We start from the raw sequence: 71,153 nt of genomic DNA, 5'->3' as shown, positions 1-71,153 counted from the left end.
GACTCTCCAGAAAAGATGATCCATATTTGTAAAAAGGAATTGTATTGGAAACATAGTTAGATTTGATGGTATCTTTGAGAGAGCCCAAACCTGAAGTGCTGGAGGACATTCGAAAAACACATGATTTATCGATTTCTCGTCAGCTCCGCATCTTGCACAACATATATCACCACTTATCCCTCGCGCTTGTAAATTTTTCTTGACCGCTATACACCATGTCACCAACTGCCAGAGAAAATGTTTAAGCTTTGGTGGCCACCTGACTTTCCAGCAGAATGACTTCAATCCATCGACCGTAGGTCCAAACAATACTGGTGGTTTTTCTCTATCCGGGTAAACCCGTTCTACCTGATATCCCGATTTAACCGTGCATTTCCCATTTGTTGCGAAATGCCATCCATCTTTGTCTACCATCTGGAATCTGCTCAGTGGTATGCTCTCGATAATTTTCGCATCCTGTGAGTCCACTAAAGCCTGAAGTGCCTGCGAGTTCCAAATTCACAAATTGGGATCTATAAGAGAATCCATTGCGAGCTCTGGGTAGAGATTGTGTTGGTTTTTATTTGCTGGTCATGGGCGAGTGGTTGGGAGCCAAGGATCATTGCATACAGAGATAGAAGATCCTGATCCCACCTGTTTGATTAGTCTTTTGCTAACCAGAGATCTAGCTGATGTAATACTCCGCCAGCCATATGACGGAGTGTATGAGCGAATCGATTCCAGGGGTGAGGCGTTCCTGGAATACCGACCTTTAAAAACGCAAGCAAATAAAGTATTTGGCTTCTCAATCAATCGCCAAAACTGTTTACCAATCATCGCTGTATTGAAATCAGTGATGTCTTTAAAACCCAAACCTCCTTCCTCCTTGCTAACACATACTTTGTCCCAAGATTTCCAATGCATTCCTCTCGTACTTCCCCTTGGGCTCCACCAAAATTGGGTTACCGCACCTGTCAGTTTTTTTGAGGTTGCCTTAAGCAATCGGTAGCAGGACATCACATGATTTTGTAATGCCGTAACCACCGATTTAATAATCACTTCTTTTCCTTCTTTTGTAAAGAACTTAAAAAACCAGCCATTAACCCGTTTGTTTACTCTATCCTGCACGAAACTAAAAACCTGAATCTTTGAGCCCCCAAGGTTTTCTGGTAATCCTAGATAAGTTCTCATTCCTCCAAGATTCTGAATGCCCAGAATGTCTCTCATTTCCTGTCTGTTTGACTCTTCAATTTTAGGTCCAAATTGGATCGAAGACTTCTCAAAATTAATGAGTTGACCTGATACCATCTCATATTCCTTTAAGATTCTGAAAATAGTTTGACATTCTTCTCTTTGGGCTTTGCAAAAGAAAAGACTATCATCCGCAAACAGTAAATGTGAAATGGATGGACATGCTCGAGCTACCTTCATGCCTATCAATTGTTTCCCATTCTCCGCCTTTTTAATATTTGCAATCAAAGCCTCAGTACACAGTATAAATAAATAAGGAGATAAAAGGATCTCCTTGCCGTAACCCTCGATTTGGAATAATAAGGCCCCTTGGTTGTCCATTTAGTAAAACCCGATATTGAACCGATGATATACATTCCATCATTAGCTTAATCCAATGAAGATCAAAACCCATCTTCTCTAGTAAAGCTTTAATAAAATCCCATTCCACTCTATCATACACTTTGCTCATATCCGTTTTAATTGCCATATATTTTCCTTGACATGATTTGTTAGTCCGTAATCCATGAAACATCTCCTGAGCTATAAGAATGTTATCAGTTATCAACCTCCCTGCCACAAATGCCGATTGAGTTTCCGAAATAAGAGACGGCAGACAGAGTTTCAGACGCTGACACAGAACCTTCGAGATAATCTTATACCCGACATTACATAGACTAACTGGCCTCAGTTCCGTCATCCTTGTAGGCCTCTCCGTCTTTGTATCATACATATATTAGTGATATTTAACCTTGGATCCATTTCTCCAGACACTAAAAAATTGTTTACCATTTCTACAAAATCCTTCTTAATAATATGCCAGGAATGCTAGAAAAAGAGAGCTGTCATACCATCCGGTCCTAGCGCCTTCTGTGGATGCATCATAAACAAAGCTTCTTTAACCTCACTCTCAGTCGCTACCCTCAACAAGCGTTGGTTCATCTGAGGAATGATACCTGTTGTTTCCTCTGAGAGAAAACTTTCAAATCCTGTCGGTGAAGTGGTACTAAACAGCTCTTCAAAATAGTCTACAACCACTTTTTCCACTCCATTACCTTCTGTAATCAAGTTCCCCGCAGCATCATGTAATCCAACAATCCTATTACGAACTCGTCGTTGCTTAGTTAATGCATGATAGAACTTAGTATTTAGATCCCCCGAAGAATACCACATATTCCTACTTTTCTGATGCCAATAATCTTCTTCATCCTTATATGCTTCTTGTAGCTTCCTAGAAACCTCCACAATATCCTCCTGTGATCTAGTATTATCTGTCTGAACTTCCTCGAGGGCCTTCTGTAAATCACTTATTTTCTCCTTTCCGTAAGGTAGATTATTTTTCCGCCATTTTGCAATTTTGTGTCGACAATTGCTAATTTTTGCCACTATATCATCCTCGCTACCTATCCTATGATCTGACCAGCCCATTGTAATGGATTTCATAAGACCCTCTTGACCTACTCATCTCTTATGAAACCGAAATTGTCCTTTCCTCCTGTGAACTTTATCATCGAGGTACGCCACCACTGGCTGATGATCGGATGCCACCAATCCTAGATATTCTGTGTGAGAACATGGAAATAGAGTATGCCACTCCTCATTTTCTAGAGCACGATCTAAACGACACCTGACCACCACTGCCCTTTTTCCTTTTCATCTTCTCCCTTGCCATGACATTTTGTTTCCTCGAGCTGAAAACTCCAGTAATCCGCTATTTCTTATCATATCATTAAAGGGGATAAAAGAATCCGCACTTCTCAAAGCTCCTCCATCTTTTTCATGATTTCCCGTAATTTCGTTTAAATCGCCAATAATTAACCAGGGATCGGATCATGCAAGGCTATACCTAGTTAATCTTTCCCAGACTTGTTCCCTCATTTTTTGGATCGGGTCTCCATAAACAAATGTTAGAAACACCCTTTTCTCCAAAGCCACCGCCTCCACATCTATTATTCGATTACTTGAATAGAGAATCTTAACTTGATACTCATTATTATAGAAAAGTGCTAACCCACCACTCCTTCCATTTGGTTCCACTATAACCAGATTATCAAAACCATAATGTAATTGAAATCTATGTACAAAGTCGAACTCCTGCTTGGTCTCTGATAAAAAAAAAAAAAATCTGGTTTATGTTTGTGCCATATCTCTCGCAGGTAACTCATTGTCCATTTACTTCCCATTCCTCTACAGTTCCAACTTAAAGCTCTCATTAAAAAATTATTAAGGATTCACACCCATGGTAAGAGTAATCTGGGATAAGGAGACCCTGTATTGCCCATGTACCAAAAAAATTCCCAAAATAGCTATAACTATCCCATAAGTTCCGACGCCTTTGCACTTCCAGCTTGATATTTTTATATATAAAAGAACCTGCATTACTCTTTCAAATCGGGAAGTTGGAATTTTAAAAATCATCAAGGATGTTTTAATCCCAAAGACCCTCAGCCACCAAACCATCATTTCGTTTAACAGTGCCACAATACCAAAACTCTCAAAAACATATCGTATGGTCTCATCATATTTATTTGTAAACGTTTTATTTGCATACCAAAGACCCACCAAACCATTGTACAAGTCATTCCTTCTCGAATCATTGTAATTATGAATAAGAGCTACATGTAAAAAAAACCCCATAGAGTTACATACCAGTTATCCTTATGATATATAACGGTTTCATTTCCAACAAATTCCCGATTGGTCCTCCCTTTTTCATAACAAGTATATACGAGGATAATTAAAAGTTGTAACACTCTTACCATCACAGGACATCTGATTAATCACCACCAGTGATTCCAATTTCGTATCAAAACCAATATACCGATACCCCTTTGGCTCTTCTATCCTCCATGACAACCAGAATTGTACCAAACTTTCCCATTCCTTCCACCTGATTAACATACATTTTCTCAGCCATAATATACACTTATATATGTTCCTATACTTAGCCACCCCGGTGATCCACCAAACCTTATTCACTTGTAACTCCCTCGGCCAGACTCCAAAACCCGTTAATCCGTTCAACCAAGAAGCCCCAAGAGACCACCAAACAATTTCAAAACTCCAATCCAAAGACAACAAACCATCTTCACAATAACGAGCAAATGCGTGTAACCATAAACATAATAAGACAATTTTACTCCAAAGCTTAACAAAAACCAAAAAGAACATCACAAAGACTTCTTCCCTTATCCCATGAAAACCAATTAAACCAGACATACTCATGACATTTATTATAATAATTGAAAAACCAAACGCAACAACCCATAATTTTAGAAATCTTATTGCAGACTCTTTATCCATAAACTTTGAATTTCAGGTTAGCTGGTTTCGGGTGTGAAGGACCCTTGTTCTCCAGTTGCTTGCTGCTATCTCCCTGACGAGAACCCCCTTTCGCTGCAGCCCTTTTACGTGGAGAGAGAAGCGTGCTCGCCATCCTCGTCTTATTACTTCCAGCAGTACTAATAGTAGGCTTGAACAATCGCTTACGAGTGCTTTGCCTTGTCCCCAAATCCCTTGCCCCCGTGTCATCGGTGATATCAACATCACCATTCCCCAATTCCTCCTCCTCCTGTGCTTGAGTGTGCACTATCTGAGCCCCAGAAGCTTGCTCCGCTTCCTCCTCTGAAAGGGTCTTGAACTCGTCCTCTGCCTCCATATCCATACCACTCTTCAAAAGGGTAGCAGTGATAGCATCCATCTCCATGTCAATATCTTTCACAACATCATCTGTTAATTCATCCTGCTTCTCCACCATTCCTTGCACCTCAAGTGAACCCTTTTCCTCGTCAGTAGCCTCCATAATCCCCTCCGTTGCCTCCGCCTGGGTCTTAGCAAGCTCTAGTTGGAACCCTGCAGACGCCAAGCGCACGTCCTCAGTTTCGTTACTCTTAATCTCTCCTTCTTCTCGAGTTTCCTAAGGTAAAGACCTCTGACTTTGATCCTCTTGTGCCTGCCCTGAAGACAGTTTAGTATGTGCCTCATAAGCCCTCATCCCATCTTCTCGGCGCGCATTTTTGTAGCGAGAGCTCTCGCTATCTCTTCTGTAGTTTCCATAATGATTAGGAGGTCTCTTAGATCCTCGCTCCGCTACCTTAACCCATTTAGAGTCTGGTTCCTCGTGCATCTTGCCCTTACCCTTCCCGTAGTACTCCCTACTATCTCTTTCCTTATTCTGTGGACCCATATTACCATTTATGACCACCCCTTTGTAGCTTCGAGCTCTATCATCATGCTGCTTCCCATCAGACCAACCCCCAGCGCCTTCTCTGGTCTCTCTTCTTCGCTCTGGGCTCGACTTTGAATTCTTCACATCAAGTGGGCATAGCTCTTCCTTGTGACATAGACTACCACAAAGCTTGCAAAAACCAAAAAGTTTCTCGTATCGCAATGATACCGCCGCTTCCTCACTGTCATAGAACTCTCCTCCTTTAAAGTCCACAGTAGTTTCAAAGCACAGCTCCTTGAAAGCATCCACCACCACTTGGACCCTATTATGAACCACATCCACTGCAACCACCCGTCCCAAAGCGCCTCCAATGCTCTCAAAAGTAGGAACCGTCCTGAACTCAAGCGGTATCCCAATGACTTTAATCCAGAACATGATCTCTGAAGGGAAAGACCTAGACTGCCTTGGTTGCCACTTCGCCAAGGAGAGCATCCAGTAGTCGAAGTGATAAGGTTGGTGCTTCAGCACCACTTCAAGGTCCTCCTCAGTCTTGAAGTCAAACTGGAACTTGCCAAATCCCAAGTCAGTACACGTGACCTTCTCCTCCAATTTCCAAATCTTTGGAAGGTTTGTGAACAACACATTCATCTCTTGTTCCTCCGGATTCATACACCTCCCAATCAAAGTTTTGGTGTAGGTTTTGATTAGCACTGAATTGTCAAAATGCGCCACCGAGATCTTCAATCGCTTGCGAGTAGCCTCGCCGTTCCTCCTCAATAGCTGACTCTGTGTCATGATCACAACAAGAAGAACCAACTTTCGAGTTTTAATATCAAAGAATGATAATATGAGGATGATACAACAGAGAGACGCTCCTAACATCCTATTATACTGATCCGAATTTTCCATATCCTCCTTGAAAAAATATTCCACCATAAACCCGTATTGCCATAGATTGATTCTTCCCGATCTCAAATCCCAAAAAAACCGTAAACGCCATACCCCGAAGAACCCAAATCGATGATATTGAAGACCGATTTCCATGAGATATAAGGAAATAATTAAGGTATCGAAATCCGAGAAACAACCTGTGTAGATCCGCAATTCGATCTGAGAGTTGATCTGAATCCACCGCCATTGAAATCCAATCCAAAGTTTCCTTAAACTCCCGTAAATCCCTTTGTTGATACCCAAATCCCTGCCCAGTTGAACCAAATGAAAGTCCTGATTCCCCGAATCAGTGATGTGATCTTGACAAATCGTAGCAAGACAAACTCCAACTCCAATACCCGGATCCCATCTTCGTAAAGGCATCGATGCCCTAGATCGCCGTCTTCATCGCGAGAGCGTTTTTGGTTCTTTTTACTTAATAGGCTAGAATACATGAAATAATACATATATATTGAATAATTAAAAGTTCCGTAACTATTCCATATATAATTTAATTGATGCAAACACATACATAAATTTTATTAATCCAAACAAATACCTTTTCTATTTTATATGGTAGATAATTAAATATAAATGATATTAACATAAATATATAGTATATTTATAATATTTATATTTATTAAATAATGTTTTTACTCATATTATTTTTTGATCTTTTGTATCTTCTTATAAGAAAAACTTTAAATCACTGATAACAAAATTTTCATTCTAGAATGTTTAACAGTTTTACTAATTTATAATTTAAAAAAAAAATCAATATAGAGTTACAAAGTTTAATATTAAGTTATCAATATCTTTTCAAAGCTTTTATCAAAAGAAAAATTGTTCAAAACAAATTTTGATATTAAAATATTTATGTATATTTATCTGGTACATATTTATTTAAAGATAATATATATATATGTATCTTTTAAACTTAATATTTATTAAATGAGACTTCTTACTTATATGATGTTGTAATCATTTGTACCTTGTCATAACAAAAAAAAATTAAACTATGGATCACAAAAATTTTCAATATGAGAATTTTAACAGTTTTAGTAATTTCTAGTCGTAAAAAATTCAAAATATTACATATACCGAAAAATCTAATTTTTTTATATGGTTAATGTGGTTGTTTAATTTATTTTAATAAGTTCAAATTAAAAAATAATATAGGCTATACAAATTTTTTTATCAAATATTTATTATTCAAAATCGTCATATATATTTTAGGCACATTAAGCAATTCCGTAATTTTTAATTACAGAAAGAATAAATATCATTAATAATTAATTTATGGTTTGGTTAATAAAAATATTATTATATAATTAGATGAATCAATATATTTCTCTAAAGATTATAAAAATGATTGTGGTGATAATACATGATTAACTCAAATGTTGTAATGTTTATATTTTAATACATAGGAGAGAAAAGAAAACTTTTCTTAATTACGGGATCACCAACTTAGTGGGCTAGCATAATCGTATTTGAAGGCCCAAATGATAGGAAACGGCTGCTAGAGACGAGACATTCGGATAGCCAACCAACCACAAAGCTGGTGAGACGAAGAGAGAGTAGGGATCTCCTCGTTGACCCGATCGGCTTCCTTATTATTATTTTTTTCAGTATCTCCGAAGAGAATTTGCTTTGATCGTAAAGTAAATGGCGGATTCGTGGTTAAAAGGAGGTAAATTAAGTGCGCCAGGGTTTCGATTTCATCCGACGGATGAGGAGCTGGTGATGTATTATCTGAAGAGGAAGATTTGCAAGACAAGGCTTAGAGTCAGTGCCATCGGCGTCGTCGATGTTTACAAACTGGATCCTGAAGAATTGCCTGGTACGCTTTCGATTTTGGTTCCATTTTCTATCTTCGTTAGATTCAAACTTGTATCTTCAATTGATTTCAGGTCAATCGGTGTTGAAGTCTGGAGATCGACAGTGGTTCTTTTTCACTCCAAGGAACAGGAAGTATCCAAACGCAGCAAGGTCTGGTAGATGCACAGCAACTGGGTATTGGAAGGCCACAGGGAAAGATCGAGTCATCGTGTACGACTCGAGATCAGTAGGACTCAAAAAGACACTTGTTTTCTATAGAGGTCGTGCTCCTAATGGTGAGCGTACTGACTGGGTCATGCATGAGTACACCATGGATGAAGATGAGCTCGGCAGATGTAACAACGCCAAGGTATAGCCCTAATGATACTGTTGGTGTCTTTCGTTTGTTAATTGATTTCTTCTTTTTTTTTTACTTCTTCAGGAGTATTATGCTCTTTATAAGCTGTTCAAGAAAAGTGGGGCTGGTCCCAAAAACGGTGAGGATTATGGTGCTCCCTTCCAGGAAGAAGAATGGGTTGATGATGTTAATGAAGTTGGAGATAGTAATATTCCTGTTAATGAGGAATCTGTGACTCGTCGTGTGGATAATGCTACACTTTTCAATCCTGTCAATGTTCAGTTAGATGACGTCGAGGAGATTCTCAATGGAATCCCATATGCGCCTGGGGTTCCTCAAACATGTATTAGTGGCCTTGCTTCTATTATTCCCCAGGTCAGTTTCTTTAAATGTGGGAGATGATCTTTTACCATATGCGCCCTTGTTTCACGTGTTCGTTTTGTTTTGCTTTTCTCACTGCATAGATAGTTGTGTTTGCAGGTTAACAGCCAAGAAGAAGAGCTGCCAAGCACGTTGGTTAACAATTCTTCTGGAGACTTCTTGCCAAACGTCCAGCCATACAACATGCCCTCCACTTTTGAGTCTACTGAAGCCACGTCAGTTCCCAATGACTCTGGTATGGGGCCTTTTGTGTTTGAGCAGGAAGATTACATTGAAATGGATGATCTTCTGACCTCTGAACTCGGAGCTTCTTCAACTGAGAAACCCGAACAGCTCCTGGACCCTGGTGAATTTAGAGAGTTTAATGAGTTTGACCAGTTGTTCCATGACGTTTCCATGTTTTTGGATATGGATCCTATTCTTCAGGGAACTTCTGCTGATCCTTCTTCTCTGAGTAATTTTGCTAACACATCAGACCAAGAAGACCAATCCCTTTACCAACAGTTCCAGGACCAGACCCCTGAGAACAAGCTGAACAACATCATGGATCCTAACCCAAATCTCAGTCAATTCACTGACAATCTCTGGTTTCAAGATGATTATCAAGCTGTTCTCTTTGATCAACCGCACTCTATTATCTCTGGAGCATTTGCTTCACCTTCATCAGGTACTTAAAAAATCATACTCATCTCAAAGCATTCACCTCTGGTGTCTTCTAAATTATGATTTTCCAACAAGCACATATGTTTTTTCTGCATTTCTCTTTGACTTGAACCAAGACATTTATATGTATATATGATATTCTGCTGTTTGTTGCTTATCAAACCCTCTTGTTATGACCTTTAAACGCAATAGCCATAAGCCCTTCCGTTGATACTTGTGTACACTCTTTGCCTAGGTGTGGATGTGATGCCCGGTTCCACAAATCTTACTACGAGTGTAACTGCTCAAGACCAGGAAGGCGAAAATGGTGGTGGTGGAACAAGCCCGTTCTCATCGGCCCTGTGGGCATTTATGGACTCGATACCTTCAACGCCAGCCTCTGCGTGCGAGGGTCCTATTAACCGGACATTTGTGCGTATGTCTAGCTTCAGCCGTATGAGGTTCGGTGGAACGCCAGCGACCACTACCTTTGTTGCAAAGAAACGTAGCAGAAACAGAGGGTTTCTTGTCTTATCAATAGTGGGTGCCTTGTGTGCCATCTTTTGGGTGTTCATAGCCACGGTTCGAGCGTCGGGGAGACCCGTCTTCTCGTAAAAGGTGGGTTTCTTGAACAATATTTGTATTTTAGCCAAAAACATAAATACAGGCAAGTTAGAAGAAACCAACCATGATCCACATTAATATGGTCATGGGATTATTTTAATACACATATAGGGTCTTTGAATGTGTATAGAGATTGACAGAGTAAAGAATGTTAAATTCTTGATAAAAAAAGAGTTTCGTTTCTCGTCGATTTAATGCTTTTTGTTTGTACAAGTTTATGTTTTTTTCTATTATTAACAAAACCTCACAAGAAAGTGGTATATAGCCGTCTGGTTTGTTTTTTTTTTAAAAGCATGATCTTGAAGAGGTGAGAGAACTCTCTTATAATCTTCTCTGACGAAGCAGCTTCAATCTGAGCTCCGATGATCTCTGTTTCGATGATGATGATGATTGTTCCTGGAACCTTCAGTGAGCAAAGAGAGTAGGATACGTAGGAATCTGCAAGCTTGAGAAACGAGAGAGCAGATTCCGACAATGCAGCCAGCCGATGTTTCTTCTGTCCTACTCATGGCCGCTGCGTGTAAGATATAAAGCGTAAAGCTTTTATTTTATTTATATCTCCGTTCCTCTGTTATTTGATCGCTAAGGCGGTTGCGTCGCCGCCACTCGGATAAATTTTCTAGTTGCCGACTACAATTATAAATATTTTTTGGCTGTAGACACTTATTTTCCTATGACATAAAAAAAGTACTTTAGAAATCTATTAACGAATCTGTGAATCTTATAAACACACAATTAATATTATCAGTTAAATTCTTAGTAAAAATTGCAACAAAATTCTTAATTCTACAACAAAGTTAATATCACAGTTTCAACCAATTAGATCCGCAATATTACATGTAGTATTTGAATTTGATAAGATATATAATTCACTAAGTAGGGAAATGGTGTAGATTGTACTATAAGAAAAGAAAAAAAATATATATATATATATAAAACATATACACCAGCTTTCGTGTATTTAAGTATCTAATGTATTTAAGTATCTCAGGTAATCTACCATGTATTTTTCAAAATCATAAATTAGTTTTATAGCTATATAGTATACACTCATATTTACTGTTATACACTGTACACTGCATGCAGTGAAGTAATAATTTCATTCCTAAATTTATCACTCTAACATCTAAATATATCTATTTTTTCTTTCTTTGAGTTATTTTATTCCAATTGTTTTAGAATCAACATTTTTTCTTTTTTACAGATATCATTGTTAGGGTCAAAATCGGTTATGATAAAATCAGCGGCTCAAATCCTCTGAGAACTCATGCCTTAAACAAATATGATCTGAAACTGTCGGTGAAATTATACGGCATAAGCAAAACTAATTTGCATAAGGATACAAGAACAATATTTCGACCCAAACATGATCGGAAAAACGTTTTTGTAGAAAGTTTTTACGATAAATGAGTTCCATGAAACAATCTTCCATCAAACAAAATCCGGAAAGTTTCTGCGAAAAAACATCATAGCATAATTATGAGATAATCTTCCAAAAATCAACTTTCAGAAAATGTTACAGAAAAACTTCATAAAACAAACGAAATGATTCCAAAAGTATATGAAGCGCGGTGATTTATGGAATCAACGTCTAAGATTGCTACTCTTAAAAAACTTTCTCGAAATAATTTCAGAAAAGTCCTAAATAGAAATCTCCGGAATATCAAAACGACCTCGCCCTCGTCCAACTCGTCGTATGGCGACCCACTCTCCCCTTCGGGCCTCGACTAAACTGTCTTGTTTCGTCTCGATTGGAATTACCATTGAAACTTTACGATAAATTTAACAAAGACTTGTTTTCTCGTATGAATTCAAATTAATCGTGTAAAACGATAACAGTTAACTTAACACCATAATTATCTTGACTACACAATTGGTTCGCAAAACCAGCATCGTACCAAAGGTGATTTCTTAAAGAAATCGTAAAAACAGATGAGTCGATAACACGGTCCAAAAAGGGTCTAAAACGCGGCGAAAGCCCACTTACGATTTTGGACGAGAATGAGCTCAAAACTACTATGACGAGAATGGATTTTGTAAAATGCCATCCTTCTGGATTTGTCAACTGATTTTGACTCAATGGTAGACATTCGATAATCCTTGCATCTTCTGAATCTACTAGCGCTTGTAATTTTTTTTGCATTTTCTATTTTTCACCTTCAAAGTTTTACTTTTTGGTGCTCATTAAGTCTGAATCTAATTGATTAAGCTTATATTTATAATTTTTATAGAGAATGGTTTTTTTTCCTACATTCTGATCAGTAAAAAAATTGGTATTGAATCTAAAAGTAATTATAAGTTTTAATATGAAGAAGTTGTCTCGTATTAGCTTTTCCCATAATCCATTGATAATATCTCTATAACTCAAAGAAATTTTTTGACATTGTTAAAAAAAAGACAGAAGATTGTTCGGAAGACACTTATTGTCCTTCACAGCGACAGTGAAACTATGGACTATGCCTCAAAGTTCTTAACACTTCTTGAGAAGACGAAATCAAAATTTTGAATTTCTTTATAACCAACTAAATTAATTCGTTTTGCCCAAAATTTCATTTGACTAGCTAATGTGTTAACTAGCCATATATTGAAAGGTTTATCCATACACAAAAATTTTAATTTGATTAATTAAAGTGATGCCAATATTTGTACAATATATATCTTCATTGTATGTATATATGGTTGTGTTTATATATTTATATTAGTCAGATACGTTAAACTATAATAACTGTGTACTAAATGTTACTCGGGCTGAAATTTTTGGGTTAGGCCATGTGAGTTACCATCATAACCAGTGAATATAATTAGTTAATTTATAGATACAATATTATATGTCTGACTAATATTTCACTAAATTGTACTCCCTCCGTTCCTAAAAGATGTATGTTCTGGAAAAAAAATTTGTTTTAAAAAGATACATTTTTTACCTTTTCAATGTATGATTTTATGAAAAATTGTAAGTTTCAAAAAAATTAATAGTGTTTATTAAATTTCTATTGGCTAAAAGTTATAGAAAATTGTTATTCACAAAAAACAATGCATATTTAATGAGTTTTCTTAATATATGTGAAAAATCTAGAATATGCATCTTTTAAAAACAGAGGGAGTATTATGGAATGTCAATCTATCCAATATTATGCTGAATGTGACACGTGAATTTAAACATGTGTCAGTAACATGTATGCTTTAATTGTTGTTTAATTATTATTTACATTAACCGACTAAAATTCACTTTACGAGTGTAACACAATTATTATCCTCTATATAAATATTTTTACTAAAGTTTTTAATAAATAGATTCCAATGAATATTCATGTAATAGTTTAAAATGCGGTTAATAATTTAGGAATATTTTTTTCATTCTCATCAACTTATCTGATTTTTTTAAATATACCCTCAGTAAGACATTACAAACGACGATAAATTTTTGCAGAATTTCATAACATAGATGTCTTGATAGTCTCCCTTCCACGGCAAATGCTAACAAATAATTAAATGTAAATAGTTTTGTAAGACTATTATACTATAGTTGACACATTTAGCTTTTGGTTTTTCGGGTTAATATGTCTAATTATTATCATTTTTGATCATTTCAATATGTAATCAACATTCCCTACATATGCAACGAACGATGACAATGTTGTTTTCTTGTTTAAAAGTTTTGAATTGACATTATGTATATGACTTTGCCTAAATCGATATTATGGATTATGTGTTTTATCTCTTATTTTTTCTCAAGTGGATCACTTTCAATAATTAAAATGATAATTCACTTTGTTATCTGTTATCTCATATCAACCAGTATTGACATTATCAAAATATAATTTTCTGCTACTAAATTATGTATGCTTCTTTGTCTCTACATCATTTGCCGTTTTTATATGTAGAGTGATTCTTGTGCATTTCAAGTACTCTAAAATATCTATGTTTATATTTAGTATTTATATATCAAACAAATATCACAAAACAAATTCTTCATTCTCTTCATTGCCAGAAATATTTATTTGTTGGCAGACATGATCTTCGTCCATAATACATTTAAAATGGATCTAAAAGAATCGGTATGATAAACTATATAACCAGCTAACAACTATATATTACAGATTATTATTATTAAAAGGTAATAAACAAATACTAGATTTTAATTTTTGGGTTTAGATGATTTTTACACCTATGAGTATTTAAGTTTTCAGTTTTCTATATGTGAATAAAAAAAGATAAAATCTTATTTTAAGATGTATAATATATTCATCTTTTAAGCTTCGAAAAATAATTTTCAAAAAAAAATCAAAATGTATTTATAGTTATGTTATTTTACAAAAATACATATGTTCATATAAATATAATTATATAAAAACCAAAAGAAGATGTCGATTTATTTAACCCGTCATTTTAGTTCATTTATGAAAATTTATTTTAATAATTTATGATATGAATTACTTATTTTTTTGTTCATCTTATCTCATACTTGGCAATTATTTAGTATATTAGATAAATAACCCGTAAAACTGTGATCTTAAAAAATCTATAACTTAATTCACCATACAAATATTATAAATACTAACTAATTTTGTTTTTATTAGTTAAATATATATCGATCACAATCATCAAGAATCTTGTGGAGAGGAGAATTTAATTTTTTATGTGCTATTAGTTAAATATTAATGTTTTAGAAATTTTGACAATGTTTTAGTATTTGTACAAAATTGTAATCAGATCTAGTATAATTGAAGATAATACAAATATGATTTCTTTTTAGAATAGATAATATCGTAATAATTTACCAGGTTTACCAAACACTTTTTTATGAGTAGTACCAATTCATTAAACATGTATTACAAAAAAAATCCGTATGAGTAATTATTATTATAAGCAAGTCAATTAGTATTGTAACTATTAGATATATTTCAAGGTGTAAATAAATAATCAAATGTTAGATATATAGATACTTATATAAAATCTCCATACACATGTAAAAAATAAGATAGATTCGAAGATATAAAAAAACATTACATACAAACTTATAAAACGATTTGATTGTGTAAAGGTTGAAAATTATGGTCTAAACTCTATAGTACTTGTTAAGAAAATTTTCAAAGAAACGTGTATGCATGGTCTAGAACAATTTGTAGAGGTGGAGTATTTGAAATATATATTTGTCTAATTAATTTATTAAGTCAAGTAGAAAAAAAGGTTAAGTAAGACACTGTCAATGTAGATAACAATATACATTGATTCTAATAAAAATATAAATAAATACTTAAAATATTAAAAGAATTAAAAAAAAATAGTTTCAAACAAAATTTTTTATTTTCAAAAAGAAATTTAGAAGAAAAAAAATCAAAAAAAATATTTATAAAAAAGTTCGAATTTGAAAAATTATAATTCAAAAACATTAAAAAAATTGTTTTCTCTCTTTTTTTTTATTTTTTTATATTTAATTTATTTTTTATTTATTTAAATAATGATTTATTATATATATATAACAAGGGTATAAGAGTTTTTTTCAACTTGATGAATAATGTATTTTTAAAGATGAAAAATAGTACCATGAAACTAGTAAACATAAAATTTCTCCAATTATGAATTATACTATATATAGTTATCTTAATAACTCAGAAACAAAATTTAAACAAATATTTTATTAAAAAAAAACAGTTTTTTTTTTAACTTTCTTCTGGCTATTTAGGAAGATGGATTATTTACTAAACATCAAACAAAACGTTTAATTGTTTTGCAATATTGAACTTCAGTATGAGATAACAGTGATCTTTTTGTGTTCGTTTGCTAAACATAATATTGCTAAGGATCATAGTTAATTACTTACCTAGGGAAACAAGAAAAATAAATATACAAAGGAGAAACGAAAAGTTGACTTTATCTGGCCGGAGAAAAGATCTATCAAATGGCCGACGATAGCCAGATCAGAATCGGAGTGTTGAGCTGCGCAAACATCGTCAGAAAAGTCTCTCGAGCTATCAATCTAGCTCCAAACGCTACTGTATCAGCCATAGCCAGCATCAGCAACTCCATCGAAGAAATGAAATCGTTTGCGGCATCTAACAATTTCCCTCCGACCGCGAAGATTCATGGCTCTTACGAGTCCCTTCTAGAAGATCCTGATGTAGACGCCGTCTACTTTCCTATTCCGGCTAGCCTCCACGTTGAGTGGGCTGTACGCGCCGCTCAGAAGGGGAAACACATACTGCTTGACAAGCCAGTTGCTCTTAATGTTTACGAGTTCGACCAGATAGTTGAGGCCTGTGAAGCTAATGGGATTCAGTTTATGGATGGGACTCAGTGGATCCACAATCCTAGGACTGCTAAGATTAAGGAGTTTCTTACCGATCCAGTTAGTTTTGGCCAGCTCAAAACAGTAAGTGTTTTTTTTTTTTGGGTTCAAAAACAGTGTCTTATGTCACTGATCTCAAATTAAAGTTTTGCAGCCAGCAATTATTAGTGAAATTGATTAATTGTTTGATGATAATTTTCATGGATTCTATGCTAATTATGACATTTGTTAGTTGTAATTATTATCTTTCATCAGGAATGTGTCATGATCTTTCTGTCTCTATTTGTTTTCAGACGACAATATTTGCGTTTGCGTTCATGAGAGACAAAAAAAAATTGGTTTTCATTTTGATTTTAAAAATTATCCTATTATTTAAAAGTTCGTTGATCTTAGAGAGATTTAAATGAGCTTTCCTTTCCAAATATTATGTTTGAATTCGATACTGTTACCTGTGACTATATTTTTTTTGTCAATACTCTTACATGTAACTATAATTGTTACCTGTGACTATATTTTTTTTGCCAATACTCTTACATGTAAGTACAATCGCTCTACTTTCTTGTCTTAATTCGATACTGTTACCTGTGACTATATATTTTTTTTGTCAATACTCTTACATGTAACTATAATTGTTTCAAACGACAATATTTGCGTTTGCGTTCATAATTGACAAAATAATTTTATTTATGATTCTAAACTTTGGTACTCATTTGGACTAACAAATTAAAACTTTAAATGAGCTTTCCTTTCTAAAATTGTTTCAGGTGCAAAGTTGTTTCTCATTTGCAGCAAACGAAAACTTTCTAAAGAACGACATACGTGTAAAGCCTGGTCTTGATGGTCTCGGTGCACTAGGTGATGCTGGATGGTACACAATCCAAGGATCTCTTCTCGCCAACAGCTTCAGACTTCCGAAAACAGTGACTGGCTTACCCGGTCATGTCCTTAACGATGCAGGAATCGTTCTCTCGTGTGGTGCACTGCTCGATTGGGAAGAAGGGGTAACCTCAACAATCTACTGCTCTTTCTTGGCAAATGTAACAATGGAGATAACTGCGATCGGTACAAAAGGCACTCTCCGTGTCCACGACTTTGTTATCCCATTTCAAGAAACCGAGGCCTCGTTTACTACAAGCACTCTAGCCTGTCTCAGTGAGCACAAAACTATGAATGAGATTCCACAAGAGGCGTGGATGGTGATTGAGTTTGCTCGGTTAGTTGGAGAAATAAAAAACAGGGGAGCTAAACCGGATGGTTTCTGGCTTAGCATTAGCCGGAAGACGCAGGTTATTGTTGATGCCGTGAAAGAGTCGCTTGATAATAACCTTGAACGGGTTCTTGTATCAGGCCGGTGATTTAAACAAAGAGCTCAGTTCAGCTTTCTTTTGTCTATGATTTAGATAAAATATCACGATCCTACTTATCTTGATAAAAGAAAAGAACAAAAAAAATTATCAGTCGACTTGGATATTATTTAAAATTAACTTGTAAAGCATGTTGTCAAGTGAAAATGGTATTTTTTGTAAATAAAACTCAATCATAAATTTTTACTTGTATTTTATACTCTTTCTGTTTCATAATACATGAAGTTTTGACTCTTTGTACACATATTAAAAAATTTATTTTTCTTTAAAAATACTATTACAATATAATTTAAAATTAATTTATCTAACTATAAAAAAAAAAGTAAAAACACAATTGTTTACACAATTTTTGATAAAATTAAAATTATCTAAATATGTGAAAATATCATTTATTGTAAAACAACAAATATCACTTAAAACATCATCTATATTGAAACAGTAGGAATAATTTTCTGAAATTTTCAAGTTTGGTTGCATAGATAACAAATAGTATTTGAACTATATATATATACATAGAAAACTTTGGTCACTGTTAATTTTTCATAATTCTCATTTTATTCCTATATTCATAGCCGCTACAGAATCTAAAATGCATGGACTTTAAAATGCACTGCAAAATCTATTTTTCATATCGATGTGCCAGAAAATAATTAATACTCTATTTGTTCAGTAAATGGTGTTTTTTAATATTTTTTAACAAATAAAAAAATAATTGAAATGCATTTTATATTTTTATTATTTATATCTATTCGGTCAATAATATTTAAGATAAATAAAATTATTTATGGAATCAATACGTTTTTTTTTCAGCAAACAGCTATTCTATTACTCAAGTTTGAGTTTGTCTGGGTAGCTAAATTTGAATAGAAAAACCAATAAAACAAAAGGGTCTATGAAAAAAAAACGAGTATTCCAAGCTAGAAAATCAGCAAACTCATTTTGCAACCTGGGGAAATAGATAATTTTGAAGTGTGAAAAGCACATCTTGAGGATTTGAATGACCTCCAGCTTAGTTGAGAAGCTTGGTCAAGCTTGTGGATCCGCTACCATTGCAATCAGGTCCTTACAATTCGTCCCAAACATCTGACATATCGAATGCTGAATCATGCTTTCCATTGCCCATCTTAACGCTTCTAATTCGGAATATAATGTTGTCTCTCGCCTCCTTAAGTTCTGTGTCCCCATAAATTGGATATTCCCCATGATATCCTTCCACATCTGTCAAATTCCGCTGAAATGATCGGTGGAAGTCCATGATCCATCCACCATACATATATTTCTCAAGCTTAAGATTTGTGTTTCTTTAACAATTTGTGCATGTGTAGGTGCAGGTATTGCATCCTTTGCATTGTACCAGGCCTGACACTCACTCTCTGCATATCTAACCAATTCTAGTGGATCTCTACCTATACTTCTCAAAAGCTTATCATTCATGGCCTTCCAAATGTACCAAATTATCCGAGGATAAATGTATTTATCATCTTCTGGCTTGATAATATTGTTCTTCCTCCAAAATAGATAATCCATGTTGGTGTAGATACTCGAAGTAGGAAAAGTTTGAGAGCTTGATGGGGTTGATGATAATGCCCATTCTTGTAATGCTGGTGGGCATTCAAAAATCGGATGAGTAACAGTTTCTTCTGGCTCTCCACATCTTGGACAGTAGTTATCACATCGCATATTACGACGTACCAGATTTTTTGTGACCGCTACCTGCCCTGAAATTAATTGCCTTATAAGATGACAAATCTTTTGTGGTGCATTCACTTTCCAAGCAAAGATTTGAAGTTTTGTTATACTGGGCTCCAGAACTTATTTTTCCTCGACTTCTGTCAGTATATTTGCAACTGCCCAATATCCAGATTTGATTGTATATTGCCCATTTTTGGTGTAGCTCCAACAAAAGGTATCCCGTCGAAGAGTATGGCTTATGGCCAGACTCTGAATCATTTGTATATCCTCTTGGTCAACATATTGTTCCTGTAGTGGAGCGTCACACTCTTTTGATTCAAAATCAATAAGACTACTGACCGTCATCTTTGGATGTACTAATGGAGCTCTGGGACGGACCGGTCTTGCCGGAGTAGATGGGATCCATGGATCCTGCCACACATTAATTTCATAGCCTGAGTGCATGTTGCTTCTGATACATAAAAGTAATAGCCTTCTTGTCACTATAATACTCGTCCACACATAAAATGGGTTATCCACTGCACCAATACGCAACGACGAGCTCAGACGATAATATTTTCTCTGGATTGTAATTATGATCACTTCAAAGTTGCATTGTAATTTTAAAATGATATTTTTTATATAATATGAAAAAATATTAATATAATATTTGGGAGTAAAATTTTTTTTTATCATTCTTTCATGTGTATACCAAATAACATTCATATTTTTAAAATTAAACATTTATTACAACTCAAACAACCATTAAAAGTTTTCAAACATCAAATGAGTAGCCAACAAATACACAGCGAGAGATAACAACATCGAACCATTTAAGTTAGTTGTATACGACATACCTTTTCTTTTAGAAAGCAACAAAAATTAAGCTTTGCTTTGTTCTTGTGAACAATTTGCAAAACTGGAAAAAGATGAAGCTTGAATGTTTTTTTTTTTGCGGTTACAGAACTACAGAATCGGTAGTACACACATACAGCATAGAAACTAGTTTTTTTTTTCAGCATACGAAATAGTTACACAAACTAAACATATCAATAAAATCCACTGAAGATTTATATATTAAATGTCAACAGAAATTCTACATAGCAGAAATCAAATGATGATGTTTCTTCGGGTTTTTTTTTTTTTTTTTTTTTTTTGTTGACGTCAAAAGGCTATTCTATTACTCAAACTTGAGGTGGCCTGGGTAACCAGACTGGAATAGAAGAACCAACAAAGTGTAACTCTCTACGGAAAGATCTAGCAGTCTTAGCTAAAAAATCTGCAGTCTGATTATACGCCCTTGGAACGTAAGTGATGTTGAAGTCCGGGAAGCAGATTTGTAGCGTCTCTATTCTCTCCAATTCCGTCACAAAGCTTGGCCACGCCTGGGGATCCTTAACCATAGCAATCAGTTCCTTACAGTCTGTCCCAAAGCTCTGGCAGGTCGAGTGCTGCAGCATATTCTCCATCGCCCACCGCAGTGCTTCTACCTCCGAATGCAAGGCCGATTCCCGTCGAGGGAAGTTTTTTGTCCCCATAAGCTGAATATTCCCAGAGCTATCTATCCATGTCCATCCACATCCACTGAAGTTAGCTGAAAGATTCCAAGATCCATCTAATAGACAAATATTTCCCAAACATACGGCTTGGGGTTCCTCATTCATAGTGTCCTGTGTCACAGCTTGTACCACTTCATTAACCTCAAACCATGCATGGCATTCACTCTCAGCATGTCTAACCAGTTCCAGTATCTATTCCTCTGAAGAGTTTTTCATTTCTAGCCTTCCAAATGAACCATATTATCCAGGGATAAGGATCCCTATCTTGCTCTGGCTCCATGATACTATTTTTCCTCCAGAACAGATAATCCATGTTTGTGTAGACGCTCGATACCGGAAAAATATTTGGGCACGTCGGAGTTGAAGATAAAGACCATACTTGACGGGTTGGTGGGCATTCAAAGATTGCATGTGTGACAGTCTCCTCTGCTTCTCTACATCTTGGGCAATAATTGTCGTACCTCATATTACGTCTAACTAAATTCCTCGTTACTGCCACATGACCAGTTAACAACTGCCATATAAGATGACATATCTTCGTAGGGGCCTTCAATTTCCACGCAAAGGCCTGAAGCTTTGTAATACTTGGCTCCAAAACTTCCGTCTCTTCCGTTAACTTTAATAAATTCTGCGCCACCCAATATCCAGATTTAACCGTATATTGGCCACTCCTTGTAAAGTTCCAGCAGTAAGTATCTCGACGATGAGTTGAGCTTATGGCCAAACTCCTTATGAGTGGTATATCCTCAGGATGAACATAGTTCTCCAATAGTCCCACATCCCAATCCTTCAATCCCTGGTCAATAAGATCGCTTACTCTCATGTTGGGGGTCATCACAGGAGCTATGGGAGCACCTGGCCTGGCGGGATTCGATGGAATCTATGGATCCTCCCATACTTTAACCTCATAGCCTGAGTGTATCTTCTGTCTAATCCCCAGTAGCAATAATTTCCTTGCAGCAGAAATGCTAGTCCACACATAGGATGGGCTACTAGCAGGGCTTACTCTCAATGGATAGCTCAATCTATAGTACCTTCCCCGTAAGACTCGGGCCACCAGAGAATCAGGAAACTGTAATAATCTCCATAGTTGTTTAGCTAGAAGCGCCAGATTAAACTCATGAATCAATCAGAAGCCAATTCCACCCTCTTCTCTGGATAGGCAGACTTTCTCCCATTTCGCCCAGTGTATTCCTCTCTTTGGTGGATTCAAGCTCCACCAGAACTGAGCAATGGCACTTGCCAAGCTTTCACATATCTCCAATGGGAGCAGGAAAGTTGACATGACGTATGTCGGAAGAGCGAGCAGAATTGATTTAATCAGTACTTCCTTTCCACCTTTTGAGAGCCATCTACCTGTCCATCCATTCACTCTATGCATCAGCTTATCTTTCAGAAATGGAAAAAGCTTGCATTTAAAGCCGCTTATATCCTTGGGGATACCTAAGTATGTTCCCATTCCTCCTTCGTTCTGTATCCCAAGTGCATCTTTAATCTCTTGTCTCGTATTTGCATTAATCCGCTTACCAAAGAGTAAGGAGGACTTGTCAAAGTTGATGCATTGACAAGATGCTTTACCATATTTCCTGACTACTTTCATTACTTCTTCACATTCACGGGGCTCCGCCTTACAGAAGAAAAGGCTATCATCAGCAAAGAGAAGGTGGGATACCGACAGACACGTGCGTGTAACACGCATCCCTGTTATCTTCCCTTGTATCTCTGCATGATTAAGAAGGCTAGCGAGCGCTTCCGTGCATAGAATAAAAATGAAAGGAGACAAAGGATCTCCTTGTCTTAGTCCTCTACCTGGAATAATATTCCCTCTTGGCTCTCCATTCATGAGAACCTTATATTTCACCGATGTAATGCATCGCATGACCTAGCCGATCCAAGTTTCTGAGAATCCCATTTTACGCAGGACAGCTTCAATAAACGACCACTCCATTTTATCATATGGTTTGCTCATGTGAGTCTTGATGGCCATCCTTTTATTTCGTCCACTTGGTTTCGTTCTCAATGCATGGAACATTTCCTGAGCGATCATAACATTATCTGAAATCTGTCTCCCAGCAACAAAGGCTGACTGGGTTTCCGATATCAGACCTGGTAACACTTTTTTCAACCTCTGGCATAAGACTTTAGAGATTATCTTGTAGCTGACGTTGCACAGACTAATGGGTCTGAATTGAGTCATTGCAGTAGGCTTTGTTATCTTCGGGATGAGACATATATTTGTGTCATTCAGTCCGTTCGCCATCGTCCCCTCAAAAAGAAATTTATTAACCATAAGGGTTAAATCCTCCTTTACTATATCCCAAAATTTCTGGTAGAAAGTGCAGTCATCCCATCGGGTCCTTGAGCTTTCTCTGGGTGCATGGCAAAAAGCGCTAATTTGACCTCCCATTCAGAGACCGGAGCTGTGAGGTCGTCATTCATAGCACCAGTTATTGTTGTTGGCACCTGAGCTAGCGCCTCCTCGATTTCCTCCGGGTTCGATGATTCAAAAATCTGCCTGAAGTAACTAGTAGCAACGACTACAAGTCCTTCTTCATCCTCGATTATGCTCTCATTCTCATCTAGGAGCTGTGTAATCTTGTTCCTTGCTCTTCTTTGCTTCGTCAATGCATGAAAGAATTTTGTGTTTCTATCTCCCTCTCTCAGCCAAAGCACCCGACTCTTTTGCTTCCAGAACATCTCTTCCTCTTTAAGAGCATGTGAGAGTTCCTTCAGAGCTGCTGCAATTTCCTCAGTCGTGGCAATATCATCTGCATATAAGCCTTCCACCTTTTCTTTAAGCTCTTCCACTAATTTTGCCGAATTGACATTATTTAGCTTCCGCCATTCACTCAAGGCTCTCCTGCAGCTGGAAATATGTTCCATAATACTTGCGTCTGGAGGAAGATCAGGTGATTTCCATCCCTCAAGGATAACCTGCCGTAACTCCTCATTATCCAACCATCTTTTATCAAATTTAAACTTTTTGGATCTTCTCGTTGGCTTTATGAGTATGTCTGCAAGAATCGGACGATGGTCCGATCCCCATAGCCTCAGGTACTTAACATTCGAGTGTGGAAACTTCTCATGCCAGTCCGCATTTCCTACTGCTCTGTCTAAACGACATCGAACTGTTGATCCTCCAGCTCTCTTCCCCACCCAAGAAAGCATATCTCCCGTGAAGGGAAATTCTAACATGCCACAATCATTAAGCATCTGCTTAAAAGGAAGAAAAGAGCTATCAGGGCGTTGTCTTCCTCCTGTCTTTTCGTTATGACATGTTATTTCATTAAAGTCTCCTATCATAAACCAAGGTCCATTTCTTGTTGTTGAGAAACGCGTAAGACGTTCCCAAACTTGATCCCGTCTTTCTAGTACAGGGTCACCATAAACAAACGTCATATAGACTTTTATTCCATTAATGATTGCCTCAATGTCAATCATACAATTATTCGAAAACAAAACATTAACTTGAAACTCATCCATAAAAAACAAAGCTAAACCTCCGCTGAGTCCAAGTGACTCAACAGTAAACAAATGATCAAATCTTAAGTCGGTCTGCATGTTTTGCAACAGCAGCCTTCTGTTCTTCGTCTCAGAAAGAAACACAAGTCCTGGGCGATGCTTCTGACACATCTCCGTAAGGCGTCGAACTGTGAGGTCGTTTCCAATCCCTCTACAGTTCCAACTGAGCGTCCTCATTGATCAAGGTGGGATGGGTTTTTGGATCCCATCGAACCATCATCCTTTGAAGGGCCGGTTCTCTTCCTCGAGCTATGGTGGTGGTGTCTTGAGCCTCCAGTCCCACCAGACTCACGAATTACATGAGACGAACCATCACTCTTTGATCTCTTCTGTGGAGATCCTCGAAGAAGAATCTCAAATTTCTTTTTCTGAATGCCCAATGGAGCACTCGACTTGTAACCATGCTTAATATGTCTCGATGATCTACCAGCCAACCTCTGTGATTTCTGATCAGAACCACGAACTTCCCTACCCTGCCTGCTCTTGGCTTCCATTTCCGCGAGCTCCACTCCCATCAAATCATCATCTTGCATCTCACTATCCATCAAACCATCATCTGGCTGCTCCGTAATATCCATATCGTCGAGTGCTTCAATCACCTGATCATTCTCCGTAGTCGGTTTTGGATCCTGCTCCGTCAAAGTATCAAAAGCTAGAGACCGAGGAGTCCCTTTTAGACGTTTCGTTACGTTCCCATCTAAGCCATCTCCCCGGGAAGGCGTGACAATAGTACTGGCTATTCTCCTCGTACCAGTAGCCCTACCCAAGCCTCTCTGATCAGGACTCGGACGCGCTGGAGACTGCAGTGGAGGAACCTCGCAATCAGCCTGCACGCTCTTAGCACTTTCCCTCGGCGGTGAAGAGGCCCTTTGCCTTTGGTGATCATCTGGACCATCAGCACGATCCAGCGATACACGCACCAGCCGATCACGTACCACATTCCCATCATGGCGGGCCTGGGGCTGGGACTTCTTCTCACGCCAGGTTGCACCAATGTACCTGTCGTAAGGCTTTGCCTCCTCTCGCGCACCCCCATACTTCTTCCTCCAAGACGGTTCATCCCGCCGGCGAATAACCCTATCCGTATGGCCCTTATAAGCCTCACGGGGGTTATTCAAATCATAGCTTCGCCCTTCAATAGCCTGCCTCCCAGTAGCATAGCTAGACTGCTTAAGATATGGACCAGCCAACGCTCTCGAGTGTAGCGCATTGGGTTCCTTCTTAACCAATGGTTTTGAGTACTGCTGTGGCCTATGCTCCTGCAGCTGAACCCGCGCAAAGACGCCTTGGCGCTGTATCGAAGGACAATACTCCTTCTCATGTGTAAGCATACCACAAGTAGAACAATGCTTAAACAACATCTCGTACTTGATTTCAATCGTAACCTCATCTCCCTCCGGAGATTCAGCCTTCCTTGCAAACTTTAGTGGCCGACGAGAGTCAAAATCTAAAAGCATTATGCCTTCAATCAGCTCTATTGTGTCCTGATGAACATGTCCCAGCCGGGAACCTATTTCTCTCAGGTTGTTCTCAGTCCATAGGTGCAGGGGTACACCAATCAGTATAGTCCAGAATGGTATTATCCAAGGATAGTCATCATGAACAATGGGCTCCCATCGAACCAGCACAAACATACAGAAGTTGAAGTGGAACGGACCCTGTCGAAGAACAGAGTTTAGCTCCTCTTCGGTGGTAAAGTTGAGTAAAAACTTTCCATTTCTCAAGTCATTTGCAGTGATGCGATCCTCCATTCCCCATTGAACCGGCATTTTCTGGAGGAGTTTCTCCACGCTTTGTTTTTTCGGGTTCAGGATCTTTCCGATCAGAGACAGCTTGAATTCATTAATGTTTTGGGAGACATCATGATCCGTTAACTTGATCGGTTCATCATCATCCTCATAGAGGATTCCCTTGCCCTTGATATCAGCCATATGTGCTGAATTTGAACGGTACGAAGATCCCATATTTGGGTGGTCACACGGCAGTGAACGTGAAGATCTGATATTGCTCGGCAACAAGCGAGACGATCGTGAACCAGAGCCGATCTGATGTAAACAAGCGAGACGATCGTCAACGAACGTGATAACACGGCAGGGAACGTGAAGATCTGATATTGCTCGGCAATGAACCAGAGCCAATGACCGCGATCACACGGCAGTGAACCGGAGTCAGTGATCACACGTCAACGAACGTGAAGATCTGATATTGCACAGAGAGCAGACCAAGAGAGATCGGCAACGCACAGATCCGCTTGATGGAGAAGAGAGTGAGACTCCAATGAGAGTCTCAACCTTTGCTGCCGTGAGAAATACGCCAGTTAAGATCGAACGAGATGGAGTGTGTGATGAGAAGCTTCCTATATCCAGGATGATCCACACGCCGAAGACCGTGTCGACCAGATGAAGATCAAAACTTCAATGGAAGTTTGTGATCTGAAGAATCGCCATTGGAGTCACCACAGAAGCCCTAGCCGCTCTCCAGTAATCATGTTTCTTCGTTTAATGCACTTCTGAGGTTGTATTTTCATATTTAATAGCCGGTATGTATATATGGACAATGACTAACTAATCATTTCTCCATCACTCAAATTACCATTCTTGCAATCTTACTAATCTCATCTATATTATTAAAAGAGAAATACAAAATAGAAATACCTCTTAGTTTTATCACTTATTTACAATAAAATACCATTGAGATATTTATTGAACCTATATTTAAGCATGCTTGTCTTTCCTTAATTTAAATAATAAATTTAAGAATTAAATGTCTTTCCAAAATTTAAATAATAGATTTCATTTATCAAATCATAACCAAAATAAATTTCCTAACATATTTCGTATTTACATATTCAATATTTTAATATTTATAAGTAATAAATAATAAAATAAAAAATCACACATCATAATCAATTTATATAACATATAAATGAAATATAAAATAGTTTATTCATATATTAGTATAATGCTTTCATAATATAAGTCCAGTTAGTCATAAATATTGGATTTGTTTATATGATACATTGTGATATAATAGACGATTAAAATCATAAAATATAATTATTCAAAGTAACAAATAAAATTGTTATGTTTAAAAATGTTATATTAACAATTATGTAATACATTTTAATTTACACACATATATATATATATATGTATATATATATTATACCATTAGTACAAAGAAAAATAAAAGTGAAAGCAAATATTTATACGGTCACGGGTCAAGCTCTAGAAATAAATAACAACAGCAAGGTTATTTTTCTTTAACAAATTTTTTTTTAATAGAAATTATAGTTCCAAATATGTTTATATATTTTATGTTTTTATAAATTTATTTTCTTTGTCTTTAAGGAGGCTTAGATTTTGAAATTGGAAAAAAATATGACCACCTCTATATTATTTTAATTAGGAAATTTAAAATTTATATCAGAATATTTTATTAAACTTTTAATTTTTATTTTTATTATAACTGCAAAGATTAATTTTAATATAAATTTTTGTTTCAATATTACAAATGCATAATTTAATATAAAGAAAAAAAACTAAAAACATAAAATAAATACCCGCCCGTTCAAGATCTAGTAATTAATTTAAATCAATATTCTCATGTATGTTTACCTAATTCACTCATAAAGGTGTCAAAATAATAATAAAAGAACGTCGCACCTTAAAACAAAAAAAAAAGATAAAAATGAGGGACAAAATTACAAAATCCAAAACTAATAAGGAGAGTGTATATAGATAATGGCTAACTCTGTCATTTCACCATCAGCAACAACAATTTTTGCAATTTTACAAATCTCTTATCCACTTACCTAAGTAAATCACTATCCATGTATATTTAACTAATTCACTCGAAAAATGTAAAAAAGTAATAGTAAAAAAACGTTATATTTGAAACTAAAAAAAAAGGCAAAAATGGGGGACAAAATTGCAATATAGTTATAATATTGGTGCCGCAGATAGTACGAAAAGCAACGACTGCAATTAGATACATTATAACTTCTTTAAATTAATATTCTATAAATTAATATACACTAAAAATTTCTATTAAATAATATAATTTTATAGTCCCAAATTAAATTTTTGGTTCAATTAGTATATCGATATATTAATATCTCTATAAATTAATAAAAAAATTATAGTTTTGGTATGGTTCCAACATTATTATTTATAGAAGTTTCACTGTAATCGGTATATTGTCTTCTTTGGTCACTGTTAATGTTTCATAATTCTCATTTTTCCTACATTCGTAGCCACTACGGAATCTACAAAATGCATGGACTGTAAAATGCACTACAAAATCTGTTTCTCATATTTATGTGTCAGAAAATAATTAATACTTTCTCAATTTGTGAAAAAATATAACTTTTACTTAAATAAATAAAGAAAATAACTGAAATACATTTATATTTTTATTAATTACATCTATTCAACCAGCAATATTTGAAATAAATAAATTTATTTATAGAATCAAGTAATTAATATTTAGTTCAAAATTGCATTAAAATATTTAAATGATATTTTGTATAACAAAAAAATGAAAATAATATTAAATAGTAAGAATTGTATATATCAAATAACAATCATCTTTTGAAAAAGACAAATATTTATTACAACTCAAACGACCATTAAAAGTTTTCAAACATCAAATGAGTAGCCAACATAAACACAGCGAGAGATAACAACATCGATCCATTTAATCGATCCATTTAATGTAGTTGTATACGACATGCCTTATTTTTTAGAAACCAACAAAAATTCAGCTTTGTTTTGTTCCCATGAACAGTTTGCAAAACTGGAAAAAAAAAAAGATGAAGCTTGAATGTCTTTTTTTTCTGCGGTTATAGAACTATATAGACGGTAACTACACACATATAGCATACAAAATAGTTACTTACACTAAATGTATCATAGAAATTCGTTTTTGAAGATTTCTATATTAAAAGTCTACAGAGATTCTACATAGCAGAAATCAAATATTGATGTCTCTTCTCTTAATGCACTTATTAAGTCGTATTATCAAATTTAATAAACCATATGTATATGGACAATGACTAACCAGTCATTTCACCATCAGTCAATTACCATTTTTGCAGTTTTAGTGTTTTACCAATTTCATATCCAATTTCAATCAATATTCATGTATGTTTACCTAATTCACTCCTAAAAAGTGTCAAAATAATAATAAAAAACATCATACTTGAAACTGAAAAAGACTAAAAATGGGAGACAAAATTACAAAATCAAAATCTAATAAGGAGGGAGTATATAGATAATGACAAACTCTCTCATTTCACGGTTTCACCATTAGTCAGTTACCATTTTTGCAATTTTATCAATCTCATATCCACTTACCTAGATAAATCACTATCCATGTATATTTAGCTAATTCATACGAAAAATGTAAAAAGGAAAAGTAAAAGAAGGTCACAGTTGAAACTAAAGAAGAGCAAAAATGGGGGAGAAAATTGCAATATAATTAAAATATTTGTGCCGCAGATAGTAGTAGGAAAAGGAAAAGGCTATGCGCTGCAGCGTATTAATGGCGAGAGAGAGTGAAAAACGACAAAAGAGACAAACCAGCCTTGGACGGGAGGGAGGGTGTCCGTACGTTCTCTCTCTCTCTCTCTCAGAGCACAACATTCTCTCTCTCCCCATACCATTTTCTGTTATATAATATCACCAACCTGACCTCTCTCTCCGTATTGTCCACTCTTGTTTTACTCTCTCTTTTCTCTCTCTCCATTTTTGAATCTTTTTCTTCATCATCTTCTTCCTTTCCGAAATCGCTTTATCTCTTCGCGACGATGTTTGAAGAAAACTTTATGGGTTTCGATGGAGATTTTAGCAGAGGACGAGCTTCGGATCGTCGCCTTCCTCCTCCTCGTGACTTTGGTGGGTGTCCCGACACAAACCCATTTCTCAAGAGTTACGACACGAAGAGCGATGATGTGATGGGTTTGTGTAAAAAGCTCAACGGAATGGGTATCTCTTGCGACATGAGTATTTGGACCAGACCCGGACCGATACGGGTCGACCCGGCTGATTTTGGGTCTCGAAGAACTCTCCCCGAGTTTCCGGATGGAGCTTCACGGTTTCGTGGCGATTACTCTCCTCCCCAAGCTTTTCTGCGAAGCACCACCACCTCCTCTCATGGGGCAGATCTTAGTTTCCTTGGCCTTCAAGACTCCTTTTACCCTAACGGACTTAGAGAGATGATGGCTCTTAAGACCCACAGAGACGCTCTCTTGGACCATATCAACCGACCCATCAAGCGTTCATCTCCTTGTCTTGGAAACGATGCGTTGATGTTTGAGAGAAATAGGTTTTCGGACTTGGACTATCCACATGATAGTCTCAGAGGCGTCTCTCTTGGAGGAGGAAGAAACAGGGCTTCTCTCTCATATGGGAAGATGAGAAGTGATTTGCCTCTGGATCTTGCCTCCATGGTTAACATCTACGGATCTGTCAACTTGATGGGCAAAGATCAGATCGGTTGTCGTTTTCTCCAGAAGCTGGTCGATGAAGGACTGTTTGTTGACGCTCTATTCCTCGAAATCATCAACCACGTGGTTGAACTTTCCATGGATCCCTTCGGGAATTACTTGGTTCAGAAGCTCTTAGAGGCCTGCGATGAGGATCAGAGAACGACGATGGTGAGTGTTTTGACCTCAAGACCAACGGAGCTTCTCAAAATCTGTCTCAACAATTATGGGTAGGTAACCTTTTTGATTTTTTCTTTTCAATCAACTTTACATGTTCTGTTGCTAATCTGGTAACAAGAAACGGAGCTATTTTTGTTTCTAGTTCTTTACTTTAATAACTTATTAGTCAACAAATTAAAATATGATAACCACGAGTTTTCATTAGAGATAAGGACATTTCATCTTTTGTTGATTAGGATGTAATCGTTCATGTTTTTCGATACAGTGGAAATTTCTTACTATTTAGGGAAAACATTTTGAAATATGTGCAAAGTTTGGTGGTTTAGCCATCGCTATCAATAAAAGAATGTAACATTTAGTAGAACAGGATGAATTATATTTTATTTTATTTTTTGCTTCTTTGCTGTTTTTGTACAAACCAAAACTGCAAACAATAGGAAGCTATAAAATAAAGCTGAGACCTTTAGCCAAAAAAGCCTAGAAAACAGCTCTTTCTGTGTTTGAGCTGTGGTTAATGCTATTTTTTTTTTTGGATAAAACAGGACACGGGTTGTTCAGAAGATGATCGAAACTGTGAAAACAAAACAGCAGATTGGGATGGTGAAGTCAGGTCTCAAACCGGGTTTTCTTTCTCTTGTCAAAGATTTGAATGGGAACCATGTGATTCAAACTTGCTTGACTACTCTAGGTCCTAGCGACACCAAGGTTTGAATTAATCTCCATTTTTTATTTCTTACTTAAAAGCTCTCTAGCTCAAAAAACTTATGTGAAAAATTTGGTGTTAGTTTGTGTTGGAAGCTGCTACCAAGTACTGCGCTGAGATAGCAACTCATCGCCACGGATGCTGTGTGCTTCAATGCTGCGTCTCAAACTCTGTTGGAGAGCAACGTGAGAGACTCGTCAATGAGATATCCAGGAACTCACTTCACCTTTCTCAGGATCCTTTTGGGTAAAACTAATCTTGACTCAATACTGACTTGGTTTATTAGTGTTGTGATGAAAACTCTGCTTATGGTTGGTTTATGCAAATGTTGTTCCAGGAACTATGTAGTGCAGTATCTAATAGAGCAAAAAGTATCTGCATCGAAGTTACTGATTCAGTTTAGAATGCATTACGCGGAGCTAGCGACTCAGAAATTCAGTAGCCATGTGATGGAGAAATGCCTTAGGATATATCCAGAGGCTAGAGCTGAGATTGTCCGTGAGCTTCTCTCTGTTCCAAACTTTGAACATCTCCTGCATGACCCTTTTGGAAACTACGTTATTCAAACTGCTCTCTCAGTAACCAAGGTCAGTCCAAAATCAAATTAGAATAAAAGCTTTTAAGAAAAAACATAAACTGACATGGGTTGATGAAACAGGGTCCTGTTCGTGCGAGCTTGGTGGAGAAAGTGCATAGGTATGGGAAACTGAAGTTTAGTCCTTATTGCAAGAAGATATTCTCCAAGACCATCTTGAAGAGCTGATCAGCAAGGATGTTGTTGTTTTTGTGTGTTTGAGATCGGATTAGGCCTTTTGAAAAGACACTACTTCCCCTTTTGCTTTTGAAGAAGTGACTCTGCTGATTAAGTAACAAAAAATGTTGTTGTTTTGTGTTTCAAGATCGGATTAGGCCTTTAAATAGACGCTGCTCTCTTTTGTTGTCGGTTCCTTTTTTTTTGTAGTGACAACAAACTTTATGTGTTGTTTTAAGCCGTTGGTCTATCATCTATATATATAACTTTAAAGGCCACACTGCTTCTTGTTTTGTTATGCATACTAATATGTTTCTTAATGGTAGAAGACATTAGGTGCTCTCATTATACACCATTCACATTTTTTTTTACTAACGTGCATTAGTGTTGATATATACTACTATTTGGAAAGTTCCAGTCACTGTATACATGTCACATGACTTTGATTCTTCTAACAGTATTACTTCTTTTATTCTAAATAAGAAAGAAATCAGACGATGCATTTTTCTCAGGTGAAATGTTTTCTTTTCTAATCTTCTTCATTGTTAAATTATATTTTTTCCTATTTGTTTGTAACAGTTCACTTACATTTGATCTTCACTCACATGTTTCAATACATATTAATGTCCATACATTGGCAGTTTGACTTTGCTTTTGGTGTTTGTGCGCTTGTAGAGAAAATGCGAACGTCAGTTTTAGAACGCTGCCTGCCTTGCCATGGTGGATATCTTCCCAAGAATATTTCACAAGTTTTTTTTTTTTGGGACAATACCTCACAAGTTTAATATTAATAATTTTATGTAATTTAGTTAATAATTAAATTTTAAGTCATAAAATTAGTTTAGAGTATATACCAATAAGAAACCAACATATGTAAGAAATGTATCTTCATTTTTCTTTCTTGGAAAAATCTATGCAAAGAACCATTAGTATCAATCTCACATTGTTTTCAATTCTTTTTAATTTTTAACTAGATTTTGACCCGCGCGCCCGCGCGGATATTTGTTTTGCAATATCAATATAAACACTCCAAACACACAATGATTTAGTGAACATGTTCAGTCTGGACTTTGGTACGGTTTCGGTTCAGTGTTTTCGGTTTATTTGTTTTGTGATATTTCAGTTTATAAAAATTAGCTACCATATTGGAACCATATCTAATTTGGTTTGGTTTGGTTTATATACTATTGATTTTCGGTTTATTCGGTTTTATACCAAAAAGCTGTAACTATATTTATTTTATTAACAAATTTTAGATTATATATATAGAGAAATTGCTATTATTAAAATATAAATATATATTCCTTAGTCTAAATTTTAAATATAATATTTTCTATTTTAATTAAATATTAAAATAATGGTAAGAAAAATAATAATATTGTAAAATTATTATATAATTATATTTTAGCACAAGAAGTTTTCAACTCTACTTGTTCGTCTTTAAACTCTCTGTGTTTATTACTGCTTACCTATATTTGAAGAATTCACTTGTAGGTTGTGCTTAAGTCTTATAATCTCGTTTCTCTTAGAGAATTATATGGTTCTATATCTGCAACATATGTGAAAAGAGTAATCTCGCTTGGGCTTTGATGTAGGTGTAGTTCAATAGTTAGACTGAATATATAGAGATAATTAAATGTCTTTTTTTTTGCATACAAAGGTACATCTTGGAGAAGAATGATCCTTTATAGGTGAGTCACAGAGAAGAATACACATATCACATATGCCTAACATCATGACAAAAATACGGTTTGTAATATACTTTCTTCCATTTCGTCTTGAGAAAACAATTTAGAATTATATAGGATTAGAATACAGATTGAACCTTTCCCTTATATTTATGTTTCGCTTATGACTGATTCTCGGATATATCTCAATATACTTGAATGATTGTGTTTGATACACTTCTTTGAAATATTGGAAGATATTTGAATTAACTTATCCAAAATAAAAACAAATGCATTATTGTAAAAAGTAAGTAGTTCACAAAAATGTATTGCTAAAATAAAATAAAGAAATCAGTCTTTTCTAAAAGTAGATGCCACGTCGTTGATGCGCTGAAATCTACACTGATCAAATAATGTATTGACAGAAAGCCACTGGCAGTCTGAAATATAAAATATTGAATCTAGTCGTTGAGGAAAAAATAAGTAAATTTTGGTTGGACATTTTGTTCTTTGCTTGTTCTGAATATGTAGAAAGTGAGTGGAAGGATGGTTTATATATATAGGGTCATGCATATCAGTATAGAATAGTATGATTTTGTATTTAATAGTTAGATTTTGTGGAGTCAATCACGGTAAAGATCTATATTGTATATGTAAATTACTTAATATAGATGAGAATATACCCTTTTTATACTTCAAAATCATTTGAATTATTAATAGAATTTATTAGATAACGAAGGTGAAAATATGAGTGAATCCGCAGAAATTTAATAAATTAATCCCGTAGAAACAGAGTAATGTTATTTTGGTAGAGGTTGAGTGAGAAATCGAAAGAAGGTTGATCAAGCAAGGTGTTTGTTGCTGCATTTTGATGATCAAACTGGATTAATTTTAAATTATGAGGAATTTTTATGGAAAAAACGTGATCAAGCTCTGCCTTTTGTTGTTGCACTTTGATGGTCAAGTAACTTCATTGGGTAAAAGTAGAGCGAGAATCGAAAAACATTGTGCAGGAAATACCGTTGAAATTGTTAAGTTTTATAAGATAATAAATGATAATTAATTTTTTTTAAATAGTTAATATTAATTCAGTGGCATTCACTTGTAATTATTGAGGAAAACTAAAGGCTAAGTATTATTTGTACTCCTGTTTTAATAGTATAGATAGATATACAGAAACTGTCTTAATACCATGTTGGGGGTGGACCTTTAGACATCAGCGTTCCTAATTAATTTTTGAGCAAACCAAGTCACCTTTATTTGAATATAATTTACTCACACAAAGTATTCTATAAATTAAACATATCTTCCTCCTCTGAATAAAGATGAAGAAAAAGCTGAAAAACACCAAGCTTTCATAATAACATTCTCAGGTAAGTTAAGAATTAAGAAACATGAGCAGGTTTTTCTTTGTCTGAAAATGAAGGAAAGCCAAGTGAGCGGTCAGGATTCTGCGATGTGAAGAGATTAGGGTATGAGTAATAGGGATCATCTTCCATGGAAGGTGGTCTCATCTGCTGGTGGTCCTGGTCAGGGCTGCGTCTCTCAAATGATGAGGTCTCCGGTCTTTGTAGCTCTGAAACATCGCCATAGCTGCTGACTGATTTCTGATGATCAAACTGCGCGTTTTCAGTTGAAGGGAGTCTCTCTGCTTGGTGGTTGTTCTGCTCATGACTGAAAAATGCTGAAGAGTCACCCATTTAAAAGTCGGACTTTCTGGATACTGGCCGGCTGTCTTATTGGTGAGCTCACTGATCCTGAGTTGCGCAAGACTTGCAGCTTAACGAGCTGCTGCTGGTGCACGTTCTGCTGAGTCAGCGGCAGCTTGAGCAGCCGTTAGGACATCCTGCAAGTCCATATCTGATATTTTCCTTGGATGATCCCTTGAAGCACCACTCTCTTCTGTAGATAAGGGTCCTACTACACCAGCGGATGACAGAGAACAGCTGTCCCGTTTCTCAGATTCCGTCACGTACTTCAAAGAAACAAAGGGTGAAGATTGTTGGACTTCCACGAAAATAGTACTTGATTTTGCAGGATGTTCATCTTTTATGAAAGCCAGCTTTTCGTCTCCTGCATTCTCTGAATCAAAGGGCATGTCGGGAGATGTATGTTCATATGTGGCAGGTTTCACGGCCTCCGGTGCATTTTCAGGGGTAGCGCCAGGAGTCGGCCGCAGCAAGACATTGGGAACCTCGGGAAATTCCAAACTTTCATACTCGGATTGAGAATCAGATGGTTCCTCTGGATGTGAAAGAGGTAGCATTGTCAAACGTGGCCTTTATCTTGTTCCTCCTGTAAAGGCAACTCCAACAAATTGCTTTGGTCCATCATGTAAAGAAGGTATACACACAATTTAGGAACATACAGAGAGACCTACTTTTCCAGGAAAATAACCGAATGATAAAACACTGCATTTTGGTCAGTTAACCCCTATCAAGTGAAACACGTCAGTCAAATTGGCTCAGTATTGGGCCTACTCTTATTGGACTTAATTTTCCAAAAATTCTGTTCGGATTAACCCATAAAAATTGGGTTTCTTCAAAAATTTAACAAAAATTGTTAGACGATAGTATGTAGAAAAAGGTCTCTCTATTCGTTTAGAGGGAGAGAGTTTCTCTATTCTCTCTCTCGACCTTCTTAACAAACATCCATCTTTCAGAGGGTTCCAGATATATTTTGTTTGTTTTATTTGATCATCAGATCGACTCTTTGGTTCCCTCTTCGGATTGTATTTTAACTTTACCGATTTATTTTGTTGTGCTTTCGATCTTGATCAAATCTGATCTTTAAGTTTCTTATTTTGATTCACTTAAGATTTAATTTAATAAAGTCCTGATTCCAAATCGGCTTCTAGATGACAACTCTGTGGGATAAGCTATTATACCTGAGCTATCTCCTTCACCGTAATCTTCTAAGCTGAGTAGGGTAACTTTGCGTTAGCTTCAGCCGTAATCATTAGTGGAAAGATATGGAAATATAAGATCTCCAGCATGCTCCTTTATCGGAGATGGCGACGCGTTCCTTTCGCTAGCAGAGGATGGATGTTTAAAGCTGGTGGTTGGCAGTGGAAGATATGCTGTCTATTTGGTGTCGGTTTAGCTTCAGATTAGAGGCAAAAAGACTTGCAATCAGAGAAGATTCAAGAAACGACTCCGGAGACCATGTCGCTCACGACGGCAGTGTCGCTGCAACATGCAAGAAAGACACGTAGTTGACCATGTGTGATGAGAAGCAAGGATGGTTGACGAGTGGAATACATAATCTTATTGCTTTCTTCAATTTTGTGTGAATTCTTGTAATTTCATTGGCCTTGTATAAATTAAATCCGATCCCAATTATGTACTTCAAGCCTTTGGGCTTCAATCAATGAAAGATTATCAACAAAAGAATGATTGATGATCATCCATCTTATATAATTATAATATGTTTCAAGTCACCCACAGACTCCCACTATGATAAATATACTTGTAAGAGGATGCATAAAGTGAATATAATTAACTTCACTCTTATACTCTCTTGCACACACACACACGTCCGATCTTCTTATTTATACTAAATTTTTTGTTCATATATTATATAGCTTATCTCTTTATATTTTACGGCACGTTATCAGTGCGAACGCTCTTAAACCATCAAGGTGAGATGATGTTTAATTAATGTATTTCAATATACTCAATTTATTTTAATTTTATTATTATTCTGGAACGATAAGTTAGGTTTTCTCCGTTTATTTTTCTGGATGATAGGTGTTTTCTTCCCCAACTGATAATTATGGTAGGCTATGCATTCACTATTAGAGGGTTATGTGGTAGGATTTGCCCCGTAATAAACCTAAAAAAAACAGGTGGTAAGCTTTGCCTCCGTAAATTAAAAAAAGATCACGTGGTAGGTTATGCCTCCGTAGATAAAAAAATGGCCAAAATGATAGAATATGTCTCCTTGGACCATATGGAAAGCTTTGCTTCCTTGAATAAAAAGATAAATATGGTAGATTCTGTCTCCTCGAATCATGTGGTAGTCCAAGCCTTCGATTTTATTTATGCTCTTTCATTTTGCATCTAAATTATACCTTTAAATTTATGCCTTTAATTTATGCATTTTAATTATGCATTTAAATTTCTATCTTTATTATATTTTATATTACTATTCTACGAATACGATTATCAAGTCGAATTTGACAAAACTTGAAATTACTGTCCTTGATATTACTGAGAATAATTATATGACTTCGCCAGTAGGTGAAAAAATGCACCAAAGAAAAAAATAAGCTTTTATAAATCATCGATGAGTTGAAAAAATGTATGGGATGAGAAAAAGATAAAGTCACGATATTTTACACTAGTTCAATGATGGTTTTTAAAATGAGATGTATCATAATAAATATCATGAAGATCTTTGAGTAATTAAATCCTTGAAAGAAAGGATTCACCAAAAAAAATTGGAGTTGATGTAAATCCTATGTGTAAACTGAACAAAAAAAAAGAACTCATGATAATAAACAATCATATGTTCGTCCTACTAGGAAAGAATGAGGGTGTGGGCGCAAAAAAAACCACTATCGTAGTCGTGCAAGTGGATGAGGAAGAAGATTTCGTCCTATGATGAAAGAAATAATTAGAACTTTTACTAAAATGAAAGTGGTCAGGTGATCAAAGGCAAACAGAAAAGGTTTTATTATATATACGACAAGAAGGAACATTGAGTACGTATTTTTCGTACGCAAAAATATTTAGCGATCTGTATCAAGAATAAAAAAATAAAATTCACCTCTTATGAGCTAGGACTATCTTTTCATGGCTTAAATAATAATACTCATCTTGATATTTCAGATTTTCAGGTTGATCCAGAAAATAAAATGAAAATATCGATGTGACATGAAAATTATCTTCCTGGACAAGATTTTTGTGATTCAGGATGAAGATATATATATTGGGTAGATAATGCTTTATCGTACATGGTTATTAAAGGTAACAAATATCTCTCCTCTCTCAAAATAAGTATTAATTTAGAAATCGTAAGTATAATATCTTGTAATACAAAAATTATTATTGGCTATATAAGAGCTTATGATGAAATAACATGCATAAGAAAAAGATGGCAAAAGTATAAATGGCAGTAAACCTGAAGTTTACTAATATATAGCTATTTCTAATATTGTTATCGAGATTATTTTTAAATGTTGAAAAACCCAAAGTTTTTCATCTATAGCATGTGTTAAATAAAATAAAAGAAAACATCATGGGAAATGAATTATAAAGCAAGCCTATTGGATATGATTTCTTTAAACACACCCAATTCATGATCCTACATTAAAGGATTTAAAACATAATTCAAAATAGACAACATAATATGTTATTGGTTCTAAGGTGGGATTCAACACGAGATAGATGGACATGAAGTGTCATCATTTCGAGGAGGAGAATGAAAGAATCCACTGGTTCAGAAAATTATGTTCGCATTTGAAAATGAATTTGACAAAGTAATTTTAGGTAAGATGAGATAATATCTCTATGATCGGGTATAAACATGCAATTGTGCATATAATAAAGACATACAATCAAAATGGATAAAGTATATGGAATAATTAGATATATGCTCGCAAGGACGCTAGAAGCATATAAGCAGTTGATAAATGTGATACGAGAAATGAATTATCATGAAAATGTATGTATCCTCATATAAATGAACATGAACCCATATTTCATAAGATGATCTTTTTACAAAATGACTGCCATACCTTTTGATGAAATTATAAAATCTCATATTTGTGGGAACCGAAATTCGCACTGTCGATTTTCATTAAAATTAGGAAAGTCAAGAAACCCTAACTTTCCCAGAGGTCTCGGATTCTCTGCGAGAGCCAACGATAAGTAACCAAATAAATGCGGAAAATATGTAAAGACAATAAAGCGAGTTTAGAAAGAGTTGATCTTATTTCGAAGCTGCGTAAGAGTGTTGCGATCATGACAAAAGATTACAAAAGCTTCGGCCACAAGAGCTGTCAGCGAGTTTCTTAGTTCTAACGACCAAAAACCTTAAACCTAGTTGAATCGCAGCTCGATAAGAACAAACGAAAAAGATATGAAAAAGGTTTTGATTTGATTTCAGACTGAACCTTATGAAAGGCTGCCTACGTACCCTTTTCGAGGATCGATCCGAACGTAGTTCGATTGAAAAAGTAGAACAAGAGATCGAACTGCCTGGGCCAGTTCATCTAGTAATCGGGTGCCAGTCATAGAAACAAAGCATGTCGAGAATAATGCATAAAAGTTTCTAAGTGCAGAGAGTTCTAAATCTGAAAGAATTGTCCTTTGTGCCTCTCGCTTAGGACTCCTTATATACTCCTCCAAGGTCGGTTTTAGCTTTTCCCTTCCTGCCCTTAAGCCGTCTTAAGTGAAAAATAGAGATATTCAATTTTTTTCCGATCTTCATTTTTATTCGCGGAAACTTAACATTTTTTCTGCAGAATCTTATCTTTATATATGTTCTTATAAAATAAAAACACAAACCGCCATAATATCTACGAGCTCATTCTTAAAGAATCGTAAGTGGGCTTGTAGTCGCATTTTAGACCTTGTTGGACTGTCTTTCGAGATGAAACGTTTTTTACGATTTTCTTTTCGACAAAAACAAGTTCTTCCGGTTTTTATCGTAAAGTTTCAACGATAAATTTGATCGGAATGATGTGAGAAATGATATGGCTGTTGTACATGGGAGCTAGCATTGAGGAACAGACGAGAATGCACGGATTTGGGTCGTACCCGTCGATCGATGTCCGAGACAGTTCGGTCGCTACGTAGCAACCTGGTCTATGCTGGATTAGTCGCTACGTAGTGACCGAACGAAAGGTTTGGTCGGTTGCTACATAGCGACTGTATGCGACCGATTTGTTCGCAGGTTGGTCGCTACGTAGCAACCGACCGACTGGTCGCTACGTGGCGACCTTGTTTGGATCCTTTTCATATGTTTTATGAACGTGTTCTTGGACTATGGATGTTTAGTTTCATGAATCAACCGATACTAGTGCAAGATTTCACCGTACAGTTCTTCGTAAAGATTTCTTTACGGAGATTACTTTTCATAAAAGCGTTGATGCTCATTTTTATGGATATTTGGATGTTAACTTCGTCGTGTCCGTTTTTGACCCCGACAATAGTTTTTACTTTCTTTCTTGACTTCTATTTTTGTTTTTATTGCGGGAAATATTTTCCGGGGACTTTCAGACATTGATTCCGTCGTTACCAATTTTTACCCCAACATTTAGCCCCCCAGCTCGTTAGAACCATGAGCTTCTAGCGTGAGGTTCTAGCGAGTGGCTTGGCAAGTTAGGTAAGTTAGGCGGAATTTATGGTTGAAAAGGTCCGTGGTAAGTTGTCTTCTCGCTCTTCTAAGAGTGGAACACGATAAGATTGGGGCTGCACCTTATAACGGCTGCCTACGTACCTTTGTTGAAGGGATCAAGCCTTTCTTAGTTCGTCTTGGAGTTAAGGTTCTTATGACCTGTTTTCCAGCGAGACCTTTATGGTCTAGTTTATATGTAGAAGTTATCAGGCATGTTGCTGCCGATGGCATTTTATATGGGTGTAGAGGGAAGACTACGAGTTGTCATCTCATAATCTAACTCTGTGTGAACTGCTATATCTGTGATCTGTTTCGAGAGTTTTCTGCAGTGTGTAAACTTGCGAGATTTCTGAAGACGTTAAAATATTGGCCAAGAGACAAATTTTGGGATCTCGTATCAGGGTATTTGATACTATGCCTAGAGATGTTAGAGACCAGTGTGATGGGTTTAAGGCAAGACCTAGGTCTAATCACGGCTTTAGGGGGTGCAATGACTACTTCGACTTACGTGTCCCGTATCGTTTTTGACCTGATTCCATCACGGTTTAAAGTCCGCGATATGTTCTCAGCTTACGTGACTTGATGCGCCGCAGTCCATGGATCAGTACATGGAACCAGCTGAGCATGGAGTTCAAGACGTTCTGAACATTTAACCGAGGTTCATGTTTTTCACCATGCCAGACTTGACTTGGATCATGCCAGACTTGACTTGGATCATGCCAGACTTGACAAGGAACATGCCAGACTTGAGAAAGATCATGCCAGACTTGACTTGGATCATGAGGTTTCACAAAATGATCGAGACTTCTCTCTTTTGGCTTGATTGGCTCGTACCGCATGTACCAACGACAGTGCTGATGATCTCTACCTTGTTCGATGCGATCACGGACTTTTCCTTTGGAAATTTCTCTAAGGCAAGGGTCCTTAAGCTATCAGAAGACTTGGAATTTGTTGGAACGCAACTTGTCCGATCAGAACGCCCCGCGGCCTTAGTAGAACGTCCCGCGGCCCTTGCTGATCGTCCCGCCTATGTGACTGTCCTTACTGCCTTGGACTTAGCCGGTTCAGATGCATCTTGATGGAAGCCGATCAGTTACATTAATTAATCTTCTCTTTATTTCCGTGTAATAACTAGATCTAGATCTAGATCTACTTTTCATTTAATTTCTAGATCTACAAAACTCTATAAGTATGAAACTCTTTTCATTTTAATAATCAGAAATCGTTTTTGTCTAAAGTTTGAGTTAAACTCTTTGTTCTTCGTTTAGAACTTGTTCTTAGTTTCTTGTTGAGTCATATCCAAGTAGACACCCCTCAAACTCGTTGGTCTTGTGAGTCATATCAAGCAACGGTTTGAGATTCTTCTTTTGGTGGTCTTGTGAGTCATATCAAGCACCAACTGAAGCCGGGAATATCGAAGGCCTTTCCGCAACCTTTGTGCGATCCTTCAATCCATCCAGTTCTCCATCTGGAGTTCATATCCAAATCTGATATATTCGAGTGAGCCGATCTTAGGGTCCTTCAAGTGGTATCAGAGCCGCTCGTTTGGTATCTTCTAAATCGTTCATCTTTCTCATCTTCCATTTCTTCATAAACACTTCTTCTTCTATCTATCTTGAATCTGGGCCCCCCATTACCATCCTCAATCTATTAAAAAAAAAGAAAAGAAAAGAAAAAGATCTATAAAAAAAAAAATAATTCGAAAAGTTTTTCATTTGGGGATTGGTGGTGGAAGAGAAAGCCTGCTGGCTGAGGAGAAATCCAGCCTTTGAGGTGGTTAAAACGGATTTCCAAAACCAAAAATCTCTTATGTTTCTCTCTTTTAAAATTCCCTTGTGTTTGCTTGGATTTTGTCCATTGGGATTCTTTGATTTGTTCTTCTTAGAATATTGAGTAGAAACTTGTGTGTGATCAAATATGAGAGAAACACTTGAGTGGGTGAGATTAAACACTTGAGAATGTGAGGTTTTATTTTCTAACTTTTGTGTTGAGATTTTCAGGTTATGATGTTTGGTCTTCAAAGGAAAAGTAGCAAGGAGAAATCCCCACAACAAACTATCTCTCAATCTTCATTTAAATATTCTTTGAATAATTTTGATGAGTTTGTTAGTGTGCAAGATAGGTCAAACAGGAGGTGCAATGAACCTTTCAAGTCGTCCCAAGGTGAAGCTGATCCAAAGAAGCGTTTGCTTCAGTTTGATGTCCAAGAGTTTTGTGATAACTTTGTGGAGGAAGTGGTGAAAACCCTCAAGGACGTCAATCAGAACCATAAGAAGAGCACATCCACATGTGCACCTGTAGCGGAGCCATCCTTATTCATCAGCAAGAAATCCAAAGATAAATCTGAAACCCATGTTGAGGAATTGAAAGATTTTTCAAATTCTTTACCCATCTATGATGAATATGATGAAGAGCCAATTGAAAGCTTGTTTTCTTGTGAGAAAAATTGTGATCTTCCTTCTCTTGAACCTGAGTTTGTAACTGATATGGAACATGCTATTGTAGAACTAACCATTTTGCAACCGGAGCATCCGAGTAGTCTTGTTTTCTCTCCACAGGGTTTGGAGGAAGAGCCACTAGATTTACCACATCAAGGACCATGTATTGACACTAGGATATCTTTTGATAAAGATCTAGATCCTATCTTTGATGAGGAGGATGAACCTGGTCCAGTCTTTGATGAAGAAGCAACAAACATCACATCCATCGCTATGGAGAGCCATCTTTGCTTTGATCCCGGCACAACTCCTGCCCCTTTGTCTTTTGAACTTCAGGTACACTGTGAGCAATCTGATTTGCTTAATTCTCAGCCTGATATGTTTGTTAAGATCAGTTCTCTTGATGTGATTCGTTTTGGTCTTGAAAAGGTGAAAGATTTTTGTGTTTCAAAATCTGTTTTTCAAAGAATGATGAATTCTTTTAAAATCTTTGAACCTGATGAACTTCTTGATCAACCACATTTTCAAAAAGACAACAGCATCAATTCTAGAATAATCTTGAGTTTTGATCAGTTCTTAAAGCATAGCAAATGCTTTGATCGATTTGAAAAATCTCTTGAGCTTGATTTGAAACAAACTGGTTTTTGTGCTAGAAAATCTTTTGATTCGTTTGTTTTCAAAAAGAATAGCTTTGATCTGAGTTCTTCTAAAGATGCAATGATCACTCATAATTTGATTTCATCCTCTTGTGCATTGGACGATTTCTTGATTAAAAAGATGTTGGAACATAAATCACTTAAAATTGAAATTGATTTTTGTGATCTTGATTTTTGTGATTATGTTTTGCAGCTTGATCTCTTGAGTTCTGAAACTGATAAAACATGGCATTCTCTGATATCAATTCTTGATAATTGTGTTGTTTTGAGCCTTGATGATATTTTGGTTTACAACACTTTCTTTGAAAAACATCTTGAGTCTTTGATAGTTGATTCTCATTCTGAATTTAAGCTTGTGTGTTCAGATGTTGAGCAGGATATGCATGTCTTGAAAATGAATACTATTGTTGCATATCTTGATAAAATTCTGGTCTCTAATGTCTACTTTGATGTGCATCTTGACAAGCTGAAATGTGTGCTATTTGTTCTTGGAAAAGATATCTTGATTTTTGATTTGAACATGTATTTGTCTTGCACATTTGATCTTGGTCTTTTAGTGTTTGTTTTGAGTATCCAAGAAAGACAGGTTAAGCCTCTGAGAAATGAAAGCATTGACCGTGCCCAACAGCCTAAGATTTGGAGAAGCTTTGTTGTCCAAACCGGCTACCGTGGAGATGCCAGCAACAGGGGTTCAGTCCAAAAAGGATATCTCAACATTCAGAAAGTTTTTTGTCAGGAATCCAATTTTCCTGGAAATCCAACTCACCAAGGATTTCTTGGAATCACGTGAAACGCTTAACGGAGGAAGCAGTTATGAATTTTTCAAACCGGAGGTTCTCCAGTCCGTCTATCCGCGAGTACCAGACTTCTAAAGGAGATTCAGGTCCAAGAAAAAAGCGGCCTGAGCCAAAACCGATCCTCAACGAACCAAAGATGTTTCCTCAGTCAACCTCCTGTCCAAACCAAAAGCACTTTGTTTTGAATGAACATGATAAGCATGATCATTTTCCAAGGAGAGCAAGCACTGGCGGATGCCTAAAGACTTGTGTTCGTGGAACATGGAACCGGACATACTTGAGGGAAACGAATTCAAACCTCCAAGGAAGTTTCTGTCCAAAATATTCCTTCATTGAATTTTCCATGCATTTTAAATCCTTTGTATCTGATTTATTCCCTTTTGATACAGGTACAATGGATTTGAGGACAAATCCTTTTGAAAAGGGAGGGAATGATGTGCCGCAGTCCACGGATCAGTGCATGGAACCAGCTTAGCATAGAGTTCAAGACGTTCTGAACATTTCAACCGAGGTTCATGTTTTTCACCATGCCAGACTTGACTTGGATCATGCCAGACTTGACGTGGATCATGCCATACTTGACTTGGATCATGCCAAACTTGACAAGGATCATGCCAGACTTGAGAAAGATCATGCCAGACTTGACTTGGATCATGAGGTTTCACAAAATGATCGAGACTTCTCTCTTTTGGCTCGATTGGCTCGTACCGCATGTACCAACGACAGTGCTGATGATCTCTCTACCTTGTTCGATGCGATCACAGACTTTTCCTTTGGAAATTTCTCTAAGGCAAGGGTCCTTAAGCTATCAGAAGACTTGGGATTTGTTGGAACGCAACTTGTCCGATCAGAACGCCCCGCAGCCTTAGCAGAATGTCCCGCGGCCCTTGCTGATCGTCCCGCCTATGTGACTGTCCTTACTGCCTTGGACTTAGCCGGTTCAGATGCATCTTGATGGAAGCCGATCAGTCACATTAATTAATCTTCTCTTTATTTCCGTGTAATAACTAGATCTAGATCTAGATCTACTTTTCATTTAATTCCTAGATCTATAAAACTCTATAAGTATGAAACTCTTTTCATTTTAATAATTAGAAATCGTTTTTGTCTAAAGTTTGAGTTAAATTCTTTGTTCTTCGTTTAGAACTTGTTCTTAGTTTCTTGGTGAGTCATATCCAAGTAAACACCTCTCAAACTCGTTGGTCTTATGAGTCATATGAAGCAACGGTTCGAGATTCTTCTTTTGGTGGTCTTGTGAGTCATATCAAGCACCAACTGAAGCCGGGAATATCGAAGACCTTTCCGCAACCTTCGTGCGACCCTTCAATCCATCCAGTTCTCCATCCGGAGTTCATATCCAAATCTGATCCATTCGGGTGAGCCGATCTTAGGGTCCTTCATGACTTGTATGGTAGGAATCGAGCATCTCTTCGAGGACCATTTTTAAGTCTCCCGAAAGTGCTGACCAAAATTTTGGATTTTTTATATAGCGCTATTACCCTTGTGCCGGGTGTACGAGAGTTATCTCTACGAGATGGCTAAGTCTATTTAGGACGTTAAGAGTTTGTTGTGATCAGCAACAAACTTATTGTTAGATATTACCGTTTTTGAGTCTTCGCGAAGAATACGTGTTTGAGAAAATGTTAGTATGTATGAGTGTTTGGTCTTCCAAGAAGGTGCTTTTATCGAGGAAGGTAATTTTGTCAAAAATGGTTCTTCAGGCGTCTGCGACGTCTCACAATGCTGAAGATTGATTTTTTTCGTATGCCGCATTTTGTGCTTGAAATGTTTGCGGGCTTGAAGATGTTTCACGCTATTGCAAGGGTTTAGTCTTAGCCCTGCGTTTGAGAAAAACATTTTGGTTTGTCTACGGATGTTTGCAACCAAAATTGTTGTTCCTGTTTGGATGCTAATAATTTGATTTGCGATTGAGGAATTAGGACTGAGGGGTCGCGTAAATTTGTCTGTGGGAAGAAGCGATTTCCTTCATAGTGCTTTGTGAAGTGTTGGCCTTCTGAGATCTATTTCGTGCATTTTTTAGGATGTTTCGTATAGCTCTAGAAGCTTTGTCACGAATTTTTCCTTACATGCCGCGTAATATGGGTAAAACATAGTGGGCTTAAAGTGAATTGTGGAATGTATCGAACTTAGTCGATTGTCTACAAGTTTTGGTTTTTCGTTAACCGTTTGGTTGTTAGGACTGAGTTTCGTTACGAAGAATTTATCATATGATTTGCGACGGTGGGCTATACGATAATTATTATCTTAATAGTCACACGACATTTTTAGACAAATCGTTGATTGTTGTTTAGCCGTTAAGTGATGGAGTGATGGTTTCTCAAATAGTTTGGCTTGGCGTGAAGGATGTGTTCACTCAGATAGCCAAGGATGTTGTAGGTCAAGGATTAGACCATGGTACTTTAACATTTAAGGCCATGTTAGTTTACGATCGTCCTTAAAGGGGATGGAAAATTCTGGTTCGGACCTTTACTGGAAGGCGTAATTGACCGAGGGCCAAAGAGCGCTTGTCGAGATTGATAGGCCAAGTTTGCCAGAGTTATCCGTGTTAAGATGGCTGATAGTCATAGAAAACGATTCTATGCTTTAGGTTTCAGTTATACGATGAATGTTTCGTATAATGTTACCTATAGTCTTATGAAAATTGATTCGTTTTTGTCTGAAGAAGACGTAGCCTAAGAGGTTTGATACAGAACCAGTGCGGAGTCAGTTGAGGGACGATTGCCTACTCGGATGCGACCGAGGGGAACGAAACGCAGAAGCCGGTGAGTCGCGTGGCTAAAATATAAGATCCATTAAATCGTAATGCGAAGAGATCTCTCTTTAGATTGGTCATCCAAAGTCAGATTTACAGCTTTGTGTTTGCTATACAAAATATACCTTTTCGTAAAACCAATTATGTTTACTTTCAAAAGTTTCTTCGTAAGACTTGGTCTGATTGTACGGAGGATTTTTTGTGTAAGTAATGGGGACCGGTTTTACAAAGATTGTAAATCGTGATATGTATACACTTGTCAAAGTAGTGTTGTTTATGCGGGTTTTACGAGAAACGTTTTTGTTGTGATTTCGATCTTAGGTGAAAGTTGCTTGGAGTTACTCATGGAGTGTTACCGAAGTTTATTTCACTACGATCTAGTCGCTTAACGTTTTTCATTGGTTTTTTGAGAGGACTCTCATGACACATTCGTTTCTGGAACAAATTGGTCAACCATAGGTAGATCTAGCCAACGATTGGGAAGAAAGTGTTCCCTTTAATGTGCTTGATGCTACATATATTCTCGAGTTTTCTTCTTCACAAATGTTCTCGATGCTTTTCCGTGACTCACTTGGTTCAACGGAAACTGAAAATAATGCTTTGATGCTTGAAGATTTCTCGTAGAAATTTTTATACGAAAATGGCTTTATAAAGCCAGAAAGGGCTTCAAGACTTTGGCTAATCATCGTGTTTTAGTTTGATATTTGTGCAGGTTTTCTATATGCATGATTGCGACAAGAAATGTTGTATAGTCTTTTGAGATATGTTCATGATCGTCTGGATATGTTTCTAGAGTTTAGACGAATTTTAGATTGTCGTTTGCTTTTTTGGGACGATTTGTGGAGGCATCGTATTGCCTAAATGATTTTCTGCCTATTGTTGCGAGAGTTTGCTTTGAAGAAAGTGTTTTCTTGATGACAAGGCAAAAGTTTTTAAAGCTTGGGAGTATACGAGTATAGTATTTGTACCTACTCCCCCCCCCCCTCTCTTTTTTTTACAACAGAAAACGGTTGAACCGATACTTTGAAAGGTTATGAACGTTTCTTCTTCCGTGGATTGGAATGATCGACAGTCTTGGTTGATTTAAAGACGATGCTGAGACTGTGAATTGGATGTTGACGACTTGGGATATGTCGGCTTTAAGAAAATTGCTAGAAACGAATCTGTTTTAAGTCGACGTTCGTGTCTCTAGTTCTTTCTTTCTTTAGGAAGTGATCTGAATATGCATGGCGATCATTTTTCGATTTTCAGAGAATTTAGATCGGTTTGCAAGATCTGCCTGAACAGTCATGGAACAATATACCGGGACAGGAAAAATCACCTAAGACTTAGTTCGCTAGACTATCCACCTAGGTTTTAAGTTCCCTAAAGTTCTATGGCAGTCTCAAAGGCGTTTCTATTTCTTAGTAATTTCCTACGAAAATTTCAAGCCTGATTTCAAGTCGGAAATACCTTAGTTCTCTTGAAGGTAGGGTTAGCCTCTTCTCCGTTTTGCTTGCTCATTTGCCCTTACTCTTTTCGTGTCTGTCTGCCCATTTTCGAATAGCAAGAATATTGATTCTTCCTGGACCTCTCTGCTTTCCTGGCCATGTTTAGGCTGCCTGCCAATATTTGTGGTTTTCGTGATCCATGTTTCAATCTTTGTATCATTGGATTTATTAAAATGAATGAGCATCTCGTCGAAAACCTTTTTAGCGTTTTAGGAATAGCCAGGGATGATCAAAAGGTGCCAAGGATGATCAGGAGGTGCCAAGGATGATCAGGAAGATTTGCAGGTGATGAGATTTTGGCGACAGATCGAGGCGCGAGAGGAAGAATGGTGAGACCGTAGAGAGAGGCGGATGGGCGAATTTTGATTCTCGGATTTCGCTCCACCTCTTTTCTTATCCGAGATTATTTTTCTACGATTGTTGTTAGATTTTCGAAGGTTGTCAACTGTTGCCAACTTTAGTTTTAAGAAAGTTATTTCGAAAAATAATATCGAGTTTAATTTTACGAAAGTTATTCCGCAAAATGTTATCGATTTTAATTTACGATAGTTGTTTCATAAAAGGTTGTCGAGCTTAATTCTTGCAAAGGTTATTTCGCAAGATGTTGTCGAGCATAATTTTACGAGATTTGTTCCGTAAAGAAGTTTTCAAGTTTTGGTTGTACGAGAGCCGTGAAGGAGTTAATTATTGCAACCAAACTAAATCAGAAGTTTTTCTCATATCCGTGGGATTGATCCGTGGAAGTTTCGAGTAGTTTTTTTCCGAAGTAAGATTTAGGCGACAAACATCGACAACTCGCAGAATTTGTTACTATGGAAGTGATACTTGAATTCTTACGAAACCTTAGGCTTCAGAAAACGTTTTAGCGGTGGGGATGCGATCTCCCGTTTTGCTTTATTTAGTCTCCACGGACCATATGGAAGGCTTTGCCTCCTTAAATAAAAAGATCAATATGGTAGACTGTTTTCTCGAATCATGTGGTAGGCCAAGCCTCTGATTTTATTTATGCCTTTTATTTATGCATCTTAATTATGCATTTAAATTTCTATCTTTATTATATTTTTATATTACTATTCTACGAATACGGTTATTAAGTCGAATTTGACAAAGCTCGAAATAACTACCCTTGATATTACTGAGAATAATTATATGACTTCGGCAGTAGGTGCAAAGATGCACCAAAGAAAAAAATGAGCTTTTATAAATCATCGATGAGTTGAAAAATGTATCGGATGAGAAAAAGATAAAGCCATGATATTTTACACTAGTTCAATGATGGTTTATAAAATGAGATGTATCATAATAAATATCATGAAGATCTTTGAATAATTAAATCCTTGAAAGAAAGGATTCACCAAAAATATTTGGAGTTGATGTAAATCCTATGTGTAAACTGAACAAAAAAAAAATGAACTCATGATAATAAACAATCATGTTCGTCCCACTAGGAAAGAACGAGGGTGTGGGCGCGGAAAATACTGCTATCGTGGTCGTACAAGTGGATGAGGAAGAAGATTTCGTTCTATGATGAAAGAAATAATTAAAACTTTCACTAAAATGAAAGTGGCCAGGTGATCAAAGGCAAACATAAAATTTTATTATATATACGACAAGAAGGAATATTGAGTACGTATTTTTCATACACAAAAATATTTAGCGATATGTATCAAGAATCAAAAATAAAATTCACCTCTTATGAGCTAGGACTATCTTTTCAGGGTTTAAATAATAATACTCATCTTGATATTTTAGATTTTCAGGTTGATCCAAAAAATAAAAAAAATATCGATGTGACATGAGAATTATCTTCCTGGAGAAGATTTTGTGATTCAAGATAGATATATATATATATATATATATATATATATATATATATATATATATATATATTGGGTAGATAATGCTTTATCGTACATGGTTATTAAAAGAAACAAATATCTCTCCTCTCTCAAAATAAGTATTATTTTAGAAATCGTAACTAGAATATCTTGTAATACAAAAATTATTATTGGCTATATGAGAGCTTATGTTGAAATAACATGCATAAAAAAAGATGGCAAAAGTATAAATGGCAGTAAACTTGAAGTTTACTAATATATAGCTATTTCCAATTATGTTATCGAGATCACTGTTTAATGTTAAAAACCCGAAGTTTTTAATCTATAGCATGTGTTAAAGAAAATAAAAGAAAACATCATAGGAGATGAATTATAAAGCAAGTCTATTGGATATGATTTCTTTAAACAGACCCAATTCATAATCCCACATTAAAAGATTTAAAACATAATTTAAAATAGGCAACATAATATGCTAGTGGTTCTAAAGTGGGATTCAACACGAGATAGATGGACATGATGTGTCATCATCTCGAGGGAGAGAATTAAAGAATCCAAGTGAGTGAAAGATTCAGAAAATTATGTTTGCTTTTGAAAATGAATTTGACAAAGTAATTTCAAGTAAGATGAGATAATATCTCTATGATCGGGTATAAACATGCAATTGTGCATATAATAAAGACATACAATCCAAAGGGATAAAGTATATGAAATAATTAGATATATGCTCGCAAGGACGCTAGAAGCATATAAGCAGTTGATAAATGTGATATGAGAAATGAATTATCATGAAAAGTTATGTATCCTCATATAAATGTTTCATATGATAATCTTTTTACAAAATGACTGCCAGACCTTTTGATGAAATCATGAAATCTCATATTTGTGGGAACCTAAATTTGCACGGTCGATTTTCATTAAAATTAGGAAAGTCAAGAAACCCTAACTTTCCTAGAGTTCCCGGATTCTCTGCGAGAGCCAACGACAAGTAACCAAATAAATGCGAAAAATATGTAAAGACAATAAAGCGAGTTTAGAAAGAGTTAATCTTATTTCGAATCCGCGTAAGAGCGTTGCGATCATTACAAAAGATTACAAAAGCTTCGGCCGCAAGAGCTGTCAGCGAGTTCCCTAGTTCTAACGACCAAAAACCTTAAACCTAGTTGACTCGCAGCTCGATAAGAACAAATGAAAAAGATATGAAAAAGGTTTTGATTTGATTTCGAACTGAACCTTATGAAAGGCTGCCTATGTACGCCTTTCGAGAATCAAGCCGAACGTAGTTCGATTGAAAGAGTAGACCAAGAGATCGAACTGCCTGGGCCAGTTCGTCTAGTAATTGGGTGCCAGTCATAGAAAAGAGCATGTCGAGATTAATGCATAAAAGTTTCTAAGTGCAGAGAGTTCTAAATCTGAAAGAATTGTCCTTTGTGCCTCTCGCCTAGGACTCCTTATATACTCCTCCAAGGTCGGTTTTAGCTTTTTCCCTTCCTGCCCTTAAGCCGTCTTAAGTGAAAGAAGGAGATATTTCATTTTTTCTGATCTTCATGTTTATCCGCGGAAACTTAACATTTTTTCTGCGGTAACTTATCTTTATATGTCGTGGTGCTCTCCTCGTTGTGTCTCGATAGGTTAAGTGTCACATAACGGTTCTCCCAAACCAGGATGGTTTTGTTTTTCTTAATTATTAACTTGATTTGGACGAAAGCTCATTATCTTTTGGCTTTCTTTTCTGGCCCGTGTAGTAAACCCTAGGGTTTTCACCTCTTTTTCTTATAAAAAGGAGCCTCCTCCTTCTCTTCTCTCCCATTTTTGAAACCAGAGCGAAGCCTTGCAGTTTTCCAGAGAGATCTGAAAACCCTAGCCGTCAAGGTTTCTCCTTTTCTTGTCTCTTTCGATCTCTCTTGGCTGACCTCTCTCTCTTTTTTTCGCCGACGTATCTCTCTCCTTGCTGGTTGTCGTTCATTTCACGCTGGAGCCTAGCCATAGAGATCCCCGATGAACCGATTCAAATTTGTGTCCAGATCTCTTCTTGTCTTCTTTCTAGATCTGATTACACGTGATGGTAAGTAAACCTTGTTGTCTTTTTCTTCTTCTCGTTCTTGTTCATTCTCTTAGATCTCTCATTTCAGGTCTTTGGTGGTAGCACCTACCCGTTTATTTTTAGATCTGGTTCGTGGAAAGCCTTAAGTTTCAGATCTGCTTCTTCTATCTTTTTCATCCGCAGATCTATGGCCAACGTGAGGACTGTTGTGATCTCTTCTTCCTTCTTTCATTATCATTTCATAGTAGGAGTTTCTAGCTAAATCATTCATACCTACATGTTATCGATAAGCATACAGGTAGTTGTTTGATAACTGAACTATATCATATATATCCCTATATATTGTATTGAAATGTGTGAACACCTAGATCTATTCATAGGTTGCTAAATCGACTATGGTTGTGTGATGATTGAGACTTGTATGTGAGTGTTTGCATTGTATGGGGAATAAGCATGTGTGGGTGGTGTATATGATTGAAAAGGGCTTAAAGCCTATGTGTGCTGGTGTAATGTAGTGGAATGATGTATTTGTATGTCTCAAGCTTTACATCGTTTCTTGACTGGATCATGTGGCGACCGCGTGAGTTGACATCATCGCCGGAGCGAGCATGCGGTGTGCCTGTGTGAAGTTAAGAATGTAGTAGCACGGTTCACGTGGAGACAACGTGATGTGGCATGAACGTGTGAATGTAGTCACACTGATCACGTGGAAACAGCATGATGTAGCGTGATCGTGTGAGTGTGGTGGCGCGGATCACGTGGAGACATCGTGATGTGGCATGATCACGTGAAGGTGTGGAACTCACGGAGATAGCGTAATGTTGTGAGTTCTCACGTGACAACATGAGAGGCGTGGAGACAGCGTGATGTGGCATTAGTCTCATGTTGGCACCATTGGGGTTTATCTTTGTTTCTTGTTGTTTGCTATTGTTTTACTGGATGTTTTTGGTAGAGCTTTTGTTATGTTGTGTGGTGAATGTCGGGTGATGATTTTGGGGCTCCTGGAGATTTTTTCACTGAGCTTTTATCTAAATACTCACCCTTCCTTCTCCTCTTTCCATTTCAGGTTCGGCTCATGTTGTTGGGTTTTTGTCAAAGACGTCCTGAAATACTAAAAATGCATTGTTTCGGCCTTGTAACTGGAGATAAATGTCATGATATCACCGACCATTTCAGCTATACTGGGTCGGGATGTCACATTAAATCTTTTTCTTTGTTAGCTTGTCTCTTTGCAGTAAGCCTTTCAGGTATGGCTTCTCATGTTCTAATCGACCAATCCCTTGATATAACGTGCGACTGAACCAGTATTGATTGAGAATTGGTTGTCTGTGCCTTTTCCGGATTAATCCCAACCAAGTAACAGAGATGATGTCTGGTCCGGAGCCTTGTGATTGACTGTGTCGCCTTAAGTATTCGATGTTGCTAGGTTGAATGATTGTATCGTTTTTATTTGATTTCAGTGTTTATTTTTTGTAAGCTTATTTATGCTTTTAATGGGTTGATGGGAATAAAAAATATGTTCAAAAAAATAAAACATTTATATAACTCATAAAATAGAGCCACTACTAATTCCTACAACAACAACACGTTTATGTTCTCTCGAATTCCTAAATAGAATCCCTAAGTAAACATAAATTAAGTATCTCAACAAATTTAGGGAGAAGCCAAATTTCACCAACCAAAAAAAAACTAAAATCATTACGAAAAATGATCATGCTGAAAAGTTGCTCACAGAAAACTCCACCAAAAAGAACCGGCACATTTAGATGTCAGAGTTTGTCAAAAAAAATTTAGATGTCAAAGTTAACAATCGAATAATGTCCACAATAAAAAAAAATATTTCATTTACTCTATGAAAAGTATACCAACCAAAACAACTGGTGAAGTAAATTACCGTATCTTTTTGTCTATCCTTAATATCATTTTTTTTAGAGAACTTCCAACAAACACATCCCCTATACAATATTTGTAAAGTGATTTTTTAAGTTTTGCTTATCTGTCAACACCCCCATTCACATTGAAAAACAAATGATGATATCGTTTGGTTAAAAAGATAACATGACTTCCCTCTAGTTATGACATGTAATAATTTAATGATAAGAAACTTTAATTTGGCAAGATGCTTCAATAACTTCGATAGATCCCAAGTTCGAAGTACTTGAAGCATTTTCTTTTAGGAAAAAAGATTCTAAAAATAAGATAGTTACCGAATCTGGCTACATACCATAAATATAAATTATATTTAGAATAATTATTAAATTCTAAAATAATATAACTATAATATAAAAGTTTAATTAAAATCAAATTATGATAAAAAGTAAATAATTTAGGATAATTATTTATATTTTCATTAGACCTAATTATAAAATACATTTAACAAATAAAATATAACAATTTCGATTAATTTTTTTTTTTATGAATAAATAAATATTTAAGGTTATATTTGGAACCAAAGATATATAAATGATTAATCAAGTTTTTAATCTATTGAATTTATTTGAACTTGTGAATCCAAATGTTGCTGCGACTCAATCTCTCTTGACGAACTAAGAAGCACACACGCAAGTGTTCACCCGGTGTTCATTGCACTAGCCGCTATATCTCACCGGAGCTGGGATGGAACCAGCAACTGACTATATTTACAACGGATGAACTCACAGCTCGAGCCACCATCTCTACAACTCTATCACCATGCTCTCTCTCTCTCGTTGATTCTCCGATAACTGATCTAACAACCTAATCAGCTCGTTGATTCAGCCTTATCTACAATTAAACAACCCTTATATGAAACGGGATGCTTAACCATCACACATGCACAAACCACACGTGTGCTTCCTATCAAGAGAGAGAGAGAGAGAGAACCGGTTCAATACAATTACAAGCTTAAACCAGACTAAACCAGTTCTAATATAAGCTTAATTCAAATATCCTGAATCGAATTGAGGCTTGACTATATCCAACAAATCTCCTCCTTAGACAAGTCTTCACTCATCACAAGCCGTTTACGAATAACTTTGGAACCTCATAGAATCATTTACCTTACCTTTGTGGAGCTTCAACCAGCTCTCGCTTGGACCTCTTCACCGAGCTCCTCCTCGAGTCCTTGACCGGACTCAAGACACTTCAATCTTTAGTCTTTTGTAACTCTAAGCATTCTCAATGCTTCCTTCATCTTCTACACCGGTAACACTTTTGTAAAGATGTCTGCAGGGTTATTAGCTGTAGCTATCTTCAACACTTGAACCTCTCCCACTTCAATCAAGTCTCTGATAAAGTGATACTTCGTTGCTATGTGTTTAGTTTGCAAATGAAACACCGCGTTCTTCGACAATGCAATTGCACTCTGACTATCACAGTATATCTCGACTGTATCTTGAGGAAACCCCAATTCCTCTGCAAATCTCTTCATCCAAACTCCTTCTTTTACTGCTTCTGATAATGCGATGTACTCTGCCTCGGTAGTAGATAGGGTCACCACCTTATGCAATGATGATCTCCAGCTGACCGGGTTACCACCTGCTGTAAAGACCATCCCAGTAGTTGACTTAGCATGATCCAAGTCGCCACCATAGTCTAAGTCACAGTAGCCCCTGACTACAAAGTCACCCTTCCTTTTAAAGCTTAGCTTAGTATCAACTGATCCCTTGATATATCTAAGAACCCACTTCACCGCTTGCCAATGTTCTTTGACTGGTCGTAACATGAACCTACTGATCACACCAACTACATAGAATACATCACACTCCCTACTGCATTCTGATAGGGAATCTTCTTCATGTACTCCTCCTAATCCTGAAACTCTTTATCTGTTGCTGCCTTGAGTGAGAAGTGAGAACCCAAAGGTGTAGCCACAGATTTACACTGATCCATATTGAACTTACCCAAGACTTTCCACAGATAATCTTCTTGTGATACAAACACCTCTCTGTTATCTCGATCTCTTGTGATCTCCATTCCCAAAATCTTTTTGGCGTCTCCCAAATCCTTCATGTCAAACTCTGTACTTAAGACTGATTTACCATGAGCGAATCTAAAGTTATAAATATGTTAGTTTATCTACGTAAAATTCATTCGTTATCATTCTACGTTTAGAGATTCATCAATCATAATCATCATGATGTACAAAGAGGTTTTCTCTTGGAAATGTTAAGGTAAAACCAGTTACCGATAGATCGAATCAACGTTCATGAAACGAAGAAACGAGATTCACCTGTAGAAGATCTCGGGAAGAGAAGGATCTTCTCCAAAGAATGAATCGATAGATTGAAAGAGATAAGTCCAACTTTAGAAGAGTTTACAAGAATGAATTCAGATGATCGTTTACTACTATGACTTCATCTATTTAAAGGAAACGACTTGTAACAGAATCCATGGCGTAACTAATAAGAACTCGCCACGTGTTTCTTTCTTCTTCTTCACGCGTTTGTTTGTAACAACCTTCAACGGCTACTCTCGATCACTTATCTTCCTCCACGTGTCTCTGTTTTCCCCTTCATTATTCCCGTAACAAATCTCCCTCCGTTAAAGAACCTTGTCCACAAGGTTGAACTCAGGAAACTTCTTCTGTAAGTCATATAAAAACTCCCCTGTAGCCTCGTCCTCTGGTTGATTCTTCCACTTAACCAAAACTTTCGTAGCCGCTCTGTCTTGGCGCTTAACCATCTTCCTCTCAAGACAATACTCAGGTTCCTTCGAAGTTGCCTCGTAGATCACATCCGAAAGTTGATTAGCAACACTTACATCCCCCACCAACTGTTTTAACTGAGACACATGGAACACAGGGTGAATTTGTGTCGTAGCAGGAAGCTCCAACTTGTAAGCGACCTCTCCCATCTTCTCAACAATCTTGTACGGTCCAAAATACTTAGGAGAGATCTTCTGTGAAACGCGCGCAACCACTGAGCGTTGTCTATACGGCTGAAGTTTCAAAAAGACCCAATCTCCTACTTCAAACTTCCTCTCACTCCTCCGTTGATCAGCCATTTGTTTCATACGATGCTGTGCTCGGAGTAAGTGAAAATTTAAAATCAGCAATATATCTTCACGTTCCTGTAGGCATTTAGCTACCACCTGAACATTAGTTTCACCTGGTAGATAAGGCAGATGCACTGGCGGTTGCTGACCATAAACGATCTCAAAGGGAGTGGTTAAAAGCCGCCGAATGATATGTAGTATTATACCAATATTCAGCAAGCGGTAACCACTTAGACCACATCTGAGGTTTGTCACTAGTCATACACCTCAAGTATGTTTCCAAGCACTTGTTGACAATCTCAGTCTGGCCATCGCTTTGAGGATGATATGCCGTTGATAGATTTAGCTTACATCCTTGCAGCTGAAAGAGTTCCTGCCAGAAGTCACTGACAAACACAGCATCTCGATCACTTACAATCGATCGTGGAAACCCATGAAGTTTAAAGAAGTTATCCAGAAAGAGTTGAGCTACTGAAGATGCAGTATAAGGATGACGCAGCGCTAAGAAATGAGCTGCCTTGCTGAACCGATCCACAATGACCAATATCACTGTCTTGCCAAAAGAAGGAGGAAGACCATCAATAAAGTCCATTGAGATGTCAGTCCACACAGCTTCAGGAATCGGTAATGGTTGGAGAAGTCCCGGAGAAGCTGTTGTCTCATACTTGCATTGTTGGCAAACTACACAGTTTCGCAAGAAAGCCTGTATATCTTTCGACATTCCCTTCCAGTAGAAAATACCTTTAACTCTCTGTACCGTCTTATCACGACCTGAGTGGCCCCCTTGGCCAGAACCATGCAACCATTCTAAGATTGTACTTCGTAACTTCTCCACAGCCGGAACTACAATCTTGGACTTTCTTCTTAAGATTTCCAAATTCCAAGCAAAATGCTTCTTTGCTTTCGGATCTTTCTTCAACTCTTCCATAATCTGTTTTACTGCAGCGTCCAACTCATAAGCCTCTTGAATCTGTTTCATTAGATCACACTCAAGTACCGTCATAGCCATATGTAATACTTCAGATCCTTCTACCCTTGACAATGCATCAGCGACCAAGTTCTCCTTCCCCTTCTTATACTGAATTTCATAATCAAACTCCAGTAGTTTAGGAAGCCACTGTTGTTGAATCAGTGTATTCAATCTCTGCTCCAATAAGTATTTCAAACTCCTCTGATCAGTGCGGATAATGAAATGCTGCGTTAGGAGATAATGTCGCCATTTCTGCACCGCGAAGATCACCGCTAACAGTTCTTTCTCGTATATTGACAATGCGAGTTGTCTTCCTTTCAAGTGTCTACTAATATAGGCCAGTGGTCTTCCTTCCTGCATTAGAACTGCCCCTATACCAGTACCACATGCATCCGTTTCCACCACGAACTGTTTATCAAAACGTGGTAACGCCAATACTGGTGCGTCACATAACATTTTCTTCACTGTTTCAAATGACTCCTGCGCCTCATCATGCCAAGAAAAAGCATCTTTTTTTGTCAACGCTGTCAAAGGACGAGCAATCACCCCAAAATCCTTAACATAACGTCTGTAGTATCCAGCAAGACCAAGGAACCCTCTCAATGCTTTCAGATTCTTCAGCACTGGCCATTCAAGTACGGCTTTCACTTTACTTGGATCAGTTGATACGCCTTTTGCCTCAATGAAATGGCCAAGATACTCCACTCTTGAAGTTGCAAAAGCACACTTACTCCTCTTAGCAAACAACTGATTAATCCGCATCAGCTCAAAAACTATTTGTAGGTGCTTCAAATGCTCCGAGAATGACGATGAATATATCAGGATATCGTCAAAAAAATCAGCACAAACTTCCTTAGATATTCTTTGAACACTCCGTTCATCAACCCTTGAAAGGTAGCTGGGGCATTTGTGAGACCAAAAGGCATAACTCTGTACTCATAGTGCCCACTGTGTGTTCGAAAAGCTGTCTTATGAACATCAGTTGGATCCATTCTGACCTGATGGTAACCTGCTCTTAAATCAATTTTCGAATACACCTTTGATCCACCCAATTCATCCATCAAGTCCTCTATCAGCGGAATTGGAAACCTGTTCTTTATAGTCATATTGTTGAGTTTCCGGTAATCAACACAAAGCCTCCATGTATTATCTTTTTTCTTCACCAACACTACCGGAGAAGCATAAGCGCTTGAACTTGGTTGAACCGTACCAGCATCTAACAGTTCCTTGACCATTTTATCAATCTCATCTTTCTGATAAACCGCGTATCTGTAAGGCTTCTGATTCACCGGGTTTGAGCCTTCTGCCAACGTAATCTTGTGGTCATGGTTTTCTCTGTAAGGTGGAAGTGAAGTTGGTTCTTGAAATATATCATTATACTCTTCCAATAACTTTGCAAGGTTCAACTCTTCCTCCTCAGATTTCTTCTCCACATCCACTACATTCAAACTCCATTGTGCTTCCTCCATCTCGTCAGATACGTATATCAATTGTAACTGTGCCTCCTGTTCTCTCATCTGCTCAATACGTTTAGCTTTTACTTCACGCACGGATCCAGGTTTTATTCCATGCAACACTACCTTCTTCCTTCCCCATTTAAACTGCATCTGAAGCTCCTGAAAGTCCCACGTTATAGGACCCAAGGTGTGTAACCACTGCACTCCTAGCACCATATCATGACAGCCCAATAAGATCACCATAAAGTCAGCTTGAAAATGATGACCTTGAAACTGCCATTTAAACTTGTCAATCTTCCCACACACACCGATCTTACTGCCATCAGCTACAGAAACTTTAGTTCTTCCTGTTGGTTGGAGTTTACATCCCAACAAATCTGCAATCCTCTTGTCCATGAAGTTATGTGTAGACCCTGAATCTATCAACACGAACAAGTTTTTCTTTCCATGAACGCCCTTCACTTTCATTGTAGTGTAGTTGGATACTCCTGAAACCGCATTAACCGATATTTGAGCTAACTCTCCAGTTCCATTCTCTTCCTCACTCTCTTCTGTCTGCTCATTTCCTGTTACCAACTCCTCTTCTTCCTCATATTCCAACAGAAACAACTGCGTCTTCTTATGTTTGAGATAATGATCTGGTGTATACTTTTCGTCACAGTAATAGCACAGACCTTTTGCTCTTCTCTCACTCATCTCTGCGCTAGAGAGAAACTTTCGCAGTGGAGGGTTATTATCTTTTCCCTTCACCGCTTCTTCCTTCTTGAAAGGTAATAAGCCTTTAGATTGATTTACACCAAAAGAACTTGTCTTGTGACTACTCCATTGACTACCTCCCTGTTTCCTTGGGTGAGCTTTCTCATATAAGCGTCCCAATACCAAGCATTGACGCGTATTCTGAGGTTGAAACATGCGCACATGCATCTGCGTTTCAAGCCTTAACCCTGCCAAGTAAGCACTCAGCAAGTACTCTTCAGAAAGCTTCAATCTTGTCCTGATTAACTCAAATTTAGCATGATATTCAGTAATGCCTTCTGTCTCACGTAACTCCTTAAGCTCAGCCATAGAATCATCTAACACCTCCTCAAATCTCTCCTGCAACCATTCCTTATACAAAGGCCAATTCCTCAGCAGTCTACGCCCCTCTTCTTCTTGCATCAAAGCTTGATGCCAAGTCGCTGCAACTCCCGTGAAATGCAACGATGCAATGCCTACTTTCGATTCTTCCGGCGTAAAATCAATGTCAAACAACTGCTCCACTTTACCAATCCACTCCTTGAGTTTTTCACCATCGAATCGGGGAATGTTCACCTTCGTCATTCGAGACATTCCATGATAATTTGTGTGTCGCTGAGGTTGCTGATGTTCGTAGTGAAGATCATGCGTTCCAGAGTTTCGTAACGAACCACCATTAACGTTCCGAGTCTCACTCGTCGAAGGTCCTGGTTGACTCGGGTGACTCGTCATCAAACGAAATGCTTCCAACATCTCCGCTATGCTGCGCTCCGTCTTATCGTTCTGAATCGCTATCTTCTCGTTCTGTACAGCGATCGCCTTCTCCAAAGCTTCGAAACGGTTTCCGAAAGCTTCCTCCGCCTCGCGCGTCACCGTTTCTTTCAACAGCGCCTGGGCTCGTGTCTCCGCCATCGATTCCAAGGATGCGACGGCTCTGATACCACTGTTAAGGTAAAACCAGTTACCGATAGATCGAATCAACGTTCATGAAACGAAGAAACGAGATTCACCTGTAGAAGATCTCGGGAAGAGAAAGATCTTCTCCAAAGAATGAATCGATAGATTGAAAGAGATAAGTCCAACTTTAGAAGAGTTTACAAGAATGAATTCAGAGGATCGTTTACTACTATGACTTCATCTATTTAAAAGAAACGACTTGTAACAGAATCCATGGCGTAACTAATAAGAACTCGCCGCGTGTTTCTTTCTTCTTCTTCACGCGTTTGTTTGTAACAACCTTCAACGGCTACTCTCGATCACTTATCTTCCTCCACGTGTCTCTGTCTTCCCCTTCATTATTCCCGTAACAGGAAAATACTTTAATATCTCTGCCGCCGACTCGTATTAGAACCCAAAGTGTTTGTGCTCTCTGCAATGTATCTTGGATCATTCCGCTGCGGTTTTCACCGCCGATTAGAAAACGAGAGTGTCAGAATCCTAGCTTCGTCAAACAAGTGTGGTAACACGAGGAAGAGTATTTCGGGGTTAGTTCTAGGAAAATTGGTTTTGGAGAATTGGCTATAACGGTTTAAGTTACTTGACGGAGAGTACGGTTCATTTAAACCGTCGTTTTTTCCATATATGCGCCGACATGAGTTCTGGCCACGACCTAGCCGCTTCTACGTAATTCATAATCACGGTTAGAATAAATAGGGATCTAGGTTTCTCGAAATTGGCTTTTTTGTTTCTTGCGATTAGAAATTATATTTTGGTTATGTGTATGTATATCATGATGTCATCAGCAGGACCCGTATTCTCACTTTGTTTTCTTAATATTCTATGTATATAAATTTTATAAGAAACTGTTGGTCTTTTGAACGTTCTCAACTCTATATTTTTCACTTTTGGTATGTTTGACTGAAACTTTTTTTTTTTTGGTAAAAATGTTAAAATTTATTACCATTTTCTCTTTTTTGACAGAACTACATAGAAACATAAAGCAGAAGATGCAAGAAATTAAACTAAAACACCTACTCAATCTAAGCAACACAAGGAGAACAACTACAAGTATAGCAACAAAACCATAGGACACAACAACTCAGTACACTCACTTGCCACAAAATATGGAACCACGGTGAAGCACGAGACCTGAACCCGGAAAATTCGGCAGTACCCGAAGATCAGATCTAAGAGAATGGCTCCTCAAGAACAGCTCGCGAAGGACGTCCTTAGCTGTAGCCACCATGGACAGAGAGCATCACCCGAGTAGACCCACTCGTATAACAGAAGACGAGCATTATTGCAGAAAGGGGACAACAGAGAAGCCACGAACACCAAGCAAACATGAACAAAACGGGTTGAGAAGAAGCAGCCACTCCAAACATAGCACTCCGGAGCCACCACAATAACCGGAAGAACACATCCACGAGAAACACAGAACGCCCGGGCGACTGGTTCTAGTGCTGGGATGACATGTTCAAACCATGGAAAACCAGAGACGCAACCTAACCGAATGACCAAACGGTAAAGATACGGCTCGACATGGACAGTCCCTGAGAACCAGAGAAACTGACCGGCTAGAAACGGAAGAGGAACAAAGACGATGAAGCACAGCCGCTCTAACGGGACCGGAGATACTCGAACAGTTTCAACGCGAGGGAAACTGCACGAGCGCTAAGGGGAACAGCCGAGACTGGAGGAGGACAAGTAGGAAGCACAACAAGAAAGTCCCGAGCCCAAGCCATAGACGACTTCTCGTCGGAGACCAACCTGCCGATGCACGCGCCAAAACGAGAACCACCGGAGAAGACACGCGACGACACCGGTCAGAACTAGTAACACGCCAAAGAGGAAGCACCACTTTGTACCCACTGAGCGGAGGACACCGAGAGATACCGTATGACGAGACACCCCGTGTACGGATAAGACACGCGCCTCCGAACCTCACCGCCGGGAGAACAAAACGACATGGAAGACAGGTAAACGAACAGATCCGGTGCGGAGGAGCCTCCTGGCCAGAGCACGCGCTGCAACTCATCGGGATTCGCCAGAGATCTAAAGGGGAAAGTCGACAACCAAACAAATCCCTACCCAAAAGCCGACCCTAACCACCTACGCCGCTACACCTACCTCACTGCATCACCAGAGACTCAAGACGACCACCGGTTTCAGCCTAGGATCCTCCACCGGCGAAGCTTGAAACCTCCAGGGGCACAAGCATATCAGAGGGAGACGGAACAGGAGAGAAGAGGCAAAGAGAAGATGAGATGACAGAGAAGAAAGAGCCCTCCGACGGTGGTGCGAGACCAAGGATCCGCCGGAGGCAAAACGAGATTTAGGTTTTGGGAGAGAAAATCAGGAGAGAGAAAATTTAGGAGAGAAAAAATTTACGTCTATATAAATCCATTCTTTACCCTGTTTGACTGAAACTTTTCATTCGATATTTATACAATGAGAGATATTCAGATACACCGAGTGCATGTGTCATTAATGGTTTCTTTCTAATATTGATGATGATGTAACTTATGTTGAACACCCTTTATACATAGAAAACTGAAAAGAAAAAAAAAAGATACTGAGAATCACAGATTGTGTTCTTTTTTTTTATCTCAAATTTCTACAAAGCTAATGATCCCAATAAAAAGAAAAGATTGTGTTTTTTTTTCTTGGGATCGTTAGCTTTGTTGAGATATGATATCAATATAGTAGCAACTATAGATAATCTTTTATTTTCCTACATGACAAGCTATTAAGAACAAAAGTATATTCATAATCACAATAACATATGAATGTGGGCTAACTCTCTCTACTCATTTGAACCTCATCAAAATAAGTTGTCTAAAAATTTGACACTATATATTAAACACTCTATATTCCTTATCATCTTATTCTATTAACTAAAATTATTAATAAAATGTTTAATAATCCAAAAGTTCTTTTTAATCAATAGTTTAATTACAATCAAAAAAATAAATTCATCAATGTAAAATTATTTTAGCAAACAATATATAATATCATCTAAAATACATACACTTCAGAAGAAGAATAAAAATGATTTTTTTAGTGATATTGTGTCTTCAAGTTTTATCAAATGCAAATAAAAAGCGTAAAGCTTATGAAATTATTCCACCATTTTATCACGAAGCTCAAGATTAAAAAATTAAAAAATTAAAAAAATAAAGGAAAATATAGCAAAATATTAATATATAGATTAAAAAAAGTTTCTACAAAAATAATACCACAATAAAAAAAATTAAAAGATAATCAAAAATCAAAAATAATTGTTAGAAAAAAATATAATAAAATACAGAAATAAAAAAAATTAATATAAAAACAAAAATGAATACTTTTTTATATAAAAGATAGATGTTGAGTTATTCTAACTAAATAAATGTAGAATGTGTTTTAAATATATATGTCAAGAATTCTAAAAAAAAACTATAAATATAGATGTCCAACTGTGTAAAATTAAGATATATAGTTATGTAGTCGAATAAGAGACACACGATATAAAATAATGTAAGAGAATGAACAAAACTAGATAATTTCAAATTAAACAAATAAATCAACAATTCCACACCATTAAATAAAAACAGAATAAAACTTCAAATAAACAATCTTATTAATCATAAGGAAAAATTTAGTTAATTGTAATGAGAGTGAAACTAAATAAAGAATATCAACAAAAAAATAAAAATTAATAAAGAATAACAATCAATAAAATAATGATTCACACTAATATAGAACAAAACATTTTAAAATAAAAACAAATATTAAACAAACATCAAAAATATTTATTCTAACTATTTAGATTATTTTCATATTATCATCCCGTCGTATGGCGGACCTGCCCTAGTTCATAATAAAGATAACATTAAATTTTCTAAATGATAAATACGAACACATTTAATTATCAACAGATACTCAAAAAAAAAAACTAGCCTTGATTAATATATGATATTTTCGATGACAAAAAAAAATACTTTGTTATCTTTTAGCTTTCTTAACATTTTTAGACAAGAGAACATATTAATCATCATAGTTGTTGGATATAAACGAGAAATGACTAGGGAACATATGATTAATAAGATTGTTTATTTGAAGTTTTATTCATGTTAACATTAACATGTTAACAAATCTTTAATCCAAATTCTAAGAGCTTCTAAGTTACCAAAAGAAAATGAAAAACATATGAACAGAAAAAAATGGGTAAATCTTTCAGAAAGTCTTCTTAATGGTCGTAAGGTAAGGTGGTTGATTGGCAGTGTTTATTGCATCTGGTTTCTGTGAATAAATAGCAAAAAATAAAGTATTTTCTCCTCTGATATGTCTGGCAAGCAACAGCTTATATGGCGGGAAAGGAACGATATGGAAAGACACCACATACATCAAAAATTCTGATTAAATAACTAACATACAAGTCAGGAATCGTATCCTTTTTTCTGAGATCGAGAACAAAGGCTATGAAGGAAGTATGCAACTCGAAAGCCTTTTCAAAAAAAAAAAAGGAAGTATGCAACTATGGTTAGCTACAAGGGGATAGAAATGTTTTGGGATTTTATTTTTCCTAATCTGAATTACGTTTAAGCAACTCTTTTTGTACAAATCAGTTTATTTTCTTTTCAATTAGTTTGACATTAAAAAAAAAACAAATGAACAAGCTCATCTTTGGTCTTTGGTAAAAGGTCATTTAAACCAAAGGCAGGGTTCACGCTTGCGTGACAGGTTATTTTCCAAGATCTCTGAACACTTTTGGCTGCTTATGTGCACTCTCTCCCATCGTGAATCTTATGACTGCAATTATTAACCATTCTCCCTTCGTAACTCCTCTTTTGGCCCCAGGTCATATATGTACCTTATCTATACGTATCATTTTATCTCTCTATGCATACCTACAATCAATGCTTCTAAGTTCTAAATATACGTGTTCCATCATGGTGTAATATCTTGAGTTGTGATATATGAAAAGATTTAAAAAATTTGATTTAGATACATATGTCACCAAAATCGACTTATATCTTCCGTCACACATCCGTTTAGAACTTCATAGTTAAGCATGCTTTGGCTGAAGTAGTGAAATGATGGACAAACCTACCAGAAAGTGATTCGAGATACTGTGCGAGTGAGACCAAAACACGGAAAAAATTATGTGGTGATTGCAGGGTCAGTAAAAAATGATTTCGAATTTTCAAAAAAATTAATGCACCGACCGTTGGAACGGAACGGGCCCACAGGCCGAGAGAGCGGGTGTGGATGGCTTATTAGCCGTGGATGGTCGGAACATTATAAATAGTATCAGAGCAAGGTTAGCCATCTCGATTATGACCCGAAAGGTGTCTTGAGACCTGTCGTAGGACATTACGTTCTTCGAAAGAAGTGAATTGTAACATTCCGAGTTGTGATATACGAAAATGTTTAAGATAATTGATTTGGTTATGTTACCAAAGTTTAATTAGTTTTTCCGTCACATATCCGTTTAGAACTCAATGGTTAAACGTGTTTGGACTAGAGTAGTGAAATGATAGGTTTCCTATCGGGAAGTGATTTGCAATACTGTACGAGTGAAGCCAAAACACGGAAAAATGTCATGTGGTGATTACATGGTCATTAAACAATGATTTCGAATTTTGAAAAAATTAACGCACTAATCGTTGGAACAAAATGAGACCTATAAACTGAAAGAGCGAGCGATGGGTAAGCCATTAGTCGTGGACGATCGGGACCTTATACATGGTTTATAATATGATTCTGAAAATCACCCTACGCAGTAACTAAATCTGAATATTTCGGAGATAATCAACAAGTTCTTTTTTTTTTGGATTTTCGAGAAGTTTCGAATCGGAGCCTGCAATCTTTCTACCTTTAAAACCATATAACATTAATTTTTTCTTTTTTGGATTACATCTACCAGTTAACTATACTATAATCTCTAGACTTTGTTTAGTTAACGATATTTGATAACAAGTCCTTTAACAACGGTTAAGTGAAAATAACTATAGACGCTTCCTTTGTCTTTATTGATATATACTTGTACTAAACTACGATGACCTAATCTTTTAGTAACATTTTCAACGATAAGTAAACTATGATTTAGTTAACGAAATACAAGTTATATCCGTGAAGTTAAATAGATAATTCGAAACGTAAAATGAAACAAGTGCACAAGTACCATATCTCAGGACTTGTTGCTACATTTCAACGTTCTTTGATTCAAACAAATTCAAATGAGCAAATTGAATGTAAATGATAGCGAACAGATTCGTCGACATTACTACACGAATAATTTTTTTTTAAAAGTGTAGAAAAATATCATAAAATCGACGAGAATCATGTGACCTCCATCAGGTGCACGTACGTCTTTTTTCATTTATTGTTGTAACACATACCAATTTTTCTCATCTTTTCACCAACTATATAAATACATATATATCACTTGCACTTAGATTATTCATCCTTCATCACACAACACACGTAGTACTGTCTCCTGTTTTCATCTTTAGAAGATTCTCTTTAAAACATCTGCTTTATCCAGATTTAATCTTGTTGAGACAAAAATAAAATAAAACATGAAGAAGTTTCTCCGCACGTTAGTGTTTGCCCTCGTCCTAGTCTTCGCCGCGTGTTCTTTGGTCGTTAACTGCATTCGCACGCCGCCACTAAGTCCGTCACATCAATATCTCACCCTTTTCTTTTCTTTTTTATATATATATCTATTTGTTAATAATTTGTTCCTACAATAGAGTAACCTTTTTGGGGGGTCAGAGCTCATATAATATAATTAACACTTCATTTTATGCCTTTTTAGAAACTGCGGTCAATGGCGGAGAGAATAAAAACTCCGAGATGGGACGAACTCAAACCCACCACAAGGTAGGTCAAGTCTCGCACGGTGCACTACTCTCAAATGTTTTTTTGACTACTCTCAAACTTTTTTTTCTAATAATATATCATTACTAAAACAAAAATGAAAAATAATATATCATTACTTTAAATACATGTATTATGATAAAAAAACAAATGTAATTTTGGATTGTTTAACAAAATATGTCATACCTTTTAAAAATAAACTAAGTTAAACTAAACCCTAAACCCAAAAATTTAAAGTCATAACCAGCAAATTTATACAGACTATAAATTCTAAAACGTCAATTTAAATTCAAAATTGTATTTTTCATTAATTTGAACGAACTTAAACCCTTTAACAAAAAAAAAGTAAAAAAAATTGAACGAACTTAGACGCTTCTTTAAATTAACGGTTCCTTTTGGTTTTTGTTTGCTTGTTTTGACAAGTCTTTGATATTAAATGTGTGATTTAATAATTTCAGTATAATATTTCAGATATATACTTTGTCCTTTTTGTGTGTGTTCAACACTTTGAACTCTTAATTATATGACTTTTGAACTTATCACTGTAATTATTTTATGGCGGAAAAGGAAATAAAGGAAAAAAGAGGGGTAGAGATGGAAATGTATCCTACAGGATCGAGTTTACCTGATTGTTCCTACGCATGTGGTGCATGCTCGCCGTGTAAACGCGTGATGATTAGCTTTCAGTGCTCCGTCGCCGAATCATGCAGCGTCATCTACAGATGCACGTGCCGAGGAAGATACTATCACGTGCCATCTAGGGCTTGAATCTTTACCGTTTATCTACTTTTTCTTGTGTGTGTGGCAACCGGCAAATATCAGTTTTGGCGGGTGGCGGCAAAACTATCTACAATGTTTTTGTACAATTTTGTTGGAAATTTTAATTACGCTATGAGCCCTCCTACAACTAATATTGGGCTTTCTAAGGCTTCTTCAATGCGCGTCATGACACGACCGAATCAGATGCTTGAAGCAAAGTCAAATGTTTCGGCCATTTTTTTTAATAACTGCAAGATGATTTTTTTTTCCTCGCATCAAGTAGCAACCTGTAAACTTTTTTTTTACCATATGAAGAGTTTTAGAACTTTTTGTCTTCTTTAGTTAATCTGATTTGCATTAGTGAATCAGAGCTGAATGCTTAAGTACAGTAAAAGCAATCACTAGATTTTTGTTCCAATGTTAAATTCACATAATTTCAAGTTATTGTATGCTTACGATCTAGTATAAATTATGAGTATTTTAAGAAATCAAAACTTTTTAGCCTCGGGATTTAAAGTTAAGACAGGGCCATGATTAGAGATGGCAGTTCAAGGGCTTGCCCGCGGACCTGACCCGAAAAGGCCCATTGCGGGGCGGGATTGGGCAAAGATATTGTGGTCCATTTAGTTGCGGGTCTTGCGGGACAGGACCGCGGCGGTACTAGGTCGAAACGGGACGGGCCGAAGCGGGATGCGGGCAAACATTGAGGCCCGCTACACTTTTCTCACCGAGAACATAGCTAAACGGTG

General features: G+C 36.8%; 8 protein-coding genes across 9 annotated transcripts in view; 5 read left to right on the top strand and 3 right to left on the bottom strand.

Moving 5' to 3' along the window:
- LOC117127774 overlaps positions 1 to 1,287 on the bottom strand; it is a 1,674-nt gene extending 387 nt beyond the window's left edge. The window contains exons 1-2 of the mRNA XM_033278435.1: positions 1,120 to 1,287; positions 171 to 483 (exon numbers count right to left, since the gene is read on the bottom strand). Of these exons, the coding sequence (XP_033134326.1) occupies positions 171 to 483; positions 1,120 to 1,287 (481 nt within the window). The remainder of the gene's footprint in view (positions 1 to 170; positions 484 to 1,119) is intronic.
- A 3,217-nt stretch (positions 1,288 to 4,504) lies between these two features.
- On the bottom strand, positions 4,505 to 6,172 carry LOC103840106. The gene is made up of 2 exons (XM_009116582.1): positions 5,146 to 6,172; positions 4,505 to 5,061 (listed from the first exon to the last, which is right to left on the bottom strand). The coding sequence occupies exons 1-2, from the start codon at positions 6,170 to 6,172 to the stop codon at positions 4,505 to 4,507; spliced, it is 1,584 nt and encodes a 527-aa protein (XP_009114830.1).
- Positions 6,173 to 7,772: 1,600 nt separating this feature from the next.
- LOC103840017 (NAC domain-containing protein 17) lies at positions 7,773 to 10,387 on the top strand. 2 transcript variants are annotated; one of them, XM_009116503.2, is made up of 5 exons: positions 7,773 to 8,150; positions 8,221 to 8,498; positions 8,571 to 8,861; positions 8,955 to 9,534; positions 9,766 to 10,387. In XM_009116503.2, the coding sequence occupies exons 1-5, from the start codon at positions 7,976 to 7,978 to the stop codon at positions 10,122 to 10,124; spliced, it is 1,683 nt and encodes a 560-aa protein (XP_009114751.2). In that variant the 5' UTR covers positions 7,773 to 7,975; the 3' UTR covers positions 10,125 to 10,387. The 2 variants fall into 2 exon arrangements, with proteins under 2 accessions (XP_009114751.2, XP_009114752.2); XM_009116504.2 differs by having other exon boundaries at positions 7,805 to 8,150; positions 8,967 to 9,534; positions 9,766 to 10,124.
- A 5,268-nt stretch (positions 10,388 to 15,655) lies between these two features.
- On the top strand, positions 15,656 to 18,019 carry LOC103840016 (uncharacterized oxidoreductase At4g09670). Its single transcript, XM_009116502.3, has 2 exons — positions 15,656 to 16,506; positions 17,187 to 18,019. Exons 1-2 carry the CDS (start codon positions 16,036 to 16,038, stop codon positions 17,775 to 17,777), a joined length of 1,062 nt encoding a protein of 353 aa, XP_009114750.1. The 5' UTR covers positions 15,656 to 16,035; the 3' UTR covers positions 17,778 to 18,019.
- Positions 18,020 to 23,326: 5,307 nt separating this feature from the next.
- On the bottom strand, positions 23,327 to 24,715 carry LOC117127773. Its single transcript, XM_033278434.1, has one exon. It carries the CDS (start codon positions 24,713 to 24,715, stop codon positions 23,327 to 23,329), a length of 1,389 nt encoding a protein of 462 aa, XP_033134325.1.
- Positions 24,716 to 27,932: 3,217 nt separating this feature from the next.
- LOC103840015 (pumilio homolog 9-like) lies at positions 27,933 to 40,401 on the top strand. The gene is made up of 5 exons (XM_009116501.3): positions 27,933 to 31,255; positions 31,748 to 31,910; positions 31,991 to 32,154; positions 32,246 to 32,495; positions 32,567 to 40,401. The coding sequence occupies exons 1-5, from the start codon at positions 30,348 to 30,350 to the stop codon at positions 32,669 to 32,671; spliced, it is 1,590 nt and encodes a 529-aa protein (XP_009114749.1). The 5' UTR covers positions 27,933 to 30,347; the 3' UTR covers positions 32,672 to 40,401.
- Positions 40,402 to 43,588: 3,187 nt separating this feature from the next.
- On the top strand, positions 43,589 to 53,073 carry LOC117128156. The gene is made up of 2 exons (XM_033279953.1): positions 43,589 to 49,173; positions 49,257 to 53,073. The coding sequence occupies exon 1, from the start codon at positions 43,674 to 43,676 to the stop codon at positions 45,552 to 45,554; it is 1,881 nt and encodes a 626-aa protein (XP_033135844.1). The 5' UTR covers positions 43,589 to 43,673; the 3' UTR covers positions 45,555 to 49,173; positions 49,257 to 53,073.
- A 16,000-nt stretch (positions 53,074 to 69,073) lies between these two features.
- LOC103840014 (protein EPIDERMAL PATTERNING FACTOR 2) lies at positions 69,074 to 70,818 on the top strand. Its single transcript, XM_009116500.3, has 3 exons — positions 69,074 to 69,438; positions 69,584 to 69,648; positions 70,213 to 70,818. The coding sequence occupies exons 1-3, from the start codon at positions 69,345 to 69,347 to the stop codon at positions 70,411 to 70,413; spliced, it is 360 nt and encodes a 119-aa protein (XP_009114748.1). The 5' UTR covers positions 69,074 to 69,344; the 3' UTR covers positions 70,414 to 70,818.
- The last annotated feature ends 335 nt before the right edge of the window (positions 70,819 to 71,153 follow it).

The sequence above is a fragment of the Brassica rapa genome, chromosome A09 (genome assembly GCF_000309985.2).
Source record: "Brassica rapa cultivar Chiifu-401-42 chromosome A09, CAAS_Brap_v3.01, whole genome shotgun sequence".
Classification (NCBI taxonomy): Eukaryota; Viridiplantae; Streptophyta; class Magnoliopsida; order Brassicales; family Brassicaceae; genus Brassica; species Brassica rapa.
The sequence above is the reverse complement of the archived record's forward strand: the minus strand, read 5'-3'. Positions and strand labels throughout refer to the sequence as shown.

Bases quoted from the DNA above. Each gene is read 5' to 3' on its own strand.
- LOC103840016 (XM_009116502.3), top strand. From the start codon at position 16,036: ATGGCCGACGATAGCCAGATCAGAATCGGAGTGTTGAGCTGCGCAAAC. The intron at 16,507-17,186 runs GTAAGTGTTTTT...AAATTGTTTCAG, and splicing joins GTTTTGGCCAGCTCAAAACA to GTGCAAAGTTGTTTCTCATT.
- LOC103840017 (XM_009116503.2), top strand. From the start codon at position 7,976: ATGGCGGATTCGTGGTTAAAAGGAGGTAAATTAAGTGCGCCAGGGTTT. The intron at 8,151-8,220 runs GTACGCTTTCGA...AATTGATTTCAG, and splicing joins GGATCCTGAAGAATTGCCTG to GTCAATCGGTGTTGAAGTCT. The intron at 8,499-8,570 runs GTATAGCCCTAA...TTACTTCTTCAG, and splicing joins GCAGATGTAACAACGCCAAG to GAGTATTATGCTCTTTATAA.
- LOC103840106 (XM_009116582.1), bottom strand. From the start codon at position 6,172: ATGACACAGAGTCAGCTATTGAGGAGGAACGGCGAGGCTACTCGCAAG. The intron at 5,062-5,145 runs GTCAGAGGTCTT...TGGCGTCTGCAG, and splicing joins GCAGGCACAAGAGGATCAAA to GGTTCCAACTAGAGCTTGCT.
- LOC117127773 (XM_033278434.1), bottom strand. From the start codon at position 24,715: ATGAGGACGCTCAGTTGGAACTGTAGAGGGATTGGAAACGACCTCACA.
- LOC103840014 (XM_009116500.3), top strand. From the start codon at position 69,345: ATGAAGAAGTTTCTCCGCACGTTAGTGTTTGCCCTCGTCCTAGTCTTC. The intron at 69,439-69,583 runs GTCCGTCACATC...ATGCCTTTTTAG, and splicing joins CATTCGCACGCCGCCACTAA to AAACTGCGGTCAATGGCGGA. The intron at 69,649-70,212 runs GTAGGTCAAGTC...ATGGCGGAAAAG, and splicing joins GAACTCAAACCCACCACAAG to GAAATAAAGGAAAAAAGAGG.
- LOC103840015 (XM_009116501.3), top strand. From the start codon at position 30,348: ATGTTTGAAGAAAACTTTATGGGTTTCGATGGAGATTTTAGCAGAGGA. The intron at 31,256-31,747 runs GTAGGTAACCTT...TGGATAAAACAG, and splicing joins ATCTGTCTCAACAATTATGG to GACACGGGTTGTTCAGAAGA. The intron at 32,155-32,245 runs GTAAAACTAATC...ATGTTGTTCCAG, and splicing joins CTTTCTCAGGATCCTTTTGG to GAACTATGTAGTGCAGTATC.
- LOC117128156 (XM_033279953.1), top strand. From the start codon at position 43,674: ATGATGTTTGGTCTTCAAAGGAAAAGTAGCAAGGAGAAATCCCCACAA.